Consider the following 70976-nt stretch of genomic DNA (forward strand, 5'->3'; position numbering starts at 1 on the left):
TGATTGAGGATAACGATGGAGAATGTGTCGGCTGTTCTTTTTTTTGACCCCTTTTTAGCCCTTCTCCTTCTTTGGTTTCCATGGCACCCCCAAACCCTCTGTTTGTATTGAAGATAAGAAGAGGAAACAAAATAATGAATGGAATAGAATTTTTTATTTTAATTTGAATAAGATAAGAAATTATAAAAAAATAAATTTTATTATATTTTAAATTATTTTTTATATTTAATTTACTAATTTATTTTAATTGAGAGAAATGAAAAAAAATTTTAATTTTTCTAAATTTTCTTTTTTAGACATTAAGATAGTTAAGAGAAAGTAAAAGAAATTTTAACTCAAAATATTTATCTCTAAATTAATTGAAAATAAAAAAAAATAAAGAGAAATAATTATTAAAAAATTTAAATATTTTCCTATAATATATAGACACTTGTATAATTATTATTTTCTCTTAATTTTTTTTGAAAAAAATTATTCAAGTAATATAAAATAAATTATTTTTTTTTATTTTTTTATTTTCTCTTTAATTTATCTCTATTCCCTTAAAAGATAATTACAAATTTAAAAAATATTTTTCTTTGTATACTTTATTTTCTTTTTTAATAAAGAAATTATAAGTATTTTCTCCTTGTCATCTTTTTATTTTCTTTCAATTTAAATAAAAAAAATAATAATACAGAAAAAAAAATTCATTATTTTTCATTATTTTTTCTTTTTATTTTATTTGCCCTCTTCCATGTGTTCCCAAACACTGTCTAAAACCCAAAACAATATTCCCTTTCTTAATCGGCTTGCAGCACCTCCACATATGACATCATCAAAATTCTAATGAATTCTCCAAACCACCCTCTCCTATAGCCAATAATTTCAATGTCGGTGGACGTTTGGACATCCCACATGGGCTCTTACTTTTGAAGGCCAATTCCGTCTTTTCATGGAAAGAACGAGTTGGTTTATCAAAACTAGGCGCATAATGCATTCTTCTCGAGAAGAAAGATTTCTAGGAAATGATACGGCCAATAATCTTAACGACGCCGTATATGTAAACTGTTAGTTACTTGAATTGAATCATTACATTCCTGCCTTTAACACTATCAATTTCAATCACCTACATTTTAGTTACTTCTCTCTCTCTCTCTCTCTCTCTCTCTCTCTCTCTGTGTACTTTACTGAGCGAAGGAACGCATGCTGATTGGTGATTACATTTACTGGTAGGTAAGTAAAATGGCATTAAATAATGTTAAGACTCTTTTTAGACACGAGAGACAGAAAGAGAAACAGTAGTGAGAGAAACAAAATTTGCTTTTCCTGTAGTTTTTCACTGCCTTTGATGAGAATTAATCTTCACCTGCTACAGCCTTCCCATAAAAAAACTTCTTGTTTTTAGACATTTTTCTTTCTGCTTTTTATATTACATACCACATTGAAAAATTTGTGGGTTTTCTTTTTTTTTTTTTTTTTTTTCCTCTGCTCATCCATCTTTCTCTCTTTCTCTCTTTTAGCTGGTGGGGTGCATAATTTGTTTTTGACTTTAAAAGATCGACACTTGATTTTTGCTTTCAAGATTGCTGTTGTTCAAAAGGTGCCTTTTCCTTTCTTTCTTGTAATTTCTTTTTGTTGCAATTATTTATACCATTATTTTCACCTACTTGCCATTGTTACACTTTCATTTTCCGTTTCTCTGTTGTCTTTCTCTTTTCCTATTAATATACATCTGGGTAGTTCACTCTTTTGGCTTTGGGTCCTTGCATTTTGAGCCTTTTCCCTCTGGTTTCTTGTCACCTCAGTGAGTTTCTGCGATTTGGGATCTGGGTTCTACTTAGATTTGGCTATTTGTGCTGCTTTTTGTACATTTGATTTATTCCTGAATAATTCCTTTTTTTCCTTGTTTTTCTATTTTTATAGAGATAGAGAGAGAGATTTTTTTAGAGTGAGAAGGAAGATTCATGGCTGGAGGTGGAGGAGGAGGTGGTGGAGGAAAGGCAGAGGAGCCACAGCCACATCCGCCAAAGGAGCAGCTTCCAAACATTTCTTATTGCATTACCAGTCCTCCCCCGTGGCGTAAGTATATTTTGATCATTTCTCAATGTCTGTGCTCTTCTATTTGATGGTGCTTAGATTCTAAATCCTGTGTTGAATTTTTTTTTCTTTGATACAAAATTCTCTGTTGAGTTTTAAGGTAAGTGCTATTTGGGTATGTTTTAGGTAAGGTTTTTATATTTGTTAATTGTTTTTTTGTTAGGGTATGCATCTTGTTTTAGTTGAAAGTTACCTTTTGAGCTACCTTTCTCTCTCACTTTATGGTATCTATCTACCCCTTTTCAAAAGGTTAAATGCCGTTCCGTAGAAAATAAACCCTACTGTCTTGCAGATTGAAGATTCTGGTCGTATTGCAAAAGGAAAAAAAAAAAAAAAAAGGAAAAAAGAGACAGAGAATTAATCCAACTGCTTTTTAATTAATTAATCTGTTTAATCGAGGGAAAATTTAAAATTTTATTATATTTTGTTTTTAAGGCTCGTTTTTGGGAACAGGAGGGTCTAGTCTTCTGTCGGTGATAATTTCAACTATATGCTTAATTTGATTTTTCTTATCAAAATTTTTCCTTTTATGACCCTTTACGTCTTTTGTTTTTTTTTTTAATGCTTAATTTAATTTCAACTATATGCTTAATTTAATTTCTACTACAAGAATTTCTTATCAATTTAACGAACTGTACATTAGTAGTGTGTGTGAGATTGCATTTTGTTGAACTTAAGTACGTGCAACCAATAAAAATTGTATGCGATGCAGCTGAGGCTATCCTGCTTGGTTTCCAACACTACCTTGTGATGCTTGGCACAACTGTTCTTATTCCCACTGCCCTTGTTCCCCAAATGGGAGGTGGAAATGTAAGGCCCGACGGTGAAAAAGCTTAACTCGTTGATTGATTTCCACTGAGTATGATATATTTTTTTTATAGCTGGAACTCCAATCATATGATTTTAAGTGGCATTTATCAATTTTGTAGAGGGAGAAAGCGGAGGTGATCCAGACATTACTCTTTGTTGCTGGTTTGAACACATTGCTTCAAAGTTTGTTTGGTACTCGGTTGCCTGCTGTCATTGGAGGCTCTTATACCTTTGTCCCAACGGCTATTTCAATTATCCTTGCTGGTCGATTTAGTGATAATCTTGACCCTATTGAGGTTTTGGGATTTAACTCTTATGCTTAAGTTATTATTGTTTTCTTTGGAATATTAAATTCTTGTCAATTTGGGGAGGCACAATTAATGCCCACAATAGTATTTAATTAAAATAACATCTCATTGGTCCATTTAAAATGAGTACGACAAATGGAAGAGTTATATTATATAAAGAGTGCATCTAAATAACACACTACCCTTATGGATCTTTGTCCTAGTTTTTTGTTGACTCCATGACAATGTTTGATGCCCATACAGCGATTTAAGAAGATAATGCGTGCAATACAAGGTTCCCTCATTGTCGCATCAACTCTTCAAATTGTTCTTGGCTTCAGTGGCCTATGGCGTAATGTTGCCAGGTTAGCTCAGAACGAGTACTAATAATGCTCATAGTTTCAGCATTCCTTGGACAGTTTGTGCGTCTATTTTATCCTTCAAATTGGATTACATATCATGTTGACTAATTTTATTCATTCACATGTAAGATTCCATTCTTTTATTGCAAAATCAATTGGATTTATGAATCCAAGGATGGTTATGCTGTTGTTTTTTGCATCTTAGGAATGCATTTGGTATTTGAATAATTAGAGTCTACCTCAGATATATTCCATTAAAAACTAAAATGTTTGCATTCTATCTCTTTGTCTCTAAATCCCAGGTTCTTAAGTCCACTTTCAGCTGTTCCTTTGGTAGCTCTTGTTGGTTTTGGGCTGTATGAGCTTGGTTTTCCTGGGGTAAGTTTCCTTTTGCTACATATGTTTGTGAAGCGATATCAATGATATACATGCTTGTTATGAAAAGAGACCTTGTTATATTGAATAATGATTTTTGCACTGGACATTAGGTTGCCAAATGCGTGGAGATTGGGTTGCCAGAGCTGATCATATTAGTATTTGTTTCACAGGTATTTCTGTTGAGGCGTTACGCATGCATTTTTCTTGTTACTCTTATATATATATATATATATATATATATATATATATATATAACATTTTCTGTTGACTCTTGTATTTGATCCTTGTCTCTTGAACTTGTGACCAAGGTTTGTAGTTAGGCACAGTAATGTATTTTTCCTTTGCAGTATATGCCCCATGTGATAAAGTCTGGAAGACATGTTTTTGAGCGTTTTGCTGTAATATTCTCGGTGGTAATTGTATGGATTTATGCTCACCTACTTACTGTGGGTGGGGCCTACAATGATGCAGCACCAAAGACACAAAATACTTGTCGTACTGATCGTGCAGGACTTATAGATGCTGCTCCATGGTATGCTTTCACTGTATTCTTAAAGGCATGCATCTTGGCATTTATTAATTGACACTTTCCATTGCTGGATCCTATATGAGAGGCCTTGATTTGCTTGCTGATACAGACTAACATGCACGTTAACCTTTAAAACTTCAGATACATGGTAAAGCAACAAGTTTGAGTATACCTTTCTTAAAAAATTTGGCATAGTTTGGAAATTTAATAGCTAAAACCAATCTGATTACAGATTGCACTTGACTCTGCCATTAAAATCTGGAAACTAAGGCTGAGTAATAATCTTGTGGCCGGTTGCTTCCTCTTTGTAAAGAGCTTGGTCACTTTTTGCAAGTGTGAACAAGCTTGATTTGGAAAAGCGAGCTAGATGGACCATATTTGGAGATTCTACCTAGTTCATCCATCAGAATTGATTGTCCCAGAGTAGTAGTGGAGGATTTCTGATGCAATAAGATTTGATCTCACCTTATCTAACTCAATATTTTCCTTAGGAAGATGCTTTAATTTCTACCTCTGTATCAAGAGTTTGATTATAGCTGAAGATGCCTGGTTGAGTTGTATCTTCAAGTGTGGTTGGAATTGTGGGTTTGCAGGATAAGGGTTCCTTACCCATTTCAATGGGGAGCACCTTCATTTGATGCTGGTGAAGCCTTTGCCATGATGATGGCTTCCTTTGTTGCTCTTGTAGAGGTTTGACATTTCTATCTTATTTTCATTTTCCCCATCTATTTTCCTACTGCTGTACTTTTAAACTGAGAATTCAAGTGTGCACACATCTTCATTAGTTATTGCTTATACTGGTATCATTTTTTGCCATGCTATTACTCTATTTCAACTGTTATGGAAATTTTCCCATCCCATACTAATTGCATAAATTTTCCATCACTAAAAATATCATCATATTTGTGAATGGCTGGACACTTGGTATTAGTTGGGCAAAGTGTCAATATCTACCTGCAGGCAAAAGATCCTTAATTGACATTAAGATTTTTGTGTTCTTTTATTGGTTTTGTTCTGTGCTCTCTCTCTCATTCTGGGTCTCTGATGCAGTTTAAGCATGAATTCTTGTGGATTATTTGACAAGACTTTCTTACAATGTTATGTAATTTGATCCTTGAAATTTATTCTCTCATACTCTATGAATAAGCAGTCCACTGGTGCATTTATTGCGGTTTCAAGGTATGCAAGTGCGACCCCAATCCCACCTTCTGTTCTTAGCCGTGGCATTGGCTGGCAGGTAATTTAAAAAGATTGATCTCTAAATGATTGAAAATGCAAAATTAAGCTTCTTAATTTTATGAGTCTGTTTTACATTTCCATCTTGTGGGAATAGTTCCTGTAATGCTGCATGCTTCAACGCATGTTTGAAAATGAATCAGTAGACAGATGCTTGAATTATGCTATTTGTGTGTTACATAGCTTAGCATTTCTTTGGGACCCCAAAAGTGGGAAGGTTTGCGTGATGGGCTGTTTCTTGTTCCAGTTCAAGCCCTTCCTCCAAAGTGCAGGGGTGAGGACCTTCTTTGCTTTCTTTTAATGGGACAAGAAATAAAATCCTTCAGATGGTCAGACAGGTCTTGTTTGTGGCTATTGTTTCGTAATCGTAGTCATTCCACTACCATTACAATCACCATCCCATCAACTGATCTAATCATACACTAAAAAAAAAGAGAGTAAAATAAGAATCATGTATAGAACTAGTATATGCTGGTGATGTGGTTGAAATCATGACAAATGTTGGGAACTTTATGAACATTCATCATTTTTCTCTCCCTGGAGTGAGGTTATTGTCCATCCTGGAATTTGGAAATATAAATTCTTGCAAGGATGATTTCTATGTTGGCAAGTATTATGCAAAGGCATCATCGGCCTTTTCTGTGTACAATACATCTAACATGTTTGCTTTGAACTTTAATTTTGATGAACATTAAATTGCTATTTGTATAATTTCTGCTTCAGGGAGTTGCCATTTTGCTTTCTGGGTTGTTTGGAACTGTGAATGGATCCTCTGTTTCTGTGTAAGACACTGGGAAAACCCTACGATTATACAAGTGTTTTATGTCTATTTGTAACAAGCTTATTATGAACTTTAATTTGTTTTTTACAGAGAGAATGCTGGCCTTTTGGCCTTGACACGAGTTGGTAGCCGAAGGGTTGTCCAAATATCTGCTGGATTCATGATTTTCTTCTCCATCCTTGGTAAGAAGTTGATTTGTGACTGCTTGTTCAAAGCTTTCAGGTTCGTGAGTGATTCATGTTTCCTTGCGAGTATATTGTTCATAGAGTCATTCAACTTTGCATGTTTCAGGTAAATTTGGAGCTGTCTTTGCTTCTATACCAGCGCCCATTATTGCTGCTTTGTATTGTCTTTTCTTTGCTTATGTGGGTACGTATATCTGATATTTTGAGGTTCACCATGAAAAGCTGATGTTGATCTCTTATTTATTGTGATCACTAAATTCTATTAAGTATCGTTCTTTTAATTATCGATTTGCAGGTGTTGGAGGTCTTAGCTTTCTTCAGTTTTGCAACCTCAATAGCTTCCGCACAAAGTTCATTTTAGGCTTTTCTATTTTCTTGGGCTTGTCAGTGCCACAATACTTCAACGAATATACTGCAATTAATGGCTATGGTCCTGTCCACACTGGAGGAAGATGGGTATGCATGAAAATTTCAATCTCTGATATTTCTTTGTGAAACTTAGAGACTGATAAATATCATGCTTTGTTTACATGGCAGTTCAACGATATTGTAAATGTTCCTTTCTCATCGGAAGCATTTGTTGCGGGGTGTGTGGCATATTTCCTGGACAACACACTGTATCCAAAAGATGGTGCAATCAGGAAAGACAGGGGTAAGCATTGGTGGGACAAGTTCAGGTCATTCAAGGGTGATACAAGGAGTGAAGAATTTTATTCCCTGCCTTTCAATCTAAACAAATATTTCCCATCTGTGTGATTTAATCAGCATCAGAAATTATGAATTCTATCTTATCCGAAATGTGTTCTCAATAGCTCTGCGGGATCACGTTGCAATGTAATATTGTCATTTCTTCTTTGTGAATCTTATCACGCTATATAGATAGCAGTATAAGATAGTCTTTTTCCTTTATAGGACCACCTTAACGATTATTGAATTTGTTTTTGTTGTAAATCCAACAAGGACATGGACTTGAAGCAGCATTGAAGTTTTACTGCCTTGCACTACATTTTGTTCAGTAGTATGCTTTTATAAACCCTCGTATTTTGGCATCAGCCTGTTCGAACTGAACTGTTCCCTAGGTCATGTATGTGCACTTCCATTCTTGAATGATTTACTCATTATCATTTAAAATAGAATGAGCAGAGGATTCGGGTTTGACTTTAGTTGTTGCCTTTCACATTTACTTGCACATCTTAATAGCACTGGAATGGTGGTAGTCCTTGTAGGTGGAAGAAATGTTCAGACTATCCGGATGGCAGTTCAAAATGACCATTCTAAAAGTCCAAGCGCTCCATAACAGAATGTGAACTTCCACAGGATTGGCCTGGAGAATTGAGGCCTTCGATATTTAGTCGGTGACAAGGAGCCCTGCGTTCAATTTGAATGAACATTTCCTGTGTGTGTGTAAAGTCCATGTGGCCCCGTTATAAAAGCATGTTCTGAATTAGTGGATACTGTCATACGGGAAAAAGGAGGCAAATAGAACTTTTGAATATCATAACAAAGACCCGTGAAAGTACAGGACGCTAAAATATCAACATTTTTCTAATTTTCTTCCAATACCAAACTTCATGTCTATGGTCTCCCAAAGTGAAGAGAAGGAAAATGAGGTCCCAATTAACTAGATATGGTAAAATGCGTTGAAGGGATTGTCACCTGTAATTTGGAAGTTGATCTTTTGGATGTTTTTGTTATGCAACAGTAAGCTTGGAAGATACTAATTAAGGCACTGAGTATCAAACCTCACGATTAATCTCCAATAATCGCTTCCCTAACATGCGTCAAAGATGAACTGCCAGGAGTTACAACTTGACACTTGCTGGGTTTGGGATTTGGTCATTTTACCTCAACAATACTTTCAAACAGTTGTTCATAACAAATACCATTTGCTTTTTTCCAACTTTAATATAACAGCAATCCCAAAAACAAGTCGCAGCTACAATAATCTATCACCCATTGCAATGTGAAACACTTCTGGCCTCCCTAAGGCAGCCAAAGTTAAGCATTTTAAACCATTCTAGAAGAGCACTCACAACTCAGAAGTAGGTTTCTGGCTCTAAATAATCTGTCTTTAAGGTATAGCAAGCTAAAATTTATCATAGGGAGTGGGTGGCATAGTCCTCTTGAAACGCAAAAACGCATTCTTTTTCTTTTTGGAGAGAAAGGTCAAGGAAGGGTTATGTGCATGACTTTATTCTGGATGACAATAGTATTCTAAGATTCTGCAAAAAAGTAGTTAAAGAGATATGTATACATAAAGAAATCAAGATACCTCACCACTTTACAGTTAACAACAGGGTCAGAATTTTCTTGGAAAGATCAATCTCCACCACAGTGGTCTAACTTTAGAATTGATTTTAGCTCTGACCAACCCCACTTGGTTCTTGGACCAATGTAAACCCCACTAGCAGATCAATCAATGAAATGCTCATTACAGGCTAACTAACATCAATATTAATAATAGGCCACGTATATTAAAATTTGGATTAAGTTCGTACAAGTATCTTAGAAAGCAGATTATTGTCGTCCAAACTCAGAAAATGGAGCTCAAATTGGACTCTTTTTATAACCTTACTTAACTGATAGAATATTTTTTAAACCTTCACTGTTTGCAAACAGATAAGAAAAAGGGATTTCTTCATTTTCTCAGTACCACAACAATACAAAGGACACCTAAGCTTAATTTTTGGTTTTTGTTTTGTGTTGTAGGTCCACAAAGTGAAAACAAACAAAACTTAAGAACCCTAAAAACACTATATATGCTGTTTGGAATGTTGAATCATAAATACCAAGATAGTGACAATAGGGTCCTATGGCTGTTGTCCCTATTTCTTAGTCATATTTCAATTCTTGAAAAGGATAACAAGCCTGATGATACCCACAAGTTCTACACTAAATCACAGATTAAGGAATAACTAGAGTTAGACTTTCTATATTATATGTATGCATAGTTGTACAGATTCTGTACACTTAGTTGAGATCTTTCCTGTAATATATAAAGACTTGTATACTCTCCTCCATTACCCAAATTCTGAACTAGAAGAAGTGTACCATTCATGGAGGCCACTGGGCAGCCTTTATAATATATTGCCTAACTGTTTCACATGGCTACTCGCCCATTAAGAAAATGATTTTTAAGATTTGGATCAATCGATTAAAGTTGTATTAGTGGATTCTAAACATTATTTCTACCCTTAATCCACAAGTGCCATTAGGGTTCATTTCCCAAAGATTTTGGATTTTGTTCAAGACTATATATATATATATATATATATATATATATATATATATATATATATATGATTAACAGGGAATATATAGATCAATTTTTTTCTTTAATTCTTATTTTATCTTTTGAATTTATTATTATTTTTTTAAGGAGGAGATTAAGAAGTAAGAACCCTTTCCACCTCTACAACTTCACACATTTTGGGAGGAAACAAAACATACTTTAACAGGAGACTTTGCTTGCCAATATAACAGCTGAGTTAAATACATATTAATATATTATGGATCAAATTTTAGAAAATTCCATGTGCTTGCTCAAGCAAGTTTGGAGATATGAAGAAATTCAATTTGGCATGTGAGTGGCTAGGTTGGCTTCTGGTAAATTGGTCCATCACAAATTAGCAGTATTTTCATTAATATTTATTCATACATATTAAGAAGGAAATAAACAACATCATCAGAAATTAAAGATGATAAGATCTTGTCCGCCCATGAACTAATCACATTGGTCTAGGTTTAAGGGTGTAACTCACTGACTCTAATATTTATTACTAACAGAAAAAGGGGAAAAAATCCAGTAACTGGAAAGAGAATTATGAAAAGGGCCAAAAGAAAAAAAAGTGAAAAGTGGAAAGCAAATTAAACAAGATTTATTGATTTGTTAAACATAATTAACCAAGATCTTGATGTAATTAGAAAAAAAAAAGTAACCAAAAGACTTGCAGGCATGAGATTTGAGGGCAAAATCTCACTGACTAGTGTGCCCACCACTTCATATCTCTATTGATCTAATGTTTTGCTACCATTTTCTGCAACCAGGCATGGAAACATATCATGTTCTCCAAGAATTACAATGATGATGTTGAATCAAAAGAGGAACCGAGAAATCATTGTGCGGATAAAAAAGTTAACAATGGCTCTGCTGCATGTGTAGGTCAAATCATGCACTACTTAGCTCAAAATCTTGGGATTAAATTGAATAATTATTTCTTATAAATCATATGAAACACAGCATGCAGATCTTTCTTATTATATGAAAAGGATGACAGAATTATTTTCTTTTTTATCCCATGTAATAATTTGTTGGATTATCTATGCCACCAGTACTCCAATTGCCTGTGCAGTTGATAGTGATGTTTACCTTAAAGAATGGAAATGGAGGATAAGATTCTGATTCAAATTCAGATAACTATTAGAGCAACATTTCTTACCAGAGTTTTCTTTTATTCTTATTTTATTTTTTTTAGAAGGGTATGTAAAAAGGCTTGGTTGGTGGAGACTCCAGGATGTGACTACTCTTTTGGGGTACTCTTGCCCATCTTACCATAGGTAGATCTTCTGGGATACTGAAAGATAAAATGGAACAACTAGAGCAGTGTTAGCTAGGTACATAAGAAATTTCCAAAGAGACAGGAACAAAAAAATTGAATTGAACTGAATTGGTATAGTTTCATTGTAAAATAAAAAGCAATCCTTAGTCATAGGATACCATAAGGAAAGCTCATAAAGGAAAGGAAAGGAAACTCTTTTTTCGGCTCTTACGAAGGTCCATAGGCAAAAAGATGGGATATCTTCTCACACGCGACACCCACTCATTGCGTATTATTGGGGCCTTTGAGGTGGAAATGGAATAAATAACTGCCCCCTCCGCCCCCTCGGCCCACCACCATCCCCCGTGAGGCGGTGCTGTTGGTGGTGGTAGGCGCCAGCGGGACCCTCATCAAACACGCACGTATGCAAAGCAGAATAAGAAGGAGCAGCAACTCGTTCACCTTCCTTTTTCACTAACTTTCACGCCTTTGGTGCCCATTGTCGATAATATTTGCTTTGCTGGTCCTAATCCTACTCACTCTCTCTATTGCTACGTCATTCACACACAAAACAGCATTCTATCATTCAATGTATCACATGTAACTGTTAAAGAAGAGGTTGTGTAATCCTGTCTTTGGCAAGAGAAGCATTGCTGCTAAGAAAGTTTGCTCGTGAGTTTCACCGTGTATTCTATGTCTTAATCCTATAATGTATCAAATTTAAATAAAAAAACATCCTTTTATCATAAAACCATGAATTCATACGTGCATAGTTGTAGGTGGTCCAAAAAGTATCAGATAGTCTTTCCCTTGTTTAGGTTTCGTAGATGATACTAATCTATCTCTTCCTCTGCAACAAAAATGGCTTAGGTATTCCAATTTTGGCTTTTGGAAAGTAGAATCTAATGCAATCGTGGATTACCATAGAGCAGCTACGGTGTCCTTTTATGTCCAAAATCACATGTGGCCCAACTTTCTTTGTCTCTTCAACTCCTAACCAATCACATCTCACCACATCATTACATGTGTGACCACAATATTTCAATTATGTTCTTACAAATGCAAATATCACTGCTTGCTTTTTCCTGTTCCACCTTGAACCTTAAAACTACCAAATTGCCCTCAATTACCATGATGTAACGCTTTGTAATTTGCTTGCCTACCCTATCCATTTTGGACCATCTCATTTTAATTACCACCTGGAAAAATTGGTGGATGGCTATAAAGACACTGCAGCTACCTTGAACCCTCCCTCTCTCTCTCTCTTCATTCTTTCTCTAGCTCTTTTGAAGATAGAAAGAGAAAAGAATAAAAGAAAGGGAAATGGGGAATTGTCAAGCTGTAGATGCTGCAACACTAGTATTACAGTACCCAAGTGGGAAAGTAGAAAAGCTGTATTGGCCTGTGAGTGCTGCTGACGTTATGAAGATGAACCCTGGTCACTACGTGGCTCTTCTCCTCTCTACCACCTTGTATCCGACTCGTAAAAATGGAGAATGCCCCAACACCACCACCACAACCACCGCCAACAACAACAGCAACAACTCTCTTCGGATAACAAGAATCAAGCTTCTCAAGCCCACGGATACTCTTGTTCTTGGTCATGTTTATAAACTCATCAGTACACAAGGTTAGTTGATTAATCGTTTTAATCTTTTCTTGGTCTTCTTTGCTTTGAGAGTTTAACTTGATTTAAGTCTAAATTTTTTTTTGGGGGGTTTTTTTTCCCCTTCAGAGGTTATGAAGGGGCTGTTGGCTAAGAAACAAGCAAAGCAGAAGAAAAACCAGCCAGCGCCAGTAGGGAAGCCAGAGAGGAGAGAGATACAGCATTCAGGGCTGGATATTGCAGTAAAAAGATCTGACGTGGAGAAGGATTATCAGGTGAATCCATTTTACAAGTATCATATTCTGAATTATCATTTTCCATAAATTTTCGTTTACTTTGAAGAAAGTAGATAATGATAAATTTTCAGATTAACATCTGTTTGCAACTTCAGGCATATATGTTAAATTGAAACTGTTAAAACATTATTTTTTTAAGAAAAAAAGGAAAAAGAAAAACATAAAATTATATATTTATTATGCTAATGAAGGCACCTGTACAATTGATTTCAATTATAATGCATGAACATTAACTAAACTTTGCAATGATACTAAACGTGTGTTCAGGCCACCAAAAATGAAACAAACAGCCCAAGAACAGCAACAGCTACCAACTCTGCCAGTGCTGCAGCTAGATCAAGAACATGGCAACCCTCACTTCAAAGCATCTCAGAGGCTACCAGCTAATCATGTTTCTCATCTTCCTGCCATGCTTACATGAGGAACAGATCAGCTCACCTGTACACAAATCCAGCCCTTTATTTTGAACCTGCCAAATTTACTATACATATAGATCTTCCATGGAGGCACCTGGGTAGGTTTATGGCAGAGGGAAGTGAATCTCTGGTCCCTTCGAGTGCAGATTTGGGTAATTCAAAGCTGTGTAGCAAAAGGGTGGTATCTTAAACATAGTTTTTAGTAAATGTTCTTTTGAAATGAAGTTAAGACTTTCTGCTGAATCTGCAGGTGATTCCTGTGGCAGCTGTGTTCTTGATAATTTATCGCCAAGTAGCCAACCCAGAAACAAAAGATTATCCTTTCTAGATGAGAATCAAAGGAAATACAAAGAAATTTGTCAGATTTCATGGATCAAAATTTAGAATCTGTCGCTAATTAATGTTATTAACATTTCTCAAATTTTAAAAACAGAAAAAAAAAGAGGAAAACCCAAATTATCTTACATAATACATGTGATGGGAACAAAGATATTTCCGGCAATTGCCAGGCCAGCTCGTTGCCAAGGAACAAGAATGCCATGAAAAGAAGCTGAATAAAGAGGCAATATTTAATACCCAAATGGACCGGCAACAATATAACCAAGTGATTAACACAGAAATTTGGAGACATGAGAAGGAAATTGTCCTTGAGCAGCCCCTTCTGTTAGTTAGGAATGGATTGGATCAATAAGTATCTCCTCTTTGCCCAAAAAGGTCGTGGAAATCTGAATAAGGTCAATAGGAACAGCACAGAGCTCTTCACTATTCAGAAAGTAGAAGCTACTGTTGGCTTACTACACAGAATAGTACAAAGCAGAGTTGGTTGAAGCATCAACAACATGACCTGGCTCATATGGATTAAACATCAGCTCTAGAATACACACACATACACGCGTAATTCTTTTACATTACAGTAACACTAAAATCTCAGAGACTAGTTTGTAGAAGGATTCCGTTATTAGCTAATCCTTCTTCCCAGATAAAATACAGAGATGAATGTTACTGTTCAGTGAAATTAAGGGTATAAAGAAGAGCCTAGAATAATTTAATCGGTATTTAACCAAACAAGGTTCAAGCAGAAAAGATCACAAAGAAATACCTGTGATGATTATTAGATCTGTACAGTTTTTACTTGGAAACAATCATTATACTGATAATTTTTTAGTGTATCATAAGAAGACTCTTTCTTAAAACAACACATTATATCATTTGTTTCATTTCTCTCCTCTTTCCATCCTCAAGATGCAATATAGGCCAAACCAGTGCTAGAAAAGCAAAAGATTTTCCCTTTTTCTTTCATTTAATAGCCTTATAATATATCCAATACTTTCTTCAGGACAAGGACAACTGCAACCAACTCGCCATTAGAACATTCTCTAAGCATATAGAAAGTAAGATATATTTTCTAATATTACTTCTTTTTTTTAACTGATTAATATTACTTACATGTATGTAAGTGGTACGGTACATGAAAGTGTTTAGAATTATTCTGCGTGTGGGCCAACAACTACTGTTTGCCACTATTTACCAAAATTATAGCACTATATAGAATTTGTCTCTACTTAGAACAATCATTGAATGTAGAATCAGATTAGTGAGTTGTGAAACAATGAATATGGAATGTAGGCCATGCCTGATTGAGCTTGCTGGGTCATAATATCTTCTACACGGGTTCAGCCTCCCAATTAATATTTGAAAATAGCACCTATCAAAACAGATGTACCATAATTGGCCCTAATTGTTAGTCTCATGGTAGCTCAAGTTTCTTCGTCCAAGCAGTTATGTGCCATTTCTTGCTCACAACTATTCTCCTCTCAAAACCAATTTTGCTTTTGGAGAATACAGGCTGAACTTTCACAGCACTTCAAGAGATGATACTGGCGATTGAAAGTAGAGCCACGCCGCTTATATAATTAGCAATAATTTTCGCAAGGACACAAGTTCCTTCTTTAAAAGCATGAAAATGAGACCATCCCCAACTCTTGTTAATGAATTCTACCTTCGCCAAAGAAAAATCTATACTAGTGAATAAGAGATCTCTCTCTGAACTGAATCTCTAAAGTTTCGACACTAGAATCCAAATCTGGCCTCATACCCATCACATAGCAGACCCAGCTGATGATGAGGAAGAATTTAGTCACAAATATGGCTGTATTACCCATATGATAAAGGTGGAATTTTGGACATATATGCCTCAATGGGTTATTTTGTCTTCTCTTATCCTATCTTATTTTTCTGGTGGCTATTATTTGAAAGGACAAACTGTGAATAGTGAATACCTCGCCTTACCACTCGGGCTTTGGCCTGGTGTTAAGTCTATGCTTTTGTGAGGTTCAAGAAGTTCCAACCTTTCCGCCCACTGAAATGGTTGATTAAATTCTCATGAATAGTTTGCCCATCATGATAGAAGCCATAAGATCCGTGGTGTTGAGATGGACACGACACCCTACTAACTGTCCTTTATTCCTGCTGACTACTGAAGTATGCTGATCGGAACAAAAAAAAAAGAATACCCTCAATTTTTTTTCCCTTGCCCGTAACAGCTCTCTAGATTAGTCCCACGATGCACCATCAGAAACCTTAAATATTATTAAACCACTATAAATTTTTATGCATCATTTATAAGTTAGATAATTTAATTTCTAATGTAAGAAAAATTAAAAAAAAAAACTTAAATATAAACTTAACATAAATTTTTTGAAAAAATAAAAATAAATAAAATTTTAAATCAGATTTATTTCAATTTAGAATTGTTGGTTTGAATAGATGTCAACAGCTCCACCTACTAGTTAGTATTGTTCGCTTTGGTTCAATCCATATTAGACCTCACGGATTTGTCCCTTAGACTTTTACATCAAAAAACGCTCTAACCAGTGCTTTGCCGATATGGAATTTGCCTAAGGGACCTTTCTCTCCTTTTGGGACTTAGGGTCCTTACTGAGGTTTGTCCCACCATCACCCAAGAGGTCACGCGAAGTGCTCTAATACCAACTTTGTCACAACCCAAATTTGTGTCATGACTGACGCATAATTTAAGTATTCTTAAATCATGCAATTTTTATCAGAGTATCTTGAATAAATATATTGTCATTTACTAATCCCAAAAAATGATGAAATCCAAATAAATAAAATATTGAATAAACATCCTGAATATTCTATAAGTAACTGCGGAGTCTCTACAGATTTCAAATATTCAAATAAAAACTTAAACTATTCAATAAACTAAACTAATTATTAGCCCAAGGAAACATGAATTCGGACATACTATGAGAACAAATCAAAGATTGTCTCTCTCTAGAAAATGGGCTGAATATTTCGATCAGCTACAGAATTTTACAAATCTGAAACAGATAACAGACAGAGAAAATGTGATTTGAGCTAATGTTCAGTGAATGATGATTATAGTACACAACGGAACAGGAATAAGCACAGCTTAATTAATTTTACAATAAATTTTCTATTTAATAAAATTATGCTCATGCTATCAAAATCATTAATAAAATAATTTCATAAACATATTTATAAAAGAAATTCATTCAATAAAAATTTTATAGTACAATGCACCAGGGTGATCATACCAAACATCATCAAAGGTCAGATGGTAAGCGCGCTACCAAATATTAGATATCTTCCTCCTCCTTCACAGATATTAATACATATGATACTAATGCAAACCACAAATTGCAATAATGCATGATTTAATAATGTAACCTAATACCGTAATAGTCCACACGGTGGAGTCAAATAACAGATACAGATACTGAGAATAGGTACCAATTCAAAAAAGAAAATCAATTTGTACAAATCAATCAAAATCCACAAAAAATTTTAGATAGCAAATAATAATTGATAGTACAATTACAACAGTTTATTTTAACAATTTTAGAGAGTCAATAAGATCAAATCAATTTTAAATAAATTCAGCGTAACACATCGATAAATTTTATATTCAAATATCAATCAATATAAAGAAGCTAAATGTCTGTTTCCAGAATTTTAATGGCTCTAATGCAGAGATAATTGACAAAATTAATTATTTAATCAAAATCGGAATAAAATTCAATAATAAAATAAACTCTAGAAAATCACATGTAAAATAATTATTAAAATATTTATTTAAAATTTTATTTAATAACAAATTTAATACTAAGAAATTTTAAAAGGGACTAAAACGATGCTATGTACTATAATTATCACTCACCTGAAATCTCCAAGACAATAGTTATATTCAATGAAAGAGAAACAATTTCAGCTGACAGATTGAATATTTGAATCTCCTTGAAAATAGAATAAAGGTGATGAATAGAGAAATAAGAATTTATGAATTCTCTGTGCACATCAGATTATAAATCGTAAATTTTTATATATTTATATATATATATACACATAAAATAATAATGAAAGATGATGAAAATACCTGTTGAGAGTATTTGGTAGAAAAAGAAGGTGATAAACAGGTATTGAGAATAAAGTTTAACAGAAATAGATAATTTGGATATATATATTTCAAAAGTTATATTAGGTATAGAATGAGATAAAAATTATTATTGAACTGGATTGTTCAGATTATAAATATATGCTTAATTTTAAAAATAATATATATAAACAGGTTATCCAATAAAATATTTTTTTTCAGATAAATATATTAAATTATTATTAACTAATAAAAATAAATAAATAAAATATTGAGTTTCCACGATAGACCGGTTTCAAGTTCAGTTCAAGCAAAGAGGGCCTTAACCGATCACTAACCCTGGTTCAAGGAGTTAAATCATTGATGAAAGCCGATTTCAGATTTGAACCAAGCTGATCCCATTCCGGTTCAAGAGCCGAAGCAGCCTTTGGCCGGGTCTGCTTCAAGTGCCTCCCTGGCATGACCAAGCATCCTGGAATCATGACACACCATTTGTATCTCTCCTTCATTTTCTTATAAAGTTCTCTGGTTCCACCCATTTCCCCATGTTTTGCATACCCAAATAAAAGAAGAGTTCAACAAAGCATGTTTCCCTATGTGGTTTGATCGAACATGGACATAGCTTCAATTCTATAAATCGAGGGCACACACCTTAATCAGAGAATAACCCACAAAGAAAATTGGATTCAGAGTCTTTCATCACTGAGACATGAACTGGTTATCCTGATAAAGGCATTTGCTTTGGCATGCTACAGAAATTTTGTTGATGATGGGAAACGGAGGCATAAAGATGACTAACACTGCCAGTTATAAGACACTACAACCACAGAAAATTAAAGCATGTCAAAGCTTGAAATTGAAATAAAAGATAGAACCTTTGCGCTTTAAGTTCATGGTCTATTGAAAGGTCTGTGACACCAAAAACTCTAATTATTAAACATTCAAAGCTCACACTCAAAAAAAGTTACCAACAAGCTGGAACTCCGCAACTGAATATCAATTTCCTCATAAAACATACTATAGCGATAAACGTTCTAGCATGCTTTGACAATTGCATCAAACTCCTTGAGGTATCACACATTTCAAGATTTGTGAAAAATTTACATTCTCACTCTGCTGCTGCATTCTCAGTCACTGGTTTAACCTGGTCTTGCCTGTCAAGTTGGCTGAAATTTCCCTTCTCCTTAAAGAGTTGGTTGTGATGATGCCTACAATAGAGACGATGCTCGTGGGCTACATAGTTTGATGGGCTGATTACACAGCCTCCATGGGTGCACCTGAAACAGGCCTTGTGATAAGATGAACCATCAACTGCCACCTGAAAGAAGCAGAAAGTTGGAGTAAAACAACCATGCAAGACATCCTACTTCTGTTTTTCCATGACTTCAGAATTATGTCTAGGAGCATCTCAGAAAATCAAGAAAATGCAGGGAAAAGTTTGCCAGGACCGGATTTTTTTTACTTCAATATCACGTTCTGCATTGAAGTTTCATCATGCACAATAAAGACTCAAAGATATTGATGTACAAGTACAAAGCTCGTAGGCCAACCAACAGTTGTTGCTCATTTCTTCAAGCTTTAATGTAAAATTGAGTTCTATATTGTTTTTACAATATTCATCTCCATTTGCATTAGTTATGCGCACAGAACTAGTAAACAATCTACTCCATTCATTTGAATAGATTATTTACTAACTTTCTATTTTGGGAAAAAAAATGTGTATGGACCAGATCCAGTCACTGTTATCATGAAACAACAAAATGACTTTTTTCTTGCAGCTACAATCATCAAATTATTGAAAATCAAACATACTCTTTTATTAATTGCAGGTTAACAAAATTCTCAAATATGATTTTGTACCATATAGCACACAATACTCCCACATTAACTTGCCACATTTACCTTTTCAAGTGGATAAACGGTTTTCTTGCAAGTAACACATTTGTCCTGCGTTCCAGCAAACATGCTTGAAACTTTGCTGTTGCTATGGACCTGCATGCACAATGTCATTCACAATATTTAACATCTTGACAATCATTTTAGAGCTCAACTAATCAAGTGTGAAATATTTCTACTTTACTATTAATATAATCAAGAAAATTAACATATAATACCTGATCGACAGATCTGTCAACTCTAACGGTTTTTGGAGTGCCTAGAGAAGATAAAAGGGAAAAATTAGCACCTAAATAAGATGAAAAAAAGATATTAGAACAGCTTACGCTTTAGAACATCTTAGTAACTGTTAATCACCTTCAAAGCTTTTATCCAAGCTTCCAGTCATCTTAAATAGTTGATCAAAGTGTGGCTTGCAATACAAAACACCTTCAAAGGAGGAGTAATTACTCAGCTGCAAAAGTGTAGAAGGAAAAGTCAAGATCCCGTACAGGACATCAAATAGAACACATAAATCATAGTGCTGTTGTATGCGTACAGATATGGACACCAAGCTTTTGGTGTAACTTATTATAATGCCTAGCAGAGATTGAGGATTACCTACACTACCAATATAACGTCAAATTCAGTTGCTTTTAACTTTTAACATATACTAGGTATCTGCAATCCTAGGCTTTACCAGTTTACGATTCCTAGGTTAATGATTGGGCTTCTCCGTGCAATCAATCACCACATCGTCACCAACATAACATTTAGGTTATTTGACGCTCAAAAATAAGAACTTTTTGGTGAATAAGTTGAAAGATTATGGAAAATAATGATTTCAAATCAACAAATTGAAGTTGGCATTATAAATAATGCCAAGATTTGAGAAGTATATAATCCAAATTGATTATTTTGTGATTGATAATATTGTTGGAGAAATTACTAAGGGATGAGATCAACACGAATCACATTAGTTATTTACTCTACTTTTCAATTAAAGCATAATCATGCAGAGAAATAAAATATGAATTTCCTTTCTCCAAATCAATTCACAGCAGTTGGTGTTGGGTAGAAATGAGGGGAAATTGCCAGTACTGTTTTCTATGTGATGCTGCAGATCACTATACCAATCAGCATGCACACAAAACAGGTGTCAACTTAAACAAATTGCTTCACGCAGGAAACAAGGTTCATAGAACAAACTCTAAAAGAGATCAGCAATTTGCCCCTGTTCGACACTATACATGTTCTTGGGATTGCAGATGTTTTCCCTTGATATTAACCAACTTCTAATATCGAAATACACATACACCAAACATATTTCCTTGTTATGTTTAAATTTTTATATATCTAAAGACACTTTTGGTTCCATTGGCTTAAAATAGACCAAAATTTCCCTTCTAATCTCTATCTCTCTCTCTCTCTCTCTCTCTCTCTCTCTCTTTTTGTCTATTCCAAACTACCCACTGGGCCAACAAAAATAAAGCAAATAGGCATTGCTTCTCAACCATTCAAAGTCTATGTTTGAGTGGTTGCTTGTGTGGCGTGGCGCACCCCTTCCCTGCTCAAAATCAGAATCTACTTATGAATTTATAGCCCAAGAAGAAACAAACCAGTACAATAGCATTGAATATCCAAAGGACCATCCAATTGAGTTGGTCATATAATAAAAAAGAACCAAACCCTATAAACAGAAATCTGATTTGGACCAGGAAGAGGATTAAAAAAAAAAATCCCTTCTTTTAGTACTCGAGCAATACATGATCAATTGTATTTTAGAAGGTTTCGGATACAGATCACTCGTTAACTACTAACTAGTATATGTATGAACAGAATCATTAACACATCTAACCCATCGTATACACGAAGAAACCAGTGCCACTGTATCCCTTTAACACATACTTAAATCTAATCGTTCCATTCCAAACAAACTAATGAATCATGATCATCATCCAAAATCACACAAATGACTGAACAAAAAGGAGGGTATAAGTATCGTTGAACATTATCAATAGAAAAGAAATAAAAAAAGCATAACAAAATGTTCAAGAGAAAGTCTAAATCTTTGATTCTTCCTTTCATATGAGCTTTTCTATATGTCTGTGTGCAGTAACTCCACACAGGATATTGAGAAGAAAGAAAAGTGTTCTCTGACCTTAAGGGTACCCTTACAGTGGTGGCACCTAAAACAAGCCTTGTGATAGACTTTGTTGTCAGCAGTAAGCTGATCCACCAAGTACACAGTCTTCTCACATGCCTTACACTTCTGGGTTGTCCCTGCAAATGTTGCCATATTTGATCAATCTCTCTCCCTCTCGGTATCTTCAACACTGCCAAATAGATATCAACTGAATCGAGAGAAACTCTGCAGCGTCTTCTTGAGATGATTTGGTGATAAAGAGAAGACTTTCAAAATTCCGAGATTCACAGCTCAGAGATAAATACAGGACTCTTTTTTTTTTTTTTTAAGGAAAAAAAAAAAAAAAAGAAGCTAGCACCGCACTGCTGATAGACTTTCAAATTTTGTACATAATAGAAAAATACGTGGCATTTTTGTCATTTGGTGAGGCAAAAAATTTCCAAATTACTCCATTACCCTCTATAAGACACGTGTCACTCCCTTATTGTGGAAGGGGACAGTAAATGTCAACCTCATCAGCTACTATACTCAGACATGTCTGTCGCATTTTTTCGTGGCCGGGGTATTACACCACTCTCTTAAAAAGCGCGTGTGATTTAATCCTCATCAAATGATGACATATTACAGATGACAGACAGTAAATATAATATTTATATTTAAAAAATTGTAATAAATTAAATTAAAATAAAATTTTCAGTAAGAATAGAAATATAAAAATGGAGTGTAGTGATAATAATGACGTATGATTCTCTCTTGAAATTTTTTTGGCATTATATTATCTCAAAGACAGATAGGGTAATGCATCCACGATGTGATTGTGAACAACTCAATCCAATTATGATTCCCCATTTTAAATTTCAATTTTCCTTTTTTTTCTTTTTCTTTTTGGGTTTGTCCCAGATTCGGCTGCATGGTATTGGTTTCCATGTGTCACGCGTTTATTAGTCAATTAAAAATGAAATGCTTTTATTTATTTATTTATTTATTCTTGGGTTGGTAGGACAAATAAATCATTATTTAAATTCTATTTTCAAACCACTTTCAACTATTTAACTCATTTTTTTAGGAAGCAACTAATGGGAGATGTGTTCTCAAAGTCATCAATTTTAAATAGTTCAAGTGGGTAAAATAATTTTCCAAAAATAATAATAATTTTGATGCCAATTTCATTTGTAATTGGAATCCCATTTTTGTTTTTTTTTTTTATTAAAAAAATTGAAAAAACTTTATTATTATTATTATTATTTTCAAGACTTCTCAGCAAACGTCGTTGGATCCTACAGCCGAAAGCCGGACTCCGTCCATACTAGATCAACTTTCCCGGCAAATTTAAAAAAAGAAGGCCACAAGACTGGGTAGGAATGGGCATGGAAATGGGACCAGCCAGCCTGTACGCTTATAGGCTTCATTTAAATATTTTTATGCACATCGCTGCCCAAGCTGCCATCCCATCTCCTTCAGTTGTCGAAGAATATCACATTTGCACTATCTGTAAACGCATCTTCATTGTGAAATTTGAATTTACTCATATTTAACTTGTTTTATTAAATTAGTGATTTCAAGTTCAAACTCAAATTTATCAAATTTAATTAACTAATAAAAAAATATAATTTTTATTAATTACTATTTAAAAATCATTTACTATCTTGATCAAAGGCCCCATAAATTATAATAATTAAATTATAATGACTATAAATTATACACATTTTATATAATTATATGTACATTTAAATACTACATGGCTTTTTTTGTATGTTTAGCTCTCAAGGCTTTTGGTTTTTCTTTTGCAATTCAGGATCTTTAGTTTTACATTATTAGCATTCAAGTAACAGAACTCCTAATGATATTAAACACGCTAATGTAGCACATTATTATTATTATTATTATTATTTTAAAAAAAGCATGTCAGTAAGTGGATAAAAAAATAATAATTATTAAAATTATGGTGAATGACATTAAGGTCCTTAAAACTTTTTCTCATTTTCAAATATGTCCTCGTATTTGAACAAATTAGTCTCTGAAAGTTGTAATTATTTACCAATAGGTCCCTATAAATGCACCAACTCACAAGCTTATAAATGAACTAGCTCATGAGCCTAAATAAACAAAGTAATAGTAAAGTTCAAACTCAACTCATTTATTAAACAAGCCTAAAAATCAAGCTCGAGATGAGCTGAGCCGATCCTCGAGTAGCTTACCAACAATTCCACTGATTTACAACCCTACACCGATCCTCGAGTAGCTTACCAAAGATTCGGCTGATTTACAACCCTACATATCTGCTGTCATCTTCTACATACGTGCATACATTATGTTGTAATATTTATCAGAAAAACACAATTTTAGACAAGATTAAAATCTAACGTAAAATTAACCAACAACTTTTTGAGACAAGCATTTGATTACGGGAAGATGGGAGTTGTTCCGCTTATTTAACACAGAAAAATCATAAAAGGTCCAATGTTGTAATCAGAAATAAAATGGGATGTTGCAGAATTGCGTATTCAAGCACTTTCACCTGCTTCCTGTCGAGCCTCCTCCCGCATTACTGCTTTGACATAAATTTCATAGCAACAGCCTGAGACAGACACACAATGTAAGAGTTCTAACGGACATAATAATGAAAATACAGATGGGCAACAGAAATTCATGTTGAAAATCTATCCTGTGCAGAAATTCTCTAGCACTATTAAAACAAAAGCTAGTCACATCAATCACATACTCTGGTATGCAATATCATGCTTAAAATTTATATAAACTTCCAAGGACAGATCAAAGTAATAGAGAAGAAGTTACAAGACACGCATGCCTTGATTTTATCATATTACATACCCATCCATGATATGAAAAAATGCAGCAAAACATTCAGCAGCCAACAAAATAAAAAAAAGTTGTTGCTAATGACTGTTCCTGTAGTACTAAGAAATTTCACAATTAGGAAAGGTTTTTGTAAACTCCGCCTAAGTAGTTTGCGCTTAGCCGGTCCCAAGTCCGGATAAAGGAGGAGGGTTGCGGTAGGTGACAACCAGCGTAAAAATTTCGTCACACCCTATGATATGGATTCAAATGATATAAACGTTGGGGCGTCCTCTACTAACGACGCGCTACATCGGAGCCCGGGTGTAGTGATAAATATGCAAGGGTGTAGGGCGTTCACCGAAAGCGACGCGCCATGCCGGCGCCCGGGTGTGGTGTTAAGTGAGCAAGGGTTCCCACATCATGGACGGGTGTGGGTAAAGAAGTTAGTCCATAGGACAGATAATAGAACAGATAGTGGAACAGAACACAAGATAGACATAGAAAATAATAGAAGATATCATAGAAGGAGACCAATTAGGAAGGAGCAGGATAGGAGGAGGATCAGGGTTGGTACTTGGAATGTTGGATCACTTACAGGAAAATTAATGGAGCTTGTGGATACCTTGGAAAGGAGAAGTGTGAATATTGCTTGCATTCAGGAGACTAAATGGGTAGGAGAGAAAAATAAGGAAGTGGGTAATTCAGGGTACAAATTGTGGTTTACCGAAAAGGAGAGAAACAAGAACGGAGTGGGTATAATCATAGACAGGACATTGAAGGACGCAGTAGTAGCTGTGAAAAGAGTAGGAGATAGAATTATACTAGTAAAGCTAGTACTAGACGGAGAAACAATAAATATAGTTAGTGCTTATGCCCCACAAATAGGACTAGACAGTGAGAGTAAACAAAGGTTTTGGGAAGATATGGATGATTTAATGCAAAGCATACCGAATGAAGAGAATGTTTTCATTGGTGGAGATTTGAATGGACATGTAGGAAGTGATAGGCAAGGTTATGAGAATGTTCATGGAGGTTTTGGTTTTGGCAGTCGAAATGAGGAGGGAAAAAGCATCCTGGATTAACTATGGCATACGACCTAATACTAGCAAATACCTACTTTATAAAAAGAGAGTCACATTTAGTGACTTTCAAAAGTGGACAACATAGAAGCCAAATCGACTTCCTCTTAACCAGGAAGACAAATAGAGCTTTATGCAAGGATTGCAAGGTCATTCCAGGAGAGGCTTTAACAAGTCAACATAGGTTGGTGGTCTTGGATGTCAAGTTTAGGAACAATTCAAGTAAGGTCAGAAGAAATAGTGTAGCTCGAACAAAGTGGTGGGAGTTCAAAGGAGTAAAGCAAGTGAAGTTCAAAAATGAGCTTCTTGAGTCCGAAGTATGGAAGCTAGATATGGAGGCCAATGATATGTGGATACAGATGGCATCAAAGATTAGAGAAGTAGCTAGAAAAGTACTTGGGGAGTCTAAAGGACATGTACCACCCTCAAAAGAGAGATGGTGGTGGAATGAGGAAGTACAAAAGGCAGTGAAGAGAAAAAGGGAATGGTATAAGAAATTACCTAAATGTGATAATAATGAGGCATATGAACAGTACAAGATAGCAAAGAAAGAGGCAAAAGGCGTTAGCCAAGCAAGAGCATGTGCCTTTGAGAAGTTATATGAGAAACTTGGAACTAAAGAAGGGGAGAAAGATATTTATAGATTAGCAAGGAGTAGAGAAAGGAAATGTCAAGATCTCAATCAAGTTAGGTGCATTAAGGATAAAGAAGGAAAAGTGTTGGTGAAAGATGAGGACATTAAAGAAAGATGGAGAAATTATTTTAATGATCTCTTTAATAATAGTCAAAATGGAAATAGCGTGAATATAGATTATAGAACAATAGAAAAGAATGTAAATTATACTAGAAGGATTAGATCTTTAGAAGTAAAGGAAGCACTTAAGAGAATGAAAGTAGGTAAAGACTGTGGACCCGATGAAATACCAATTGAAGTGTGGAAGTATATGGGAGATATGGGAGTGGCATGGTTAACTAAATTATTTAATAAGATTCTAAACTCAAAGAAAATGCCTGATGAATGGAGGAAGAGTATTTTAGTGCCTATTTTTAAAAATAAGGGAGACATACAGAGTTGCTCAAACTATAGGGGAATTAAACTCATGAGCCATACTATGAAGTTGTGGGAGAGAGTTGTGGGAGAGAGTTGTGGAGCATCGACTACGTCATGATACTTCTATCTCTCTCAATCAATTTGGTTTCATGCCTGGTCGTTCAACTATGGAAGCGATCTTTCTCATTAGAAGCTTGATGGAGAAATATAGAGATGGGAAGAAAGATCTACACATGGTTTTTATTGATTTGGAGAAGGCTTATGATAGTGTTCCAAGAGAGGTCTTATGGAATGCGTTAGAACAAAAGAGGGTATCTATTAGGTACATACAAGTATTGAAAGATATGTATGAAGGAGCAACTACTATTGTGCAAAGGTGGGAGGGGACACAAGAGATTTTCCGATCTCAATTGGATTACACCAAGGATCAGCCATAAGCCCTTACCTTTTTACATTAGTTTTAGATGAACTGACGAAACATATACAAGAGAGTATTCCTTGGTGCATGATGTTTGCGGATGATATTGTTCTGATAGATGAGACACGAGAAGGAGTCAATAAGAAGCTAGAACTTTGGAGAAGTACTCTAGAGTCAAAAGGTTTTAAGTTAAGTAGAACGAAGACAGAATACATGTATTGCAAGTTCAGTGAAGGCCAAACTGGTGATAGGGAAGGAGTTAGTTTGAATGGAGTGGCACTGTCCCAAAGTAACCACTTTAAATATCTAGGCTCAGTCCTTCAAGTAGATGGAGGATGTGAGGAGGATGTTAGTCATAGGATTAAAGCCGGATGGTTGAAGTGGAGACGTGCCACGGGAGTTTTATGTGATCGTAAGATTCCCAATAAATTAAAAGGAAAATTTTACCGCATGACCATACGACCGGCTATGCTATATGGTAGTGAGTGTTGGGCACTGAAAGAGTCGTATGCATCTAAGATAAGAGTTGCAGAGATGAGAATGTTAAGGTGGATGAGTGGCCATACTAGACTAGATAAAGTCCGTAATGAAAGTATTAGAGAAAAGGTAGGAGTGATGCCAATTGAAGATAAGTTGAGAGAAGGGAGATTGAGGTGGTTTGGTCATGTGAAGCGTAGACATACGGAGGCTCCAGTTAGACAAGTAGAGCACATTAGGCTAGAGGATAGAAAGAAAAAAAGGGGTAGACCTAAATTGACTTGGAGGAGAGTAGTACAGCATGACTTAGAAGCATTACACATTTCTGAGGATTTTACTCGGGCAACTTGTCTCCAAAACTGCACGCAATTTTACTCGGGCAGCACTGTCTATACTATATTTGCCACTCTAATGATAACATTTTTCATATTCCACTAATATCTATGAATTTCTCGAACACACGTCTTTTTTGAAGCCACACGTCTCCTAATAGAGAACCATTTCAACACACTCGAGATCTTTGTCCATCTCCTCTGAGCCCTATCAACTGCAACAGCTGTAGAACGAGTCAATAGGAAGCCATCCAAAGCACTTTGTAAATCAGCTGGTGCTTCCAAACTAAGGTTCTGAGACTGAAATTCTGTGTCAAAAAACCGCAGATGATCCTCATCACAGAAAGCTTGCGTCATGGCATCAGTGTCACATATGAGAGGGTTGGAGACTTGGCCTGGGAAACTCAGAGTCTGATCATATCTAAGACCCATATTTTCAATACTGTGCAAGGCATAATCATCCAAGCTGCTCACACTCCCAACAGAATACATAGATGAAATGATATCTGGAGAAGCAGCATTTGGTTGTGCATAATCAAATCCACCCATCTTGTGTGAAGCCAGAACCTTGCTTCCATTAGAATTCTCTGTCCTGGGTGAACTTGACGGGTAAGGAATGTTGGACAAGTTTGAAGAGCCGTCCACAAGAGACTCTTCATCATCAAAAGAGATAACCTCCTGTGGGTGTTCAAATGCAGCAATTACCAAATTTTGAGCATCAACCTGAAGGCAAAGTTGACCATAAGAAGCCCGAAAAGACAGAAAAACAAGTACCAAATAAAATAAAAGGTGGGGTTAAAAAAAGTTGGCTTGCCTTCTCAGTTTCAGACAGCTTATCTACAGGAACATACTGGCTATCTGAAAGTAGTCCCACAACTTGTCCCACAACATTGAAGACCACGCCACTTTTCTGTTGAGAACCAGGAGTGTAATGTAAATACATTCTCTTATCAAGCACGCATGTCCGTGCATGTTCAACAGTTACTTCCCACATCTTAGCAGACATACCTGTGCCAAGAACCTGCATAGAAGCCATATAAACATTTTATGCAACTTCCAAGGACATTAAAGTCCTCATTTTAGAAATCACAGTAGCTGAACTTATTCGAGAAAGTCACGAAACTTTAATGAGGCATAGACACAAAACATAGCAAACTAAGGTTAAGTTTATTCGAGTTCACAGTTTCTGGTTCTCATTCTTTATGAATATGACATCCTTGGAGAAGTTCCTAGCAGCAGAGGACAATGATCAAAGATTTTCATCTCACATAGGCTTGAGGTGTCAAGCACGGTGAAACTTGAAGCATGACTGATTGCATACATGTTTATGGTGCTTATATTGATCGGTCATATGAAAATAAGGTGCCAACATCAATCAAGATATTGCTTTCAACTTAGACACTGACCAAGCAATCTCAAATTCTTCTCTAAGTTTTTTAAGCTGAGAAGGTGTTCCCGTTATGAATAGGCAAGTTTTTTTTTTTCTTTTACTGATTTCTTACTCTTAAAAAAAAATTATTGTATTTCAAACAAAAAAAATTTATTATTTTCTAATATAAAAAAAAAATTATTACAATGTCTCCCCAAAAATAAATAATTTATGAAGAATGTACCAGGTATTCAATACTTCTAATGAAATATATATTAAAAAAAGTATTACCAGGGTATAATTTATAAATTATAGTGTATGAGATAAAAGCAATAAATTCTTACATGGCGAAGCCTTTGAGGGTCTATAAAGAGCTGAGTCAGGAAATCCTTCACAGTATTGATATTTTCCCTACTCAATCGCTTATGGAAAGCTCCATCTTTTCCAATCTTTTCTAATCTCCATACCTCATCAAACAGAGATGGAGGATGGTGCTTCTTGTACACTGTAACAAGAAACCAATGGTCAAAACAAAGTTCCCTTGTATCTAATTCCCATGATTGCTAAACTAAAACCTCTTTCTCCTCATATCTTATTTGGAATTCCCAGAATGTGTCAATTTCATATGATTTACCTGACTGCCAACATCAGTATCACAAAGTTATCTATTCAGAAAGTCTAAATAAAACACCCGACCTCCCTGGCTCAGGCAGGTGCTTTTTATAAAAGGCACATATATAGTCATATCTCATAAGCATGCTCATCCAATAATTTTCAATATTTTCATAAAAGTCCACTGCTAAGATATCTTGTCACAGAATGGTTCCAACTGACAATTCTACAGCACAGCTATTTTTTTTTTCTTAATTTTTTAGTTTCAATTTTGACTTTCTTCTTTTGAAAGTTTAAACTAAAGTATTTTTAATTCTGCGATATTTATACACTCACTCATCAAATATGATTGCATGAATAAGTACTCACATTCTCCTCGGTGATCCCTGACAATGAAAGATTCTGTCTTTGTCTCCCTTACATTGGTTCCATCAAAATTATCCACAACTCTTGCCCCAAGCCTGAACCTACGGCTTCTTGTCCAGCTTGAATTATCTGTAAACGAAATTTCACCCACTATACCAATGCCCTCGCTTAGATTCAGAAACGCATCTCCTGTAAGAAGGGGTTTCTTTCCTTCTCTCTCTCTGACAATGTTATTCTTAAACTCATCATGTGTCCAATTTTCACCCTCATCACCATCAAAATCACCTTCAAGAACAACAATTTCTACCTTGGCAGAAGCTTCAGGACCAGAGTTAACTATTTTCCCTGTAAGAATATCAATTAAAGCTACTTTTATAGCAGAATATTCTTCTCCTTCAATTCGAGCACCAGTGAACACTGGAAGAGAGAGGTTGTTTGAGAACTGCAGTTTTAAGCTTCTTGATTCAGAAGAATCTTTTTCATCCCCACTATTTCTGCATCCAAAAAAAAAAGCACACAAGCTTATGTAACTGTAGTGCCAGGAGTTAAGAGACATCACAAGCTTCTAAGAGCACACATTTCTCACTTCTTCTTCCTAGTGCCCTCGTATGAATGGATAAAGTTTTCAAAACCTTCAGAATATTGATTCTTACCGCTTAAAGCTGGCCAAATGTTTTTTAAGAGCCAATTCAACTTCTTCTTTGACCTGTAAATGCAAAATATGGAAGATTAATCATCAATATCTGATCCAGTCCAATGGATTCTATGTATTGTTCATGAACAGCAACATTAAATGGGAGGTCATCAATTAAATAAAATAGAGGATTTGTTGGCAAGCATTCATTTCATCCACAGTTGCTAAAGCATGGTGAACGTAAGATTGAAAAACTCTTAATTAAATATGAATTTCATGAAATTGATGATTCACATACGATGGTAGAAGAAAAGGTTTAGAGTATAGAAAGTCTGTTTACTGCAAAAAATGTTGTCATATTCCTTCTGAATAGAACCTCCAGTTCACTTTTCTCAAACTTGGCACTCATTAAATAACTTGAAACATATGCTCCAAATTTCATTAATTTTCCATTGCAACTCCAATTTTAAGTAATCTAGGATTCATGGAGGCTTAAAACCTAATGCAGTGAAAAGGACACCAGCCATCATGCAAAAAGAAATATCCTCAACCACAAATGTACTCTTTCCAAAGGAATTAATGCATTAATAACTGAATATGGGGACACACATACCACCCTGCGAATCAATGGCTCCAGAATTGGTTCCAACAAATGGTGGACCGATTGCATCTTAATCACTTCCTGAACCACACTAGACATTATAAAGAAGTATATTATTTGCTGAAAGCACAAGTCAAGAAAACCAAAATAAGCGCAAGATTTTGTAGGCACTAAGATCCAAAGGAAAAGTATTGGCAAGGATGATTCTTTTGGGAAAAAATTAAAAAAAAAGGTTTGTGTCAATTACCAAAAATTGTCAACGCAAATGCATTCATGTTCCACAACAGAAAGCACAGTTCACCACAATTTTCATGCAGTTGATACACCCAACACAGCAAATTCTTCAATTTAATTCACAAGCACCATTTCCCCCTACAATTTAAAAATCCTAATGTCTCATTTAAAAGAACCACCAAAATCAATCCTCCACATGACATTCTTAAAGAAATTTAGAAATTATCATACTCGTCATAGGCAAAGCACACTCAGAAGCAATTTCAACTAAGAAGGCAGAGTAAGCAAATTTTCCACATGTGCTTCAACTTTCCTTATAGAATCACAAACTTAGCAATTACAATCTCAATCAAGTTTAAGAATTGAACAAAACCCAATTCACTCTCATTCAATAAAATCACAATCAAATAAATTCAAAAATACTTACGTCTTCAAATTAAACCTCCTCCTCTTCTCATCGGGACTATTCGTTTCCGAGCCAGACTTGGGCTCCTCAGGCTGCCTCTTCTGCGACATTATGAAAACCCAAAACAAAACCAAACCCGACCCCCGACAACAGCAACAGCAAAAGCACTATCTGTTGCTGGTATAGGCAATAAAAAGAAGTAGCGATCATCAACGAAACCAACAACAGAAAGAGACAAAGGGTCCAACATGCGGCACCCAGCAAGAAGAATAAGAAAGTGAGGCAATGAATTATCTATGCGCAGGTAGAAGGAAAACAGGTATTTATATGAAGGCAATAATTGCTAATGACTGACATGCATCCAAAAAAATTGAAAAGTTTCTGGTATGGTGCCTCTAATTTTCATGTGGATATGGTTGTGTCGTGCATGTACATACACATGTATGTATGTATGTATGTATAAGTATGGCTTCTGTGCTCCTAGTTGCTACAATTATCTGGGTTTGGCCGCATCTGCGTTGCCTATTCGCTATCTCCCGGGCTCGTCTTTTTTGCTGTGAAATCGCTTACCGTAAACTAAACTAACGCTTCGGGGAGATAAGGGGAGGGAGAAGAGGAAAGTGTGGGGTCCACTCAAAACGCGTTGTGGACTAGGAATTAGTGGGTCCGTACCATCGTACGCGCTAGAATGGCTTTTTTTTTTAATAACAAAAATAAACACACTTTGTTTTTGTTTAAATAAATTATACTATTTTATTTCTTAAATAAAAAAATTAAGAGTTTAATAAAAGATATTAGATCAATTTAATTGAAGAGTTTACTTTAAAAAATTAAAATTTAGTGTTATTTAAAAAAATAATTTTTTTAGAAAAAAACTTAAATTCTTATATTAAAAAATATGCCAAAGAAATTACCATTTTATTTCATACTTTAAAATTTTATATGACAGTAAATAAGTATTAATCTCAAATTATTTGAAATTAATTATATAAATCTTTTTCATCATTTAATGGTATCAAATTTCAAAATTTATAAATTATTTAATATTATTTCTTTCCACGTTTCCACGTCATCTTAGATATTAAATATTGTGCTTTGCCTATGATAATCTCTCTTACATTATGTTTGAAAAATCATTTTAGAGAAGAAAGAAAATAAAATAAAAAAAGAAAATAAAGTGGAAAACAAATATTGGGTCCTTAGATTGTATGAGAATCTCTTTTACACTATGTTTGTAAATCATTTTAGGGGAGAAAGAAAATAAAATAAGAAAAATAAGTAAAGAAAATAAAGTGAAAAAAAAAATTATTTAGTTCTTGCATTTTTAAAGATATATGTTTTAGTCTCTTATATTTAATTTCGTTAATTATTTAGTACCTTCATCAATTTTTGCTAATTAACTATTAGTCAATGACTAAAAGGTGATTAATGAAAAATAAAAATGTTAATAATGATAAAATTCAAGGATGCAAATATTTTTAATGGTAAAACTCATAGATAAAAGTGATTTTCCAATATATATAGAGAGAGAAAATTAAATTATTTTAGGTAAAATTATTTTATTTTAGCTATTGGCCTAAAAAAAATAATTATATGAATTATTTATTTTTCATTATGTATTCAAAAATAACTATACTCTATTATTGTATTTTTAAATATATAATATTAATCCTTCAAAATATACAGTAAATAAGAAATATACAAAAAATAAATATAATTAAATAATATATTAAATCAATGATATTGGCCCCTCAATAATTTTCAAACTCTATCTTTGATATGATGTAATCAAAATTTATGAACTAATTAATATATTTTTTAAAATATGATAATCAGGTCGTTAATTTCACTACAATACTAAATAGTAAATTTTCAATAATAAAAGGATAGACACTCAATCATAAAAAATATTTTTTATTTTATAGATTACATAAATGTTGAAATTTAAAAAAAATTAATAATAATGTTTCAATTTTTGAATATTTTTATATAAAAATAAAAATATTATTAAAAATATGTATAATTATAATTTAATAAATATTAAAGTTTGATTTAAATTTTTAATGAATTAAATTTATTTATTTATTTATATTAATAAATATAATATTTATTTAATAAATATCAAGCAACTTTTTTATTTGGTTCAAAATATCCTACACTTTTTAAAAAAAAACAATAAAAATTTTATTTTTTAAAAATATAATATAAATATATTTAATATACAAATTAACTTTTCATCAAATAAATTTACTCTAAATTAATAACACAAACTAAATACAATTTTTTATAATTTAAAAAAAAATCTACTTTATTAGTCAAGTGATCCCTAAAAAAATAAGTTCTCAACTGCATCAAACATCCAACCAAGCTTGATATATATAAAACAAGCTGACGAGCTATAAGCTGCTTAATTATAACTACCGTCTCCTTCCTTTTGGAATGCTTAACGATAATGATTATTGTTTATTGATTAACAACAAAAAGGATGCAACTTCAAAAACAATCTTTTTTCAGAATCTCCAACAAATTCAAGTGTTAAAAAGAGGAAAAAACAAGAATTTCCAAATCAACCAGATATGCCTATCAACCATCCTCACTTCCAGGAATCTTCCTTTGTCCTGATTCATGAAAATTTTCCCTAGCTTCTTCTCAAAATCCAACGTTATAAATTGCAAGCAAACAATCAAGAAAACAACCCCTCCTCTCAAAATTCCATAACTATCCTCGTCATATAAACCAAACCCCAAAAATCTGGCGGGACAAATTTGTGAATACGGAAGATGGTGTTTATCACGTTGAAATTAAAAGAAGTAGCCATGCAATAAATAAAGAACTGACATTGTAACAGTAGAAATCGGAAAGATCTCAATGTCCTCTGATATGTCCACTCGTTCACGTCAAATCGGAAAACAACAACATTTTACGTTGGCGAAGTACTTTCCAGGAACGTTCTCAGACTTAGAATTTTGTCACTCAGCCAACACCAGAATTAAAGAATATGTTCCTTTGCGCGCCAATGCCAACACAGAAGAGCCCGTGATTATGAGATTGGACTTGGACTCGATTGGTTCGTACAATCAATTATATATTGCTACTCTTAAAGTCTAGCTTATCCAACCAAATGTGCAAAAATGATGCTATTGAAGAAATTAATATGTGTAGTCACGAGGTCTACGAGTCAGCAGGTGTAACTCGTGGACTGGCTCAATAATTTACACCGATATGTATATGTATGAATTATATAATAATAAAAAAATTATTAAAATATTATAATTTTATTAATAATTTATTATTGTTACTAGTTTATGTATATAATTAATCTTGATTTAGGATACATATATCTAAAAGAAATATATGTATTTACTTATGAATTAAAAAATTAAAAAATATTATTATTAACTTGTGCGTGTTATATTTTTTCTAAAAAATATAAGTAATTAATTGTGGTCCAGGATACATACAAAAGAAATGCATACATTCACTTATGAATTAAAAAATTAGAAATTAATAATATAGTGAAATTGTTTTTGATTAATTATAACTTAAAGAAAATATATTAGTTACTTATAATTATAATGTAATTAAGAAAAGAGAAAATTAACATGTTTAAATAAATAAAAAATTAATATATTACAAAAGAAATAAAATCAATATTAATACAAGCTAATTTGATTAAATTTAAAAGAAAAAAAGGGAAAATAAATTTTAATGGAAATTTTATTTCTATCTAATTCATTGCTTTATCATGAGCAGTTCTTCAATATAATGTAAATTCAACAAATTTAATAAATCTTGGATAATAATAATAATAATAATAACAATGTGAATCAATACAAATTAAGGACAATAAATATTAATTAATTATAATTATAAAATAATGGAAGAAAGAAGCTCCGGCCACTTGAGGTGGTCCACGAAGATGGAGTCGAAAATCATCGTTTGTCGGCGCTCGTGCGTTGTCCAAATGCTTACTCAGATTATTACATCAAGTGGGCCCATGGTTCGAAACTTTTCACCACCCCCATGTCCCGATATCCGAGCTGATTCAAAATTCGAAATCGTTGTCAATTCGATTCACGGGCCAAACTGACCCGTGGCCGGTTCTCCTTGTGATAGTGGAATGTACTCAAAGTGAAATGTTGAGGCAGTAGTTAGGTAACTAGAAATCCAATTATAGTTAGTGCTAGGCCATACATGATAAGAGTAAAGAAGCAGCAAAGCCTAAATAGTGTAGGGTTTAATCATTCATCCACCATCACATCATCAACATTTCAATATTTTTCTCACCAAAAAGAGTAACATTTCAATATTTTTCTTAACAATACTATTAGCGTCTAATCTCTTCCTTTCATTTTGGGTAATGAACCAACATGTTATTATGGTATTTAATTAAAAAAAATGTTGTTATGGTGATAGATATAATGGATTTTCATTATCGAATGAAAGCGTTTGATAAATTATAATTTAACTTATTTTAATTTAAACTTATATAAATAATTAAATTTTTTTATATATCAAAATAATTAGTCAAATTAATATTATAATCTAATCACTTATATTTGTCATTTTATATTTATGTACTTGCGATGTGGAATTTGTAATCCCAACATGTTAATATCTCACGTTAGTTTAGGATAGAGGTAATGTATCCCTTATATGACGTTAAGCGCTCCTCTCATTTCGAGTTAGTATTTTTGGATGAGTTAGGTCCAACTCATTTTCTTAAGAGTCATGATATTCGTAACAGTAAATATCATTTTTTAACACTCTATTTGGATTGAACAGCGCATGATTTATTAATCTATTTGGTATAATATAGAATAATTTAATTTTTTTTTATTTGGTTATATGGTATGATATGATAAAATAAATATAAAGATTATTAAAATATTATTTATTATTTTAAATATGTAAATAATTTAAAGATATTTACTTAAATGAAATATTAATTTATAAATAATATTATCATAATAATAATAATTAAAGATACATTTTATTTTTTTAATTAATCATTAAATATGCCTTGTAAATAAATTTTACTTAGTTTATAAAAGAATATGATATAATTGAAAATTTATAATTTGTGTATATACAAAATTTTTAAACTATCTTAAACCACCAAAGGTTTGAAAAGCTTAGGTAAAAGGAAAGTTATGAAATCATAATTTTACAACAAAAGTTTACCTTTTTTTATAATAATATTTTCAAACAATGAGAAAAATCATATTGTACATTATGAAATCATGGTAAACCATGATTTAAACAGGGGTTCGTGTAGTATTAAAGGGTGTTAAACATAATTTATGAACTGATTAAATTAGTTTATAAATATTAATTTTAAGTTGATTTATTTATTTTATTTAAAAAATTTTGAAAAATTATAAAATGTAAAAGAAAAGGTTTAGGAATGATTTTTTTTTTTTAAGTTTGATATTAGACTTAGTTTGATAAAAGTATTTTATTATATTATTTTTTATTTAATTGTAATATTTCATAATCATTTTAAATTAATTTTTCATGCTGAAAAAAAAATTATTTTATTCATCTTTAAAATTTTCTTTCTCCACTTCATCTTTAAGGGTTTTTGGCTGTACTCCTCTTTAACATTGATTCAAATAGATTATTTATACCAACTCTAATTAATTTAAAATTATTTTTATAATTTTCCAATAAAAAAATTATAAAAATATTTAGTTATTTATTTTTAAAATTTAATTATATATTGTAATATAATTTAAATATGTTTTGATAATTTTATAATAAAAAATTAAGTTAATACTACTTATTATTTGATAAACAATTTAGTAATTTTTTAAAAATCTTTTTTTTTATATCAAATACTTTCTACCACTTAGTAAATATATAATTACTTAAAATTGTAATTAAATTATACTTTGATTTTACGATTTAAATTAAAATGTTAGGTCGGTTCGATTCAAGTTGTGATTAATTACTCATTGCAATAATTATTAGAGTAGTGATGATTATATTATTGAGAACATAAAAAGTTCTTAGATCAAATTGATCTATAATTAATTAATGTGGATCAATATATTTTTAATAATATGATGAAATACCCTCAATTAGTTTTGAAAGCAAAGTGAGAAGTTTTCCCCGACATTATACTCTAATTCCCTCATTTTACACTTTTCTCCACTTTCTTTTATTATTTTTGGTTTTTTTAATAAATAACATTATTATTATGTTTTCATTTTCAATATTTTTTGAATGAATTATAGTAAATAAAAAATTGAATATTAACTTTCTTCTACATGTTTTTTTTCCTTGCACAGATTAAAAAGAATACACTTTGAAGAAAAATATTCATTTATTTTCCCCTCATATATTCAAAGATTGCCTTCTCCATTCTTCATCGATGAAAACTTGAATATGTCATAATAGCTAAGAGAATAATATGTTTTCATACTTTAATTATATTTAAAAATTTAAATATAATATTGACTAAAGTATACATTAAAATGATATAATTATATTAAATTTTAACTTTTAAATCGAAAAATAAGGCTCTATATATATATATATATATATATATATATATAGAAAAGTATATAGTGTGTTCTATATAAGTCTTATATAATATTTTGTTATTATATAATATATCAAGTATAAAATCGAATGATGTGTTGATTAGATAATTAATAAGGATGATAACAGGTAGAGTATCCGCAAAAATCACCATATCCAAATTTAAACTCAATTAATAGTCCCAATAATTAAACTTGTCTCAAACCCGATTAAAATTTATCATAAATTACCATAACCCATCCCAAATTTAATTATTATTCCCAAAAAATTACCAAACCCATTTAATTTTATATATTTTAATTAATAATATACATAAAAATATTTGTTATTAATAATTATATTTTAAAATTTAATAATTTCACAAAATAATTAAATAAATTTTTTAAATAAAATGTATAAAAAATATTATAAAAAATATATATTTTATATTTAATTTATTATTTATGTAAGTGGATTTTGATAATGAATACCCAATATATAAAATATGTGCTGACTCGTAACTGTCACGGGTATTATTACGTATCATTACGCAAACTCGAACATATTTCAAATCCGATTATATATTGTCCAAACTCGTCTTATTAAAGTTTGGTCGAATCTAATACCCACAAATACCAACCTGTTGCTATCCCAAATAACTAAGACTTATATAATACTTTATAAGTATATAATTAAGTCTTACATATAGTATTTTAAACATTTATAATTTATATGATCTAAAGAATAATGATATATTGATAATATAATTAATGCTTATATGATACTTATGAGTATATAGTATAATTAATTTAAACTATAATAATACATTGATAAGATAATTAAGGTTTATAGACTTACTCATAAGTATATAATATATTTAATATAAATTATAATGAATATAGATAAGAAGAATTAAGTTTTAGATAGTTTTTTATAAGTACATAATATATTATGTATTGAACCTAAAGATATATTGATAAAATAATTAAGGCTACATAGTACTTTATGAGTGTATAATAAAGTCTTATGTATTATTTAAAGTATATAACATATATAATTTAAAAAATAATAATACATTCACAAGATAATTAAGGTCTATATAGTATTATGAGTAAATAATATAGTCGATTTAAACTATAATAACACATTGATAAAATAATTAAGACCTACATAACATCTCATGAGTGTTTAATTAAGTCTATTTTAAAAATATATAACACATTCGATTTAAAAAATTAATGACTATACATAACAATTTATAAATATATATTTAGTACCTAATAACATATTATTAAGATTAATAAGGTTTATATTGGGAGTACATGTAAATATATAATATATAGTATTAAAAACATAATAATACATGTATCACATGATAAGATGAATGAGGTTTACTCTATAAATATGTAATAAGTATATAATATTCAAAGCCTAATGATACATATATTATATATAAGATAAATTAAATAATACTCATATAATAACCTATGAATATATATTTAACATATTATGACACATTATTAAGATTAAGATAATAAAATTTAAATTTTTTTATTGTAATAAACATAATTTATTAGCATGTGTGTAAAAAATAATAATTTTTATTGTAAGTTATAATTTGTATTGAAACTTACGATACTTTTAAAATTAATATAAATATAAATATAAATATAAGAGAGATTTTCTTTTACACATTTAAAATTTAAATTTCAAATTTTAAACATTTACTTAGGGAAATTTTATAAAAATTATAAAAAAGTAATAATGTAAAAATACAAAATCTCCCCATTAATCCACGTGGATCAACTTGATCCATGTATCACTACTCTATTGATAATTGAAATGATAGTTATTGTAATTGTTATCATATGTCATTGTTATATGATTTAGTAAGAAATGCATATATTGCTGATAATCTAAAATATTGAAAGGAGAGGTTTTACTGAAAGAGACTTTTGTATATATGTGATCCAAATAATTTTAATATTTTTTAATTAATATATATAGTTTACAGTAATATCAAACAAATAAGTACGTAACACAAATACTCATCGAATAAAAAAATATATTTTTTCTAATAAATTATTTTATAAAAATAAATGAAATTCAAAATATTTAAATAATTCTATGTATACATATAAATGAATTAATTAAAACTTTTAAAAATAGAAACATATCCAAAATTTTAAAATATCAATTAAATTAAATTTAAATCGCCAAAAATAATGTACTAAAAAGAAAGAGAGCTCAACTCAGATTCAAACACAGTATTAAAAAAGGCCATCAGCCCAACTCATCTGCTGAGGCTGAAAGTTGCGAAGGTTCCTAAAAGATAAACAGCACAGAGCCCAACCCACCATTGAATTTTAACTTCATACACATTTTGCATTTACTGAGATTCTAGTACAGCAACACCTCTCAAGCTGACAAAACACACAAACGGAAAGCCAAAACGTGCGCATGCAGTGGGCAGCCTAAGGGCACTTGGTCTTGTTGCCATGGGTGGTCATCTCTGTATAGCATTTCCCACATACTTCTCTGTTCCCTGAGGTCCCTGGTGGCACACACTTACACCTCACACAGCACGTGCCACATGCTCTATTGCACAAATTAGGCCTTGAGTGGAGGCTGCACCTCTGCTTGCATAGCCCTCCACAATCTGATTAATTAAGTAGACAACAAAAAATTACAAGTACAATAAGATTTATTAATTAGACAACACAAATCCAAATACTAAATTAGGATATCAGTGACACCCACCCATTTCTTGCATGAGCCTCCTGTTTCCACCTCTAACACCAATCTGTGGGGAAAACCCATATATACATCAGCACTAGAAACATGCATGCAAATATATAGATATATATGTGTCGTCTTGCCTGGGTAATATGAGCAATTTCTTCTTCTATCTTGAGATCAGATGAAACCTGCAAGTATGCAGTATTCAAGAACAAAATGGGTTGAACTTTACAAGGCGTGCAGAGTGTTTGGCAAGAAGAACCCATATCTGAAATTGAAAATGAAAACCAGCCTTTACCTCTGCAAGGCAGAAGAGCAAAACGGCCGATACAAGAAGCAAACGGACTGCCATGGCTGCCAGTAGAGAAAGCGAAGCGAAGAAGCAATTTAGTGTATAGTGCGGTGTGGCCGTGTGGGTATCGCAGTGCGTGCTCTTTATAGAGGGGGCATATTGATATCACTGGCTGCTGGCTTGACTAAACTAGTCGTTTATTCTGCTAATAATTACAATAGGACTTGAGTTGACGGGATGCATGTCGACTCATACTCATCTCTATATATTTTTTTTAATATTCACTTATTTTTTACGTGTGTGACTCCAAATTAAGATGAAAATTTTGTATTGTACTCTATTCTATATCAAATGAAGCAAAATTTTGTATTTCATTTTTCCCTTACTGTTATCATTCATGGAAGTTAAAAAGGAAAAATTAATGATCTTTATGGATCAATGAAGAGTCGATTTGGATGGTATGATGGTATTGAAATCGAAAAGCAAGATTGATATATGAAAAATGTCCCACTTTGTTGATGCTTTCATTACAGATACAGCTGGTTTGCGCTCCTTTGAACGAAATGGTCCTGGCAATGTAGGCTCAGAAAAGTAGGTTTGGACCTGTCATCGCCAAAATTGTAACTATAGTACTGTGATTTTGATCATTGATGATCATAAAATATCTCTTATCAAATTCACAAATCACGACAAATTGCACTGGCAGAAACTGAAACTGACCCACCTGAGCTGTTTGAACTGTGAACACACTTTACTATCGGGTCCCTAATAAAAATTCTTTTGGTTCGTGAAATAAAAATAGGATAGTTACTAAAATCTTTATCATTCAACCAAACGAATTGATTAATGATTTGTTTTGATTTGATCTGGGCGGGCAATACAGCTGGACTTAGGTGTGGAAACCAGCTCTTGATGTACCTGGCTGGCAACTTGCGGTTGCTGGTTACATTGTAAAGTTGTCACAGGGAGAAAAGCTGTGGATTCGGTCCCAGTGTAGCCGACGCATGACAAAGTACGACCTCGTCTTATTGTGTTTAGGTATTTTATCTTGACGAGGACATGCTTATAATGGATGAGGAAAATGGTTGTCTCCAAATCAGACATCAATCTCCTTACAAAGTCTACCATATACCTTCTAAGTAATGACCCAAATCCAATTAAACTTTAAAAATGAGATCTAATTACAAAACTGCATTACAGTCAAGAATTTCTATACTTGTTTCTTCCTTTTCTATTTAATCCTACTCGACTGGTGTTAGATCACATACCTCAGACGTAACTTTCTTTTCACATTCATATTCTTATACCAGAGGATTCCCTTTTTTATTTTTTCTTTTTCTGTGATAAATTTGTTGTATGTCACGACCGAATGCCTATTTATCAATTTCATATGAATGACCATAGTCCACAGTTGCCAGCAATTCTGCATTATCTTCTCCTGCAAATAGTCAGTCAACCCCACATTTCTCATCAATAAAACACCTGTGGTAGCTACAAGCATCAGGGACACGGCAAGAATTCTTAACCCTTTGGTTGCCATCTCCCGAACTAAAACTCATTGCCGCCTTGCCGGACAGACTCGCTGAGACATTGCACTTGCTTGTGTTATTTGTTTTTCACTCTAAGGAAGCAAATGCTTTCATTTAACAATGAGTAAAGATTTTGTGTTTAATTCAACAGGGAAAGAATTGCAAACTGCAAAGTAATACAACGAATGCTAGTCTGATAGAGATTGAGATCAGACTGAACAGTCTGAATTTTTACATTTCTGAAATGTGGAAGTTCTTGTTGTTTGATGAGCATAAATTCCCTCAAAAATGGAACATTGTGATAGATTTTTAGCAAAGGCATAGAAAAAAAAAAATATATATATATAAAGAAACTCTTCAAGGATCTTCATATGTTAACTTCTGCAGCATACTTTACATATACATGCTAATTTTAATACAAAACAAGCAAGTCAAAACCTACTTTACCTAATATGAGATTTTTTACATTCAAAAAGCCTTGAAGTAAGGATGACCATACAAAATAACCTAACATTACTTGCTTTAGTTAGCAGTACAACAGATTAACATTTACTAAGAATATAACAGAAAAATCTTAACATTTTAACACTCCTCCTTAAGATTTTTCTTCAATACTCCAAGCTGCCTCCTTTGCATCTCAAATTTAGCCTTCCGTATACTCTTGGTCATAATGTCAGCAATCTGTTCCTCTGACTTGCAATGTTCCAGCTTAATTTCTTGACTTGCTTCAGCTTGCCTTAAAGCATGAAACTTCACTTTTATGTGCTTTGACCTGCCATGTAAAACAGAATTCTTTGCCACGGAGATTGCAGATTTGTTATCCACCCAAATCACGGTAGCACTATTTTGACTCAAATTCAAATCTTCCATCACTTTTCTTAACCAGGTAGCTTGATTTGTGGCACCAGTAGCTGCTACGTACTCTGCTTTTGCAGAGGATAGAGCAACAACTTCCTGCTTCCTTGAACTCCATAAGAACACACCAGACCCTAGGGAGAAAGCATATCCTGATGTGCTTTTGGAATCATCCAAACTCCCAGCCCAATCACTCCCAGAAAAGCATTGCAAGATAACTGATCTTTCTGATTTGAACCAAATACCATCGTCCAGAGTACCCTTCACATATCTAAGGAACCTTTTAGCAGCTACCATATGCTTTTCACTAGATTCTTGCATGAATCTTGACAACAAACTTGTTGTATACATCAAATCAGGCCTGGTTATGGTTAAATACAATAAACTTCCAATTAAACTCCTGCAATTTGTAGAATCTGCCCTTGCACCTGCATTTTCCTTTGACAACTTCTTATTGGCCACCAATGGAGTTGATACAGCCTTACATCCCTCCATTTTGAATCTTTTAAGAAGATCTGAAGCATACTTCTGCTGAGATATGAAGATTCCCCTTTCTTCCTGTTGAATTTCCATTCCAAGAAAGTATTTCATTTCCCCCAAATCAGTCATTTCAAAAATCTTTTCCATTTCCGCCTTAAACTTGATAATTTGCACTTCATCATTCCCTGTGACAAGTAAATCATCAACATATAAGGACACTATGAGCATTCTCCCTCCTTTTTCTTTTCTTGTGCAGAAAGTGACCTCATTTTCACTCCTCCTGAAACCACAATCGAACAAGTATGAATCCACCTTGCTATACCAGGCTCTTGGAGCCTGCTTCAGTCCATATAAAGCCTTATGGAGCTTATAAACCATCCATTCCTTGCCTGCAATTTCATACCCTTGAGGTTGTTCAACAAAGATCTCTTCCTGCAGCTCACCATTCAAAAAAGCAGACTTCACATTTGGATGGAATATTTTCCATTCACATTGAGCTGCTAGAGCTATCAAGAGTCTGACAGTATCATGCCGAGCAACTGGTGCAAATGTGTTACTGAAATCCAAACTAGGTTGTTGAGCATATCCCTTCACCATAAGTCTGGCCTTCAGCTTGTGCAAAGACCCATCTGGATTCATTTTAGCCCTGTACACCCATTTTAACCCTACAACATTGTCTGACCACAATGCCTTTAGCTTACACCCAGATTTAGCTTCAACCATCTTTTTGAACTTTTTAAATACAGTAAGGACTTGAGATTTGTGACTAATGAAGTAAATCCAGGTCATCCGGGTCAGGTCATCAATGAAAAGTACAAAATACTTGTTTCTGCTTAAAGATTCATTTTTCATGGGTCCACACACATCTGTGTGCACTAGTTCAAGCCTCTCTTTAGCTCTCCATGAGCTTGCATTAGGGAAAGCCAGCCTATGTTGTTTTCCCATTTGACAAGATGCACACACAGCACTTGGTTGTATAATCTTAGGCAAACCTTCACCAAATCCTCCTTTTGCAGCAGAGAAAGTGAGTTATAGCTGCAATGCCCATACCTTTTGTGCCATAACTTAGATTCATCAAATTTCATAAATTTTGCACATTCTTTAACACAATTCCAATTTAATGGAAAGCTTTTATCCAACATAGGCAATTCAACAATTAAATTATCTTCACCATCATAAATGAAACAATAATTTCCTTTAAAGAACAATGAATACCCATTTTGCAGCATTTGAGCAACACTAAGCAAGTTCTGAGTTAGACAAGGTATAAAAAGTACATTATGGATGTATTTGGTACCTTATTTAGTTTGAACTACTATGGATCCTTTGCCTTGAGCTTCAACCACCTCTCCATTTCCAAGTTTAACCTTGGTTCTAATAGATTTGTCTAGCTTACTGAAAATGCTTTCATTCTTTGACATATGGCTTATACAACCACTATCAATATACCATATGTGTTTCCCAGCAGGCTAAATGCTTTGTGTTACCATGAACAAGCTTCCTTTAGGCTCATCCTCTTCTTCTTCAGTGTAATTTGCTTACTGAGAAGACCTTTCTTGATTTTGGTTCTGTTTCATCTTACAACTCTTCTGAACATGTCCCAATTTCTTGCAAAATCTACATTGGATGGGTGGTTTACCTTTAAACCAACAATCCTTTTCTAGATGGTTGGTTCTGTGATAAGAATTACAAGGAGGAAACTTGCCCTTCTTTCCTGAATCCTTCATTCCTATTGCTGCTTTCCCTTTTGCCTGGCTTGTAAAGCCCCTTCAGACACTTCTTAATCCCTTATAATCGACCTTTGCTCCTGTACTTGAAGTTTGCTAATGAGTTCAGCAACATTCAGTGTTTTGAGGTCACAAGATTCTTCTATGGCTGAAATCTTGAACTCAAACCTGGCTGGTAAATTAATCATTATTTTCTCAACCACCCTCTCATCTGGAAATTCATCTCCAACTAACTTGATTTTGTTGACTAAATCAAGTAACTTTGAAGAATAATCCTTTACACTTTAACCTTCCTTCATTCTCAAATTCTCAAATTCCCTCTTAAGAGTCAGTAGCTTAACTGACTTGACCCTATCACTTCCTTCAAACTTTTCCCTTAGTTTCTCCCAAGCTTCTTTGGTGACTCACAAGCCATTATCCTGGTGAAGATCACTTCTGACAAGGCTGAGTGAATGCATGTCAAAGCTCTAGGCTTTTTGGCTTTCTCCTCTTCATAGTTCTTTATCTGTGCCAATGTGGGATCAGGGCCTAGAGGTGCTGGTTCTGGTCCTACTTCCACTGCTTCCCATAGATTTAAGGCTTTGAGATAAGCCTTCATCTTTATAACCCATATGTGGTAATTTTCCCCAGTAAACATAGGAGGACCTGTTCCTAGATAGTTGTTGGAGGACATCCTTATTTCTCTTCTTTTTGCTTGGACTTCCTTCTTCCTTCCTTTGATCACAGATCCCTTAAGAAATCAGCTCTGATATCATTTGATAGATTTTTAGCAAAGGCATTAAAAAAAAAAAAAAATAGAAAGAAACTTTTCAAGGATCTTCATATATTAACTTCTGCAGCATACTTTACATATACATGCTGATTTTAATACAAAATAAGCAAGTCAAACCTACTTTACCTAATATGAGATATTTTACATTCAAAAAGCCTTGAAATAAGGATGACCATACAAAATAACCTAACATAACTTGCTTTAGTTAGCAGTACAACAGATTAACATTTACTAAGAGTATAACAGAAAAATCTTAACATTTTAACACAATGCACATGGAGAAAGGCAAAGAAAAACCTTGAAGTAGGTCCAGTTCAAAGGGATGTATGTTTCTAAAAGCCTATCATGCCAAGCACTTAGCACCGGTAAAGGATGGCCCTTAGTTGTGAATACATAATTTCGATTGGCCAAAAATGAATCATCAAAAAGAACATGAAAGAAAATTACACTATAGGGTGCAAAATTAGCAATTTTAAAATTTTCAATCCTAGTGTTTCATACAACATACAAACCTTTTATTCTATTGCAAAAATACATATTTTGATTACAACAAATTGTAACTCCATTGCTAACAATTCTAATTGCCATCAGGAAACTAATGTTAAAGTTTAAGGATTTTACCCCAAAGGCGCAGAATCAAATTTCAGCCGGGTAGAGTAGACCATAAAATGTTGATCCTCTAGTTTGTCCACATAAACAACTTGATTAAAGCTTCTTTAATTGAACCAAAATTGCTTGTGATCCCTCTAGTTTCGGCCAACCTCGCACAAGGAAAAGTTTAGGGCTTTTTTAGGTTTTAACTTTATGAAAGTGTAGAAAAACACTTTCTTTACCTTTAATTCAAGAGTTACAGTAACTAATCTCTCTTGGATTAAGCATACAAGGAAGAAATAAGATGGAAATTTTGGTTTTAGGAGAGAGAGAGTGGACGGCAAAAGGAGAGGAAGAAGAAGACTCATTTTATTTTTCTCTTCTTTTATTTTTAAATATTTTAATTTCCCTAATTATGATTAACTTAACAAGTATCCACATTTAATTCCACAATCAAATGTGTTTTCTAATTCTTATTAGGCCACTTGTCAAGTTAAAATAATTAAGAAATTAAAATTTTAATTAATTAATATTATAAAAAAAAATACTAATTAACTACCACTTTCTCTCTCCTTTGACTAAAGTCAAATTAACCAAATTAATTTCTTTCCTTATAATTAATTAAGTTTACATTTAAACACTTTAAATATTAATTTCATTACTTCCATTGATGAATTTAGTTTTAAGTTATGCTAGAGATTTTACAATCTAATTGTAAACTAAAATTATTAATTTGATTAATTAACTAAACCATTTAATCAATTAATCAAATTAATTATGCTTTGATCATATTGTTCTTTATGTGTGTGACTTTTTAGGTTCATCACTAATTGGCAATGAGAATAATATTAACTCTTTAATAATATTGGAACTATTCCATATTTAAAGTGAAATTCCCTTTTCACTTTTATTTCTCATAAATCATGGTTGACACTTAGCATAGTGTACTATGACTACCCAATTAGTTATGAATTAATTCTTAACTCATTAACCTTGACTATATATACTATGCACTAAAATCTTTTCGTTACAAAATCCCGATTCTAGCTAAAGTCATAGTTTATGTCAAAATCTTATTGTTTAAAATCATATGTTCTCATTCTAATTCTAATTTTTGATTAATAAGGCTTTCTAGTCAGAAACACTTTTCTGACTAAGACTATTTGTCCTGACTAGGAGCTTAATTTATCAAGAACAATTTAAATGGACATAGGATTTTATCCCTATTTACTTAGGGTAACGGATCACATCTTGACTAAACACCTATTTTCATATATAACTAGTCGGAGCCAACACATACCCGTATACTCATACTTAGTACAAACATGAAAGCACTATTAAACACAAATCACCTATATACAAGATTGTAGACATCATATTTTGGCCAACCTTCAAAGGTAAGAATCTTTTAAAATTGAAACTTTATTATCCGTTTTCGACCGATGTCCCAATCACAGGTAGCTTTTCCGAACTTACTGATCGCTCGTCCCTGGAACAAATCGATCTCACGCTCAAGTTAGATTACTTTCCGATCTTTTGGTCTTCATCTGATGAGTTTGAGTCAATATTGGGGCTCCGGACCATCCAATCTTACCTGTTGTTGTTCCCCGATCTCTCTATGTATAAATATCGCAGAATTTCATTTGACTAATGTTGTAATCGGGCTTCTCGCTCGAATTGCCCAGATATTCCTCAAAATGAAGTTAAAGTTTTTATCTAGTCTAATAATGGTTCCGACCTTAAAAGTTCAAGTCAATGTCAAATCTTTGCAATTCTAATATTCTAAAGTTTCATTCGGTATTTGATCATGACTCCGTCCGATCTCATGTTCGCGTGTAATATTTTTCCAATCTCTTGGAGTAAATGGACATCTTTTGATTAATAGTTGCTCTCAGGTTTAATGTTCAACTACATTCAATCAATTAAGTACTCAGACAGCTTAGTTTGGATGCTTTACGATCTCATCAAGAAATTGAATATAAAAGATTTCAATTCATTTCAAAAATAAAATATATATAAGTCAATTAGCGAGGGGGGTCTTCTCCGCCCTGCACCCCAGTTACATTCCTCTCTTCCTCCTCACCCTCGTGCTCCTCATCGCTGTTCTCTTCGGCCTCTAGGATGAGCTTATCCATTCAGGAGAAGTCTCCTCAGGATAACGCTTCTTTAGTTTGAACAAGAGGTCGTTATGGGCATTCACATATGCCCCAGCCTCTTTTGTAGTACTCTACTACTCCTTTACTTGGAGCTCCTCCTCCTTCGCCTGAAGTTCCTCAGAAAAACGAGGGAGATCGGCAGATAGACCAGCCCGGGAGACTTCAAGTTCTCGCTCCACTTTATTTATCCTCTCTTCGCAATACTTCACAATTTCTTCCAGTTTGGCGATGTAATTATTGGCAGAGGAGAGTTGAGCCTTTGCAGCTGATGCATCCTGGACCACCTTAAGAATCTCCTTCCTTAAGACGTAGGCTTTTTCTCTGATCACATATTGGTTTGCAATAGCCTCCAAGCCCAAACTCATTGTTTGAGTTAGAATGTCGTCAATACTCTCCTCAGCTAACCGGTTCCGATCTTCTTGGAAGCAGATGGAAGCGCCCATGACCTTAGCTAGACCAGGATTTCCTCGGGTGGAACGGTTTATTTCCAGCAATTGGTTAAGGAGTTGAGCTCCTTAGGAGAGCGTTCTAACAGTAGGGCCATAAGACTCCCCTTCTACATTGGAAGAGATCGGAGGAGGCGGACATTCAATCTGCTGAGGAGGAGAGACGACGACCTCTACTTCTGAGACCGGCTGCTCCTAAGGTCGAGGAGCGGAGCTCGATACTTCTACCAAGTCTTGTCGAGGTGTCTGAGCAGCGGTGGCAGTAGCCTCTTTCATCGCTCGTACTTTTCGAGAGACCTCCCTCTTTCGTTTACGACTCTCTTTAGAAGCGTTACCACCCGCCATACCTGCACAAAGAAGAAATCAGTGAGTTCGCTAAGATTGAGAGACTAGAGATCTGGATTGTACTGGTAGCAGGACCGAAGTCAGAAAGCTGAAGCTCGTAATCTTCGTTGGAGATCCAGCCTCATCATCCACCATTTCAGTTTGGCCATGACCGCATCTAAGCACGAATATTTATGGGTGGCCGCCTGAGTTTTTAATTCTTTCACTATAGCGTCTTCATCTTTATTTAAAGTAAGCTTTTTAGGGATTTGGGGGACTAAATAATTCCAATTACGTGGGATCCCCTCAAAGCCGTTCCGATCCTTGCTCCCAAGGATGAAAAATCGATCCTTTTAGTTCTTCAGCGAAGAAGGGAGATCGGTGAAAAGCTCGCAATTCGGCTTCGCCTGAAAGAACTAGAATTCGTCATCCTTTCTTCGGGCAAACCTATGCAGCTCGGCAAAGACCCTAACCGTGGGCTCTAGTTTCTTGGCTCGGTAGAGGCCTCTGAAGGCTACTAAAGTCTGCCAGGAGTTCGGATGCACTTGAGCTACCGAGACATGGTGAAATTTTAGGATGCCCTTGTAAAACCCATCCAAGGGAAAACGAAGCCTGGACTTCAGCTGCTCCTGGTACACTATGATAAAATCGCCTTTTTCAAAGAAGTGATCTACCCGAAGATCGCCATGACATCTGATCAGTTCAAAAGAGTCGATCTGCAGATTGTATTCTTGACTTATGGATTGGAGATCGGTTTCTATAAAGACTGACGGCAGTTGTATTTTTGACTTATGGATTGTAGATCGATTTCCCTAAGGACTGACGGTAGCTCGTCAACTGGCAGATTCTCCTTTCTCGAAGACGTTCCTCGCTTCAGTCTGGTAGCTGGACCAGTAACCAGAATGATGGCTGTGCTGGATCGTTCACCTGGTCTAATTGCGTCGCCTTCTTCCGAGGTTCACGAAATATGGACGAAAGGCGGGCTTGCAACTCTCTGACCCTCGGTGCCACTCATTTTCACAAAATAAAAAGGAAAATTAACCGAGAAAATATCAAAACCCTTACCAGAGTGTGAATCGGTGCCTGAAAACTTTAGAAAGCGAGAGGAAGTGTTGGAATCGCTAGGGGAAGTTCTGAAAATGACATAAGCAAACAAACGACTCACCTTTCCCTTATTTATACCCGTCTGAGCATTGAATGCTCACGAAGTCCCAAGTGACGCATCGGTTAGCGGAACCGAGCTCCTCCTTAACACGTCGCAAGAAGGTTCCAGAAACATAGTAAAAAAATCGGATAAATGAGATCAGTCAACTAAGGTCATCGGATTGAATAAATTTCCAAACCCATGGATCGATGAATGGCGATTCGTCTAAGGATCAGATCGAGTACACTTATCAGAGATCGGAAAACTAACCAATGCAATAGCAAAACAAAAACATTCAAGTAAAAATTTCATATCATTTCCAAAAGGTCAGATTACATCATTTGAGCGATCTCAAAAGATCAGATTACATCAGTTGGACGATCTCAAAAGATCTGATTATATCATTTGGGCAATCTCTCAAAATCAGCACTATTCCGAAGCCCAGAATGCTGGCCTATGTCAAAGCCTAGTCCTGTGGCTGAATCAAAAGATATGTTTGATCAGAAAGCCAGCAATAAATACTGGGCAGATGTACAGCTCAGGTGGGGTAACTATGACTCTCTTGATATTGAGCGGAGTCATTGTTGATGTCATCAACCAGAATCGAGCTGCAATTGGGACCCTCGAGATGGTAAGGAACCAAGTGAACTTCAAGAGGCGGTCTCCGATACTAAGATTGAAATTAGCGATCCTCTTATCAGAGATTGGTCTACGAACTATGTCGAGGGGCCGATTCGAGATCGGTGCGTTAGTTAGTTTTGACCTTGATCAGTTAATTAGTCCAGTTCTCTTACTATCATCGGATGACACCCTCATAAACCTCTGATCACCGGAGTTGCTCATTTTCGGGATATGAACAAAGAAAGCATTCAGAAAAAGATTAAAGTGGTTGTCATGGGAAGTATTCTCGCCAGAAAAGCCAAGAACTGAAGAATGAAATATTGAAGGTTCACCGGAGAAAGTTATATGCAAAGAAAAATCCCTCGACATATATATAGGAGCCCGGCATTTATTGCATACAGAACCTGAAGCAGACGCATCGGTAACTGAAGAATTTATTGCTTTGACCAATGCAAGTTAGATAGAGAGGAAAGATCATGAATGAGAGAGATTGGGAAATAAGAGGGGACCCGATGCAAGAGATAGAGATCGGAATAATGACCCTAAAAGGGGATGGTCATAATGGGAAGATCAGAAAAGCAAAGAACGACTCGTAAGATCAGAAAACTCAGTGAGTTGAATAACTACCGATCATGGCCTTTAATTAGCTTCCCCCACCGTTAGATCCGAGTTAGTTAAAGCATTGCAGGCATGATCAGATCCTCACCACACATCTCATTCGCAAGGACACCCTCCTAGCCGCCAGACGCCAAAACGGTTAAAGCAGCCCTGTACATCCTGATCTACACCGTTGATTATAATTGTAAGGATGGATTTGCAGCCCTCAGATCAAAAGCAGTTGACAGATTCAGCGCCTTTTATTCCCAACCTTTGGATCCATTTCGTAAGGCGAGACCCTTGACCGAGAAAGGACAGATATTCTGAACGGAATCCCGACCCTCCATTTTGATTCTCTTTAATTCTCAGACATCAGATTATGCCCTTTTGAATCTAAGCCTTCCGTCTCCCCCTGATAAGATACTGACCCTTCATTTTAGACACCCATTCCCTATAAATACCTGCATGCTGAACGGAATCCTGACCCTCCATTTTGATTCTCTTTAATTCTCAGACATCAGATTATGTCCTTTTGAATCTGAGCCTTCCGTCTCCCCCTGATAAGATCCTGACCCTTCATTTTAGACACCCATTCCCTATAAATACCTGCATGCAACACTGTAGAAAAAAAAAATGTGGTAATTATCGTGGAAAGACTCTGGACTTTGATTCAGTCTTGCGACTTGTCATTCGGAGCTTTCAAAGTGTTGAGAAACTTTAGAAACCAGTTTTCTGAAGTATTTCATCCAAAGGAGCTCTAAATCCTGAGATTTTCCTTTTCAGTTCCTGTGCACCACCCTGTGAAACCATCTTCACTCCGCCTCATTCCCACCGCCCTAATATCTGTGCATTACCCTCCGAGCTCAACTTCGTTCCGATCTATTCCCATTACCTCGGGTAAGCTCAAGTCCTTCGGTCGTCAGCTTTCACCTGTCCAAGATTTGTGGATACCGGAGTCAACTCGCCTGTCTCCTTAACTTTCCATAGGTAAGCGTCTAAACTGTCATTTTATTGAATATCTTTAGTTTATTTTCTCCAGCTTTCTTTTAAAGTTTCTTTTACATCCAGTCACACTAAATCTCATAATAGGTTATCTAGGCCCGTAGTTATTTCCTGTGCCTTCTTTTTATTCATTCGTAAACTCCATTTATCGTTAATTAGTTTTCATTCCTTTCGAGAATAGATGTTCGAGTCATCGGCGACTCGTAAATGCTATAAAGAATATAGGCAGGAGTACTTTAACATGAGAGTTTTTGGTCTGAATAAATGAAAAATGATAAAGGAAGATAGGTATAGCAAAGGTCGAATAGGTTGGAAACAAGATTAGGTCAAACAAATAGGTTATGAGGTCGGACCTTGGAACGAACCCAGGCGTTAAGACAATAGATCGGGAATCAAGATAAGTTCGAATCCCGGGCGAGCGACTAAAAATAGATCGGATGACGCAAATCAAAGAGTACTGATAAAGCGATCATGCGGAAGATCGGCAAGGAGTTCGGTCTTTCATCCACCATCTAGTTATAAGGTCCCGTAGGCCAGGAAAAGCTTTACACAGGGGTTTCCTGTGTCTTCGATACTTCATAAAAGGGGATCAAGAAGGACCCTTTACCTAAATCCTTAGTTCAAAGTTCCTATAAAATGCCATTCTAATAAACACATTAAGAGATCGGGGGAGAGTTCTTAGTCGAACTCAGTCTAATTTTTAACGCAATGTATTAAGAGATCGAGGGAGAGTTCTTACCTGAACTCAATCTAATTTTTTAACGCAATACATTAAGAGATCGAGGGAGAGTTCTTACCCGAATTCAGTCTAATTTTTAACGCAACACATTAAGAGAGCTGGGGAGAGTTCTTACTCGAACTCAGCTTATTTTTAATGCAATATATAGAGATCGGGGGAGAGTTCTTACCCGAACTCTCGGCCAAAATCTTAATGAAATATGTGGAGATCGGAGGAGAGTTCTTACCTGAAATCCTCCGCCTAAATTTTAACAGAATATATTAAGAGATCGGGAGAGAGTTCTTACCCGAATTCTCTTAGCTTAAATTCATACTAAAATATACCAAGAGATTAGGGGAGAGTTCTTATCCGAACTCTCGAATTAAATGCTTAATACACCAAGAGATCGGCGGGAGAGGTCTTCCCAAAGTATCCCGAATACTAGGTTAAGGCCCGATGGAGAGTTCTCCTCAAAGCACTCATATTTATAAGATAAAATTTCCCTGAGAATATCACAACTTCCATATTCAAATTAACCCCCAACAAAAATCCATTACATAACAACTATTCACTGAAGGGTCATCTCATGTACTCGTGTTCTTGAGCAATCCAAAATAGTGAAATATCAAATATTCCTTTTATCCGCACAAAGGATTAACATTATCATTTTATCCCTTAATTATCAATTTATAAAGAGCACATCATTAAATCTGCTTGCCCTCATTGAGGGACGAGGTGGGGTGCCTAACATTTTTCCCACCCGTATATGGACCCTGAACCTAGAATCTCTGTTTTCAAAGTAGATTTTAATTTTTACAAATGATTTTCTTTAATTCCCTTCAAAATTAAAGTGGTGACTCCTCACTTTTCCCACTTCGGTGAGAATTCGTCCGGCAATCGCAAAACCCTTGCGACAAAGATAACCGTGTTATTTCAGATCAAGAGATTATATGCACTATTATTATCTAGATGATTGACTAGAGTAAACTCCATGTACATATCATCTTAAGTCACTTGTTTGGCCTACTTATTTTATAAGTGTTCACTTTATTTGTTATATGGCATGAGACTCACTATTTCATATTATTAGTATCACATGCTAATCGATGGAAATAAATAAATATGACAGTTTATATGGATAAATCTTATCCTCTGAAGTATCCAAAACTATAAACCATAATTTATAGTACTTGTACCAAAATGTTCCATCACTCATATTCTTAACACTTTAAGAATGAAACATCTAATAAGTTACTAAATGATATTTTCTATTAAATTTAAACTATTTAAAGTTAAAAGAAAAAGATATATGCCATGAATAAATATTTACAAGATACAATTTCAAGATATGCTCTAGGATATACTACTAACAGAACATACATGAACTTGCACCTACAAAAGATTAGAAGGCTATACATGAGATATGAATTCACATCTCAAAGACACGTAGTTGAGAAGAAGATTGTTGCATAGTGGGGAATAAAAACTCTAGCGTTTCAGCAAGAAAGAAAATATTCCGATGATCTTCCCTTTGCAATGCATAGTTGTCAAATCTCTAATAATGGCAAACCCTCCTTCCACTTTGGTGTATAAATTAAGATAATTAACAATTGATTCACCTGCTCTACTTGCATTTACCATGGATCTAGAACATGCAAAGACAATGTTCACAAGTTCAAAATAGTAAGTCAAGATTTTTCTTTCAGTTCAGCTTGAGGACTCTAATCATGATAATGGTAATGCTTTGCTTAATATGCCTAGATGCATGCCAGTAGAAGCTCAGAGATTAATGCCTTTCTCAATCTCCAATCATAAATTAGCAAATAAACATAAATTTGTTTCATCATGTTTATCTATTTTGTGAAGGAGTACACTAATACTGAAGATACCCAACCTTACAAAATCACTAATGTACATCACCACAGAAGGGAGGATGGGAAATAGTATTCTAACCTCTCACCAACCGTTCCTTTTATTTGGGTTGGCAAATAGTGCATCTAGGATGTAGCTAAAACTACCAAACCAAACACTTCTTAAGGGAAAAATTTAAAAACTAGAAGCTGCGCAAGATGATAACTAGACCTTTAGTTGCTTGATACAAGTAGAATGTGGACTCTGCCAATTCAGGGCCCAATGGATAATACTTTTCTGTAGGATGCTCTGTTTGATGATCCAACAAATACCCGAAAAAGGTTTACACATCCAATGTTTCTTTATCCACCATTAAATAAGAGCAAACTGAAAACAAGCAGAAGTGGTATGAAGAAAAGCTACTAGTGATAACAGTCAAAAATCAAGATCATAGTACTAGGAATGCATGTTACCTTTCAGGTAGCACTCCACAAGTCTCCCACACATAAACAAATTCACAATATGATGAATCAGCAGCTGCAATATCCCCAACCAGAACCTAATTAATTAAAACACCAAATATTAAGATCATATTCCCTTCAGAAAGAAACAAATTACTCCTATCATTTACCAATGTTATGGAAAGTTAATCACTATATTATTTCTCTGTATATTCTGTATTCTGTATTCCTATTTATGATTTCTTATTTAGGATTTCTTCCTAATTAGTAGAACACAATTATAGAAATCAATTGTATATATATGCCCATGTACAGATTAATTGAAATCAAGTAGAATCATCTCTTTCTACATAGTATCAGAGCAGGTCATCTATCTAGGGTGACTATTTGTTCTCACCACCCAGCTCAGGAGAGACCTTGGCCGCCGACCGGCCGTCCCCTCTGATCCGATCGTCGGAATCTAAGTGTATGAGACTCGCGCCCAACTCAGGTTCTCGCAGTTTCTTCACTCGCCGGCACGTAGAGGCACGTCTGCCGGCCGTTTCGACTCCGATCAGCATTGCCGGCATCGTCTCAACCCCTCTCATTCCATCACTGTGTGCTGTTGCATGATCCAGTACACCATTAAAGGACTTCTGAGGTTTGACTCTTAGATCCTATTTCGGTATTTGCTTGATTTATGATTTTGGGTTATTTTGCGGCTATAAGCACTTTCGATTAGCATTTCGGTTAGTTTTCTTTGTCTCAACAAATGGCAGACAATAAGAATGTTATTTCTGATGTAATTCCGGTGATGATTAAAATCATGAAACACAAACTTAATGGTTCAAATTACCTAGAGTGGAGTAAGACTGTTAGGGTCTATTTGCGTAGCATTAATAAGGATGATCACCTTACTAAAGACCCACCTACTGATGATACACGGCAAACTTGGCTAAGAGAGGATGCTCGGTTGTTTTTGCAGCTTCGGAACTCGATTCACAGTGAGGTAATTAGTTTAATTAATCACTGTGAATTTGTTAAAGAATTGATGGATTACTTAGATTTTCTGTATTCTGGTAAAGGAAATATCTCCCGTATTTATGATGTTTGTAAGGTATTCTACCATGTTGAGAAAGAAGATAAGTCTTTCACAGCTTATTTTATGGATTTTAAACGGGTATATGAGAAACTTAATGTATTGTTGCCTTTTAGTTCTGATATGAAAGTTCAACAGGCCCAACGGGAGCAACTGGCTGTTATGAGTTTTCTTGCAGGCCTTCCTTCAGAGTATGAGACTGCTAAATCTCAGATTCTCTCCAGTTCTGAGATTTCCTCTTTGCATGAAACGTTCATACTGGTCCTTCGTACAGAGAGTACACAATCTTCACAGCCTGCCAGTAGTGCTCTTATTAGCCGTAATCCAAATGGACAACAGGGTAATAGAAGAGGAAGTAGAGGAGGAATTACAGGCAACAGAGGTAATCAGCATAATGGGGAGGCTAGTTCTAATCAGGACTCAAGAGGAGTCATTTGTTATTATTGCCATGAGCCTGGCCAAACAAAATATAATTGTCCGCAACTTCAGAGGAAAAATCAGCGATCACAAATGGCAAATATGACAGCAGAGGATTCTACAGTATCTTCCTCTCAGAAAACTATTTTAGTATCTGCAGAGAATTTTGCAAAGTTTTCCCAGTAACAGGCATCTCTAAAGCCTACCAGTTCCCCCGTCACTGCGATCACTGAGTCAGGTAAATCCACTACATGCCTTGTGTCTTCCTCACCCAAATGTGTTATTGATTCTAGCGCGACAAATCACATGACGGGTAATTCTAGTCTTCTATCTGCTTTTCAGTTTAATCTCACTTCCTCTACTGTTACTTTAGCTGATGGTTCTACTTCTTGTGTCATGGATTCTGGAACTGCGAACCCGACTTTGTTAATTTCTTTGTCATTTATTTTATGTCAACCAAAATTTTCTTTTAATCTACTTTCTGTTAGCAAAATTACTCGTACCTTAAATTGTTCTGTTTCCTTTTTTTCTGACCAGTATTTGTTTCAGGATTTTATGACGAAGTAGATTATTGGTAGAGAACGTGAGTCAGGTGGTCTCTACATTCTGGAAAATCATGTACCGTGGTCACTTTTTTGCTCCAGTACCTTAACACCTCTTAAAGCTCATTGTAGATTGGGCCATCCTTCTTTGTCGACCATGAAGAAGCTATCTCCTCAGTTTCAGTCTTTATCAGTATTAGAATGTGAGTCGTGTCTGTTTGCACAACATCATCATTTGTCTTCTGTGTCTAGAGTCAATAAACGGGTTTTATCCCCTTTTGAGTTAGTTCATTATGATGTTTAGGGTCCTTGTTCTGTTACTTCTAAAATTGGATTTCGTTATTTTGTTACTTTTATTGATGATTACTCTCGTGTTACCTGATTATATTTAATGAAGAATCGTTCTGAGTTGTTTTCTATCTTTTGTGCCTTTTGTAATGAAATCAAAACTCAATTTAATATTTCTGGGCGCATATTAAGAAGTAACAATGCCAAAAAATATTTTTCAGCATAATTTCAATCTTATATGACACAAAATGGCATTCTTCATCAGTCTTTCCTGTGTTGATACCCATCCCAAAATGACGTGGCCGAAAGAAAAAATCGACATCTTTTTGAGGTAACTCGTGCTCTTTTTTTTTCATATGAAAGTTCCTAAACACTTTTGGACATATGCAATTTCTACGGCATGTTTTTTTATCAATCGTATGCCGTCTTCTGTTCTTAATGAGGATATTCCTTATACTGCTTTGTTTCCTACAAAATCTTTATTCCCTATTGAACCCCATATTTTTTGTTGTACCTATTTTGTGCGTAATATTCGTGCACAGGTTAATAAATTGGATCCGAAGTCTCTCAAATGTGTCTTTCTTGGGTACTCCGGGCTCCAAAAAGGGTACCGCTGTTTCTCTCCTCTTAATCGTTATCTTATTTCTGCAAATGTCACATTTTTTGAATTCACTCCATTCTTTCCTCAATCATCTGTGTATGAGAGTCAGGGGGAGGAGGATGATCTCTTAATATATACTGTCCAACCAATGTCTAATCCTCTCCCACAGCCTGTTCCTTCTGTCTCTAGACCTACTCGACCTCCCATTGTTCATGTTTATTCCAGGAGATTGGAGATTCCTGACTCAGATCCTCCACCAACTACTTCGTTGGGAGATCCTGTACCTCATACTGATCATGATTCTGACCTAGATTTACCCATTGCTCTTCGTAAAGGTAAGCGTTCATGCACTTACCTTATCTCTTCTTTTGTTTCTTATAATCAATTGTCTTCTTGTTCTCGGTGTTTTGCTACTTCTTTAGACTCTGTTCCTATCCCTAATACTATTGGTGAGGCACTGTCTCATCCTGGCTGGTGTGCAGCTATAAAAGAGGAAATGGAGGCTTTAGATGCTAATGGTACATGGGAATTATTGCAGTTGCCCACTGGTAAGAAAACTATTGGTTGCAAATGGGTATTTACAGTAAAGGTAAATCCTGATGGTTCTGTGGCTAGGTTAAAAGCACGCATTGTGGCAAAAGGATATGCTTAGACATATGGGGTTGATTACTCTGACACTTTTTCTCCTGTAGCTAAACTTACTTCTGTTCGCTTGTTTATCTCTTTAGCAACTACATATGATTGGCCCCTGCACCAATTGGATATCAAGAATACTTTCCTTCATGGTGATCTTCAAAAGGAGGTGTATATGGAGCAACCACCTGAGTTTGTTGCTCAGGGGGAGTTGGGTAAAGTTTGTAGGCTTCAGAAGTCTCTTTATGGCTTGAAACAAAGTCCTAGAGCCTGGTTTGGGAGATTCAGTGAAGCAGTATAGAAATTTAGTATGCAAAAAAGTGTGATCACTCAGCATTTTATAGGCAATCTGAGAATGGTCTAATTCTCCTAGTAGTCTATGTGGATGACATTGTCATCACTGGAAATGACTCTGCAGTTATTTCATCTCTTAAAACCTTCCTCCAAACCCAGTTTCAGACCAAAGACTTGGGATTGTTAAAGTATTTCTTGGGTATTGAAGTTATGAGAAGTAAGAAGGGTATTTTCTTGTCTCAAAGAAAATATGTCATCGATCTATTGACAGAGACAGGAAAATTAGGTGATAAGCCTTGCAATGCACCAATAACTCCAAATTTACAACTGTTAGCAGGGGATAGTGAGTTGTTTGAAAATTCAAAGAGATACAAGAGATTGGGAGGAAAATTGAACTACCTTACAGTCACTCGTCTTGACATTGCTTATGCCGTTAGCGTGATAAGTCAGTTTATGTCTTCCCCAACTGTTACTCATTGGGAAGCCTTAGGACAAATCTTGTGTCATCTGAAGGGCGCTCTAGGAAGAGGTTTGTTATATGGTAATTATGGGCACTTGAATGTTGAATGTTGAATTTTTTCAGATGCTGACTGGGCTGGATCTAAGGTTGACAAGAGGTCAATTACTGAATATATTGCGTTTTTGTTGGAGGAAATTTAGTGTCTTGGAGAAACAATAATGGATAAAATTAGGAATGAACACATTTCCCAATGGTGTGGATGGATATCTGTTATTACAGTAATGGATAAAATTAGGAATGAACACATTTCCCAAAAAGTGCATGTAGCAAACATTAAAAATAAGATGAAAAAGGTTCAATTAAGGTGGTTTGATCATTTCCAATTAAGAGCATAGAATGCCTTAATAGGTAATTGTGATAAGTTAGTGACAAAAAGAGTAAAAAGGGAAATAAGATGGTTTAAAATGATGCGGAGGGAAGTAATATCAAAACATTTACAATTTTTAGATACTAATATGGAATCGGCAGCCTAAATCCCATCTTCACTTGCCACCCTATCCCTCTCCCTTTTCCCCTCCCATCTCTCTCTCCAAAAAGGGAAATAAACAAAGAAAGTAGACCCAAAAAAAAATGAAAATAAAAGGCAGAGAGAGAATCAAGATATATAAGCACTACATGGGAGGGCCAAACATTCTCCAGAAATCTTCCATTCCAAAAAGAATGTGAGCCTTGAATAAGTACTCATGGAATGAATCAACTCCTGAACAAAACCCCAGAATCAGGAATCACAAACACGAAGATCAATCACAAAGACAAAGTTGAAAACCACTCAATGCGATTTGAAGCAACTAGGCATTTCAAGTATAACAAAGAATCCATCCCTGTTCAAAATCAATAATTAAATATTTTATATTTTTGAAACTTAATGAACTCCATGATACAGAACCTAGCACCTAAATGACATCAAAGCCCAGAAAACACATACCAGTACCACACCTCCTATCCCGGATGAATGCTCAATCCATTCCCCAGTTCCAAAATCTAATGTTGCTCCGATAAGTTTAATGAACACATATTGCCAATTTTCCTCTGCAACCAAATACCTTCAGATTTCCAACCTTATCACTATGCGTGTCAGTGAAAGATTTGGTGAGAGGCTTTAGCTCATCATGCTGCAGTTTAATTGAATAAATTCATCATGCTGCAATTTAATTGAATAAATTCAAGATCACAATATTTTAGAAAAGAAATGATGATCAACAAGAGAAGAAGAACCCAAGAAGAACAAGAACTGACCGGAAATGCATGTGTATGTAGTTTTCATACACATGGTAAAACATGCAATGGATAAGAAAAGAATCAGCTGAGAAATAAAAGCAAAATAGAAATAGTGCATCAAGCTCACTTTCTTTTTCTTTCCTGCCCCAACCTGAGTACTCCTGAGCTACTGATCAAAACCCATGTCGCAGATTTCAGAGCCAGCGTGGCTTTCCTACAGCCTGAATGATTCGAGTGAAAAAAGAGAAGCGAACTCAGTATTATTAATCGGCTCCCTAAAACAGAGCAACGAAGGGACGACCGGTGAGTTTCGCGAAGACAGCAACCGAAACACCACCACCAGGTTCATAGGTACCACTGGTCACTTAGGTTGATCGGGACTCATGGAATTGACCAATCACACTTCAGAGAAGAAAGTACTGAGCAGTCAAGTTTTGGTGAGATGGCACCACCCAAGGCGAAGGGACAAGTGACAAACGAAGTGGTATGGTAGCATATTATCTTTTTTTTTTTTTTAATATATGTGCAGATGATATTTTTGTAACAACAACAACATAAAAAAATATTTATTGATAATATAAAAAAATATTTATTGATAAAATAATGTTGCTTCATTTTACTAAGTAAAAAGCCCAAAACAAAAGAAATACAATTTCATTATATTGGCTATTTTTTTTTTATTGAAGATATCTTTCTTTGGAGTTTAATTTTAAAATTTAAATCGTAATCATTAATATATAAAATAAATTCATATTATGTTTTCCCTTGAAGATTATTTTCCATGAGATAACAGGTCACGAAGCATTAAATTAGCGTAGACTAGAGATTTGCTTGCTTGGCTCTAACTATTTCGGGTGCTGCCTATTTCTACGCTAAAATCCATGCAAAAATAGCATCAATTTACCTATAACCTCTCTCATCCACAACACTCTTCTTAATCTCTCACCTCTCTCTCTCCTTTTCAATTTCCTTATTCGCCGATCCTATTCTGAGGAGATCTTGAGAAAGGGAGGAACAAGGTAGAACTGCACCGCATCTCCTACACCACCTTCGCCCCTCCTTCCTCTCTCCCATCCATGGCTTTTCCTTTTCCTTTTCTTCCTATTCTTCTACTCCTCTTTCCCTCCATTCCTCTCTCTGAGTCCAAGCTTTCTGTTGACTACTACAAGACCTCCTGCCCTCAATTCCAAAATATCATTCGCGACACCGTCACCAATAAGCAAATCACCAGCCCCACCACAGCTGCCGCCACTTTACGTCTTTTCTTCCATGATTGCATGGTTGAAGGCTGTGATGCCTCCGTTCTAGTTTCATCTAATGCTTTCAATAAGGCTGAGCGAGATGCTGATATCAACCTTAACCTCCCTGGGGATGCCTTCGACGTGGTGGTCAGAGCCAAGACAGCTCTCGAGCTCTCGTGCCCTAAAATCGTCTCCTGTTCTGATATCCTTGCGCAGGTCACCCGCGACCTGGTCATCATGGTTGGAGGACCATTTTATACCGTTCGTCTAGGGCGGAAGGACGGGCTAATCTCTAAGGCATCTCGAGCAGAGGAAAGTCTCCCTAGGACTAACATGACAATGGATCAGATGATCGATTTGTTTAAGTTGAGAGGATTCACCACCAGGGAGTTGGTTGCATTGATGGGTGGCCACACCATCGGATTCTCTCACTGCAAGGAGTTCGCTGATAGGCTTTACCATTTCAGCAAGAGCACCCCAGTAGACCCAGATTTCAACCCAAAGTACGCAAGCGCACTGAAGACTTTCTGCGCTAATTACACCAAAGATCCAACCATGTCCGCCTTCAACGACGTACTTACACCGAGCAAGTTCGATAACATGTATTACCAGAACTTGCCTAGAGGGCTAGGGCTGTTGACAATCGATAGTGTGCTAGTTAAAGACCCCAGAACTAAGCCCTTTGCAGTGCTCTATGCAAAGGACCAATCGGTATTCTTCACGGATTTTTCTCGTGCAATGGAGAAGCTTAGCGTTCTTGATATCAAGACTGGGAGGAAGGGGGAGGTCAGGAACAGGTGCGATCAGTTCAATTCGATTAAGACTTAGAATTTGATTCATCATACATGGGTCTTTTTTATGTGAGGCATGAGAATGAGAATGAGAATGGGATTTATGTTAATTTTTATCTATGTTGTTTCCCTTCACAGATTAAAAGAAAATATGTTCTTTTTTCTCTTATATATACTTTGGTTGATCTTTGAGTTCTTTGTTGCAGCCCAGCATATGAGGATGAGAATTATGATTATTTTCGTTTCGTGATTATATAACTTGTATCGCGTTGTGTTTGTGTACCCTTTTCTAATTTTAATGTAAGAAGGAATTTTATATTATCTATATTAATTAGAATTAAAATAATCCACTAGATTTTTTTTTAAATAATCCGGTAATTTATATTAATTATTAAGAATTAATCCATAATATCTGCAATTGGAAAACTAATATAGCTTGTAAGGATAGACCCGTTATGTCTTCACTTGAGATCTTCCTCATGTTTTAAAGTTTTATAGAAGTATAGCTGTCATTTCATGTCAATATTTGAAATGAAATGAAATAGTAAATAAATAGTAGTTTAATACATATATAAATTATAGTTATAAAAAAATTATAAGGTGATTATAAACTTTTAAGACCCATTTACCTGTTCAATCACTGGTATATATATATATATATATATATAAATTTACTATTGAATTGCTATTTCATATACAATATCCTACATGAAATCACTGATTTATTATATAATTTTTATGATTTTTATTGTTTATATTTTATTTATCATAAATTTAAAATATAAAATATATAATAAGATTCATTTATTAAATATATGAATCTCATATATATTTTAAATTTATAATAAATTAAATTTAAGTAAAAATTTTCTAATTTTTAAAGTAATGGTTATAGTTGTTAAAATATTTCCTTGACGACTTAAAAAAAGTGATTCATATTTTGATCGATCATGCTTAATATTACAGTAGAATAGGAATGGCATAGTGCCAAAGTTAATGGGCCCCGGCCTATTTAAACAGAAATGGCCCACGATTTAGGGAATAGGCCTACCAAGATGAACTCTAATGAATTTTGGCACGTAATACAACAATCTTCATTCTCATATTTCCTCTCCCTTCTTTTCTCCTTTTTTTGGTTCTTCTTATGCAAGCAGCTAATCCATCCTAGATGGGGGTAAACTCATAGGCTTTCATTGGTGACTAATATCAATATACATTCATTCAACTCAACAAGCACCAGTAGCCACTACTGCCACAAAATAAACAGGTTATGGCTAAAAAGATTTTGATTGATGCAGCAATAAATGTTCCTCAAAGCTTCCTCATATCATTGTTAAACTAATGAAATATGAATAAAAAGAAAAATCATCCTCAAAGCTTCGCACAGGAGTATAAGTCTGGATTCTGCCATTTCTGAAAATTACTACATTGCAATATTTAATTAGAAAAAACGAAATTATAAAAAAAAATTACTCAATCGTTACGTTCTACTTAATTTTATTGTAAGGTATGTGATTCGCTTTATAATAAAGTGATACCTTAAGGTTTTATTGTTAGCAAACGATAAAAAGTAGAAATTATAAAAAAAATACATAAAATTTTCCTTATTTTTATTTGAGTCTGTAATTTATTTTGTGACAATATTAATAAATGAAGTGAATTATTTAACTCTTGAAAACAACTAAGAATCGAAGATTGTTCACTTTTGGAATATCATGAAAATTTGTGGATATAACCTTTGAAAAGCTTAATTACACTCATTTCTAGAGAATAAAGGCAAAAGTTTGAAATAACTCTTTTTCTTGAAACTGTATTGTTTTCCCTTTAAGCCTCTCCTTCTTGTGGGCATTCTGGTGGCCTCCGAATGCTCGTGGATTCCTAAATTCCTTTTGGCAAAACTGACACGGATACTTTTGTGCTTCAGTTCATGCCCTGAATTTTTCTCTTTTGTAGTTTTATACATTGCAGATGAAGCTTTATCCAAGGACTTTCCACTTCCATTATTTTTTTCTTCAATTGACTTACCACTTCAATCTCCTTCAAAACCCTTAAGCCTTTTCTCACCCTCGTTGTAAGGATTCACCCCAGCGCCTAATAATCTCATAAATTGCACCTCCATGCATGTGAATCCTCAGACAGAATAGCATAGACGGCCTAATGGCCTCAAAAACAAATAAAGAAGGCAAATGGATTGAATGTCTTATATTGTAGAACTTTCAATCTATTTCTATTTGTAGCATTTTGAATTGGGTTGAATGATATAAATTAGAGCGAAGCACCACTTTCAAATCTCAATAGCCAAAGTGGTCATCAAAAGGATTTTTTTTTTTTTTAATTAAAAGAAAAAGATCAATGAGCCATTATGCTTCCCAGATAAAGATATTTGGCACATGCCATAGTTGACATGCATTAACCTTGCCCATCAAAGAGATGCAAGATCTTGTTTTAATAATCCAGTCTCTGCATGTGCACTATAATAATAGTAACAAAAATACAAGCCTGGAATTTGCCGTGGGGTTAGAGTAGCTCATATTCGAAGATTTGCTATATAATTGAAATTTATCATCTTGACTTGATCGTCTGCTCAACCTCGTAGGCTATGTAATTCTTTTATTCTCAAATCGAAGTTTGTCTTTATCAGTTAACCAACAATTTTCTCACATAGTTTTATTTGATCATGATTTTGTGTCATGGCATGGGAGTTATGGAAAGGCAATGCATTAGAAATTGTGGAGCCAACATTAAGAAAAATTCAGCTTCTAAAGATGAAGTTTTGAAATGAATTAACTTGGGTTGCTATGTGTAGAGCAGAGTCCATTAAATAGGCAAACAATGTCAGATGTTTTATCTATCTATGTCATCAAGAGAGGTCCAAGAGCTGCCAATGTCGAAACAGCCAGCATTTTGTATGGGAAGCAGCACTGTAACAGCAAATTCAAGTAAAGAACTGATTGAAAGTTATTCAGTAAATAGGATTTATCCTTATCTCACATGGATGGTAGATGTGGGCATATGAATTATCCGCAGATGTTGGCGAATTATTCAAATGTATGTCATCAAGCCCTGCAAAGAGTTGCTGGGTTTTGGTCTGCAAATTTAGGTTCCAGATGAGCTACCCAACTGGTTTCCTGTCCACGGAGGTTGGTTTTCTTGTGTGTTGATTCTCCCCCTGGGGATGTTTCTGAGATGTTAGATGAATGAGAATTGAAGATAAGAGCTGTGGCATCTAGGATTTGTTAACCCGAACATTGATAAACCATGCGCGGAGATGGAACTTATTTTTAAAAGAAAAAATAAACATTTATATTGTTGAAAAGTTAAAATTATTGCAAAACTTCTTATCATATTTTAAATTTTATTGCATTAATGATCTTTTCATAAGATATATATATATATATATATATATATATATATATATATATATATATATATATATATATATATATTATATAGGATTATTAACGCTTGCAGAACACTTGATAAGTATATTTTTTTTCCAAAATACTTTGCTTTAACAGGTATGTTAAAATAAGATTTTTTTTTTTCAAATTTAAATTTTTTTTATTGTTTAGAAGAAATGAAAAATAAAATATTTGAAAGTTTTAAAATGAAAAAACTTTTCAATTCATAAATTTAGTAAATTGAAAAATGTAAAATTTCTGAATTTCTAAAAGTTTTAATTAAAAAAAATAATTTTTTTAAATATAAATTTAAAATTTTAAAATGCCTTCTATTAATTTATAATATTTCCAGCAGGCTAATGACGGATAATGGTAGGAATGGCTTTGTTTTTTTTGGGTAAGATGCATTTCTTGGATTTTAATTGTTGGCACTTGAAACCGGGCCTCGGCCCTTAACCTTTAACTGAAAGAGGGCAGGAATGAGCAACCCAAACCTCGTGACGTGAGAAAAACTGGCACAAACTACCAGCCAACACAAGGCTCTAACAAATTGAGTATGGCTCCAATCAATGAACTTAGTAATTGCAGTTCGACCCAAAAAAAAAAAAAAACATAGTAATTGCGGAGGAGAATCCAATTCCAATGACCAACAGCCTCGATCTTTCCAAAATTAGGGAAACACTTCTAACAAATCAAAGTCCTTGTGGGGTATGGATGTCAAATCCTTGCTTTATGATGAAAATTACAAAATATTTATACATTTTTCCAATGGTAGTCTGATCTTAATTTGTGATGTTATTTATTTATGAAACCTATTCATGATTCTGGTTTGGGGGTTGCAAGCGAAGTAGCATTTGGATTACGTGTGAATGGCTGTGGCATCCTCAAAACTCATCCTAAGGGAAACAAATAACATTGGTCTTTATATCCATACATCAAAACAATCCAACAAAACAACAGACAACAATCCAGCTCTATCCATCCATCTATCAACTGCTTAATGCACATTGTTCCAACTAAATTCAAATCCTTTTTATCACTTCCAAAGGATCTATTTGTATGTACAACTCCACACTCTATAGCCTTACAATCAATCAACAACTAAAATTTTCATTTAACTTTTTTTTAAATAAAAATAAAAAACCACATGAACATTCCCTATCTTTACGCCTTGAAATTCAAAAGGGAAAACTAACAAGCTTTCTCCGATGAATAATTACAAACTTTACTGTCAGAAATTTGACGAGTTTGGGCAATTCCCATTTCTCGCCCCGCCACCAACCCTGTATCGACTCCGGCCAGCTCCACCCAATTCCAATACCGCTTCCCTATCAGCCTCCTCATCGTCCTCGTCTCCCTTTCTCATCATCTGCAAAATTTTCTTTGCTTTCTCTCTCGCTCTGTCGTTTCCTCTCTCTTCTATCTCCCTCAACACCTCCACTGCTCTCGCCTCCTTAGCTAGCCCTTTAAATCTTAAGCTCCCATGACTCAATGCCAACAATGCCGCCACGCAATACTCCTGAGTTGCTTCCGAGTCTACCCGCTCACTTCCCTCGCTCAACATCCCCACCAATATTGCCACCGCATTTCCATCCAGCATTGCCGATCTCCCTTCCTTGCCAGCAGCTAAATTGCATAAAATTAGCAACAGCCGGCTCGCCAAGTCACCTGCTTTAATCATGCCAAGCAGTGTTGGCACAGCGCCCAGTTTCACCAGCTTGGCCCTATTACTCTGGATTAAACTCAAATGATACAAGGCCAAAGCTGAGTCGTGGCGAGTTCGCTCACTCTCACACCTCAGAGCGTGCATCAATGGGTGTAACGCTCCCAAAACCCCTATTGTCATCTTGTTCTCGTCTTCTAAAGCTAAACTGAAAAGCGCACCGGCGGCATGCTCTTGCGGTTCACTGGATCCGGCCGTTAATAGATCAATCAAAAGAGGAACAAATCCTGACCGTACGATTTTAACTTTGTTCGCTTTCTCCAGCGAGAGATTTACCAGTGCAGCGATGGCGTTCGTTTGCACGACGCAGTATCTCGACGCAATCAAGGAACGGAGAGCTGTGAGTAATCGGTGAGTACACAGAGGAATTCTCATTTCCTCTCGTGCTCTAGTAAGCTTCCTCAGCGAAATCACCGCCTCTTCTTGTTCGTATACTTCAGGGCTTCTAAGCTTAGCCACAATCTCTTCCTCTTCAGGGAATGAGGAATTGGAGCTGGAGTCAGCGGAATCAGGATTTTGCGTTAGGGTTTCAGCTTCAGCAATTTCGGATGACGAGTTAGAAGATGAAGTATAACACGCTGGGCGAGTCGCGAAAGGCAGCAGAGTAAACGGACTCGCCGTCGCGTTGTTGACAATCATGGATTCCTCGGAGGAGCTCGAGTAGAAATGATTGACTCGGCGAGTCAACTCGGTCTGCGCGTGGGAGAATAGAACAGGAGGATTTTCTGCCACAGCCTTCAGCAACTCCCTCTCGGAGACCCTATTCTCGGGGTTCAAAGTTTTCGATTCAACCATCTTCTTACGGACGGCTTTTTCCACAGAGCTGTAATCTGGCGGGAGAGGACGTTCAGCGCCATTAGTATCACACCAGTTGAGAATCGTCGATTTGATGGCTAAATTGGGGATTACAGTAGTTAAATCCGGAATGGAACCATCATCGAGGGAAGGAGCGAAATTCAGGTCTCGACAAACCTGGACAGAGACGCGCTCGAAGGTCTGACCGGAGGAGACAACAACAGGGTCGTACATTAAGGATCCAGAAATGGGGCAAAGGAACTCTTTTGGAGGATGAGTAGATTTGTG

The 70976-nt window shown here is 34.7% G+C and overlaps 7 protein-coding genes across 10 annotated transcripts in view; 3 read left to right on the forward strand and 4 right to left on the reverse strand.

Annotated features, from left to right (window-relative positions):
• Window positions 1-1263: 1263 nt before the first annotated feature.
• On the forward strand, window positions 1264-7651 carry LOC110660484 (nucleobase-ascorbate transporter 6). 2 transcript variants are annotated; one of them, XM_021818819.2, is made up of 15 exons: window positions 1264-1582; window positions 1906-2061; window positions 2792-2889; window positions 3009-3185; window positions 3441-3541; window positions 3841-3916; window positions 4027-4086; window positions 4264-4448; window positions 5039-5135; window positions 5596-5682; window positions 6405-6463; window positions 6553-6644; window positions 6754-6831; window positions 6943-7103; window positions 7185-7651. In XM_021818819.2, exons 2-15 carry the CDS (start codon window positions 1947-1949, stop codon window positions 7401-7403), a joined length of 1605 nt encoding a protein of 534 aa, XP_021674511.1. In that variant the 5' UTR covers window positions 1264-1582; window positions 1906-1946; the 3' UTR covers window positions 7404-7651. The 2 variants fall into 2 exon arrangements, with proteins under 2 accessions (XP_021674511.1, XP_021674512.1); XM_021818820.2 differs by having other exon boundaries at window positions 1268-1786.
• Window positions 7652-12425: 4774 nt separating this feature from the next.
• Window positions 12426-13746, forward strand: LOC110660486 (uncharacterized). Its single transcript, XM_021818822.2, has 3 exons — window positions 12426-12815; window positions 12921-13066; window positions 13355-13746. Exons 1-3 carry the CDS (start codon window positions 12509-12511, stop codon window positions 13472-13474), a joined length of 573 nt encoding a protein of 190 aa, XP_021674514.2. The 5' UTR covers window positions 12426-12508; the 3' UTR covers window positions 13475-13746.
• A 5027-nt stretch (window positions 13747-18773) lies between these two features.
• Window positions 18774-22281, reverse strand: LOC110660487 (LIM domain-containing protein WLIM1). The gene is made up of 5 exons (XM_021818823.2): window positions 21954-22281; window positions 20171-20267; window positions 20032-20072; window positions 19820-19909; window positions 18774-19235 (listed from the first exon to the last, which is right to left on the reverse strand). Exons 1-5 carry the CDS (start codon window positions 22089-22091, stop codon window positions 19026-19028), a joined length of 576 nt encoding a protein of 191 aa, XP_021674515.1. The 5' UTR covers window positions 22092-22281; the 3' UTR covers window positions 18774-19025.
• Window positions 22282-28109: 5828 nt separating this feature from the next.
• Window positions 28110-32903, reverse strand: LOC110660488 (calmodulin-binding protein 60 A). 3 transcript variants are annotated; one of them, XM_021818825.2, is made up of 8 exons: window positions 32338-32903; window positions 31924-32048; window positions 31689-31767; window positions 31095-31147; window positions 30445-30935; window positions 29808-29968; window positions 28909-29115; window positions 28110-28817 (listed from the first exon to the last, which is right to left on the reverse strand). In XM_021818825.2, the coding sequence occupies exons 3-8, from the start codon at window positions 31743-31745 to the stop codon at window positions 28197-28199; spliced, it is 1590 nt and encodes a 529-aa protein (XP_021674517.2). In that variant the 5' UTR covers window positions 31746-31767; window positions 31924-32048; window positions 32338-32903; the 3' UTR covers window positions 28110-28196. The 3 variants fall into 3 exon arrangements, with proteins under 3 accessions (XP_021674517.2, XP_057995232.1, XP_021674516.2); XM_058139249.1 differs by lacking the exon at window positions 31924-32048 and having other exon boundaries at window positions 31689-31757; XM_021818824.2 differs by lacking the exon at window positions 31924-32048.
• Window positions 32904-41072: 8169 nt separating this feature from the next.
• LOC110660492 (snakin-2) lies at window positions 41073-42090 on the reverse strand. The gene is made up of 4 exons (XM_021818829.2): window positions 41879-42090; window positions 41721-41768; window positions 41602-41644; window positions 41073-41500 (listed from the first exon to the last, which is right to left on the reverse strand). Exons 1-4 carry the CDS (start codon window positions 41930-41932, stop codon window positions 41316-41318), a joined length of 330 nt encoding a protein of 109 aa, XP_021674521.1. The 5' UTR covers window positions 41933-42090; the 3' UTR covers window positions 41073-41315.
• A 21607-nt stretch (window positions 42091-63697) lies between these two features.
• LOC110660442 (peroxidase 31-like) lies at window positions 63698-65075 on the forward strand. Its single transcript, XM_058139717.1, has one exon. It carries the CDS (start codon window positions 63814-63816, stop codon window positions 64804-64806), a length of 993 nt encoding a protein of 330 aa, XP_057995700.1. The 5' UTR covers window positions 63698-63813; the 3' UTR covers window positions 64807-65075.
• Window positions 65076-69177: 4102 nt separating this feature from the next.
• Window positions 69178-70976, reverse strand: part of LOC110660493 (U-box domain-containing protein 38) — a 1998-nt gene continuing 199 nt past the window's right edge. The window contains exon 1 of the mRNA XM_021818831.2: window positions 69178-70976. This exon is cut by the window's right edge and continues 199 nt beyond it. Coding sequence (XP_021674523.2) covers window positions 69402-70976 — 1575 coding nt within the window. The 3' untranslated portion in view covers window positions 69178-69401.

This window comes from Hevea brasiliensis, chromosome 17 (genome assembly GCF_030052815.1).
Source record: "Hevea brasiliensis isolate MT/VB/25A 57/8 chromosome 17, ASM3005281v1, whole genome shotgun sequence".
Classification (NCBI taxonomy): Eukaryota; Viridiplantae; Streptophyta; class Magnoliopsida; order Malpighiales; family Euphorbiaceae; genus Hevea; species Hevea brasiliensis.

What these genes read in the sequence shown, in the direction of transcription:
- LOC110660484 (XM_021818819.2), top strand. Translation starts at nt 1,947, where the DNA reads ATGGCTGGAGGTGGAGGAGGAGGTGGTGGAGGAAAGGCAGAGGAGCCA. An exon ending in AATGGATCCTCTGTTTCTGT is followed by an intron (nt 6,464 to 6,552) that starts GTAAGACACTGG and finishes TGTTTTTTACAG; the next exon opens with AGAGAATGCTGGCCTTTTGG. An exon ending in TCCACACTGGAGGAAGATGG is followed by an intron (nt 7,104 to 7,184) that starts GTATGCATGAAA and finishes TTTACATGGCAG; the next exon opens with TTCAACGATATTGTAAATGT.
- LOC110660486 (XM_021818822.2), top strand. Translation starts at nt 12,509, where the DNA reads ATGGGGAATTGTCAAGCTGTAGATGCTGCAACACTAGTATTACAGTAC. An exon ending in TAAACTCATCAGTACACAAG is followed by an intron (nt 12,816 to 12,920) that starts GTTAGTTGATTA and finishes TTTCCCCTTCAG; the next exon opens with AGGTTATGAAGGGGCTGTTG. An exon ending in ACGTGGAGAAGGATTATCAG is followed by an intron (nt 13,067 to 13,354) that starts GTGAATCCATTT and finishes ACGTGTGTTCAG; the next exon opens with GCCACCAAAAATGAAACAAA.
- LOC110660487 (XM_021818823.2), bottom strand. Translation starts at nt 22,091, where the DNA reads ATGGCAACATTTGCAGGGACAACCCAGAAGTGTAAGGCATGTGAGAAG. An exon ending in CTTGGATAAAAGCTTTGAAG is followed by an intron (nt 20,073 to 20,170) that starts GTGATTAACAGT and finishes TATCTTCTCTAG; the next exon opens with GCACTCCAAAAACCGTTAGA. An exon ending in CCGTTTATCCACTTGAAAAG is followed by an intron (nt 19,236 to 19,819) that starts GTAAATGTGGCA and finishes TGCTTCTTTCAG; the next exon opens with GTGGCAGTTGATGGTTCATC.
- LOC110660488 (XM_021818824.2), bottom strand. Translation starts at nt 32,426, where the DNA reads ATGTCGCAGAAGAGGCAGCCTGAGGAGCCCAAGTCTGGCTCGGAAACG. An exon ending in AGGAGGTTTAATTTGAAGAC is followed by an intron (nt 31,768 to 32,337) that starts GTAAGTATTTTT and finishes TATAATGTCTAG; the next exon opens with TGTGGTTCAGGAAGTGATTA. An exon ending in AGCTGTCTGAAACTGAGAAG is followed by an intron (nt 28,818 to 28,908) that starts GCAAGCCAACTT and finishes CTTTGCCTTCAG; the next exon opens with GTTGATGCTCAAAATTTGGT.
- LOC110660492 (XM_021818829.2), bottom strand. Translation starts at nt 41,932, where the DNA reads ATGGCAGTCCGTTTGCTTCTTGTATCGGCCGTTTTGCTCTTCTGCCTT. An exon ending in TGCTCTTCTGCCTTGCAGAG is followed by an intron (nt 41,769 to 41,878) that starts GTAAAGGCTGGT and finishes GCATACTTGCAG; the next exon opens with GTTTCATCTGATCTCAAGAT. An exon ending in AAATTGCTCATATTACCCAG is followed by an intron (nt 41,645 to 41,720) that starts GCAAGACGACAC and finishes TTTTCCCCACAG; the next exon opens with ATTGGTGTTAGAGGTGGAAA.
- LOC110660442 (XM_058139717.1), top strand. Translation starts at nt 63,814, where the DNA reads ATGGCTTTTCCTTTTCCTTTTCTTCCTATTCTTCTACTCCTCTTTCCC.